The sequence below is a fragment of the Myotis nattereri genome (genome assembly GCF_964212035.1).
Source record: "Myotis nattereri genome assembly, chromosome: 1".
Lineage (NCBI taxonomy): Eukaryota > Metazoa > Chordata > Mammalia > Chiroptera > Vespertilionidae > Myotis > Myotis nattereri.
In genome coordinates, this window is record NC_138075.1 from 112,077,656 (window position 1) to 112,149,744 (window position 72,089).

The following is a 72,089-nucleotide window of genomic DNA, read 5'->3' on the forward strand; positions in this document are numbered from 1 at the left end:
CACAGGAGGAAGAGGAGAAAAAAACAGAGAAACATAGCTAAAAGAATAAAATGACAATAAGTACCTATCAATAACCACTTTAAATGTAAATGGCTTAAATGCTCCAATCAAAAGACATAGGGTAGCTGAATGGATAAGTAAACAAGACCCATATATATGCTGTCTATAAGAGATCCACCTCAGAACAAAAGATACAGCAGACTAAAAGTAAAGAGATGAAAAAAGGTATTTCATGAAAATGGAAATTTTAAAAAACTGGAGTAAAATCTCACAATATAGATTTTAGGGCACTACATGGTGATAAAGGCAACAATCCAATAAGAAGATACAAACTTTATAAACATTTATGCACCCAACATAGGAGCACCTAAGTATGTAAAGCAAATCTTGATGGACATGAAAGAAGAGACTGACAGTAATGCAGTCACAGTAAGGGATTTTAACACCACATTAATGTAAATGGATAAATCTTCCAGACAGAAAATCAACAAAGAAACAATAGCCTTAATGACACACTAGATGAGATGGATTTAATTGGTATCTTCAGAGCATTTTACGCCAAAGCAGCAGAATATAAATTCTTCTGAAGTACACATGGAACATTTTCTAGTATAGACTACATGTTAGGACACAAAATAAGTCTCAGTGAATTTAAGAAGACTGAAATCATACCAAGCATCTTCTCTAACCACAATATGAAACTAGAAATCAATTATAAGAAAAAAACTGAAAACACACAAACACATAGAGGCTAAAAAACATATTACTAAACAATGAATGGGTTAACAATGACATCAAGGAAGAAATCAAAAGATACCTTCAAACAAAAGAAAATGAGGCACATCAACCCAAAATCTATGGGACACAGCAAAAGCAGTTCTAAGAGGGAAATTCATAGCATTACAGGCCTATCTCAAGAACCAAGAAAGTGTCAAATAAACAATCTAACTTTATACTTAAAGGAAATTGAAAAAGAACAACAAAGGTCAAAGTGAGAAGAAAGAAAATAACGATCAGAGCAGAAATAAACAAAATAAAGTCTAAAAAAAAATTACAAAAGATCATTGATACCAAGAGTTGGTTCTTTAAAAAGATTAAACATGACTGACAAACCTTTAAGCAGATTCATCAATAAAAAAAGAGAGAGGACCCAAATAAGTAAAATGGGAAATGAAAGAGAAGTAACAACTGACACCAAAGAAATACTAAAGGATTGTAAGAAAATACTATGAACAACTACATTTATGTGAACAAATTGGACAATTCCTAGAAACAGCCCTGATTGGCATGGCTTATTGGCTAGAGCAGTGGTTCTCAACCTTCCTAATGCCTCGACCCTTTAATACGGTTCCTCATGTTGTGGTGACCCCCAATTTCATTGTTATAAATTGAACATAATTAAAGCATAGTGATTAATCACAAAAACAGTATGTAATGATGTATGTGTTTTCCAATGGTCTTAGGCGACCCCTGTGAAAGGGTCGTTTGACCCCCAAAGGGGTCACGACCCACAGGTTGAGAACCGCTGGGCTAGAGTGTCGTACAGCCCACTGAAGGGTCAAGGGTTCAATTCCTGGTCAAGGGCACATACCTGGGTTGCAGATTTGGGGCATGCGGGGGAAGCAACTGATCAATGTTTCTCTCTCACATTGATGTTTCTCCTCTCTCTCTCGCTCTCTCTCTCACAACCCCCTTTCCTTCCTCCCTCCCTCCTCTCTTTCCTTCCTTTCCACTCTCTCTAAAAAAATCAATGGAAAAAATATCCTTGGGCAAGGGAGGATTAACAACGAAAAATTCCTAGAAACATACAATCTTAGAAAACTGAATCAGGAAGAATCAGAAAATCTAAATAAACAGATTACAACTAAAGAAATTAAAGTAGTAATCAAAAAATTCCCAACAAACAAAAGTCCTGGACCACATGGTTCCATAGGTGAATTTTACCAAACTTTCAAAAAAGAATGAACATATAACCTTCTCAAACTATTCCAAAATATTCAAGAGGAGGAAAGACTACCAAGCTCATTTTACAAGTCCAGCATTACCATAATTTCAAAACAAGATAAAGATACTACAAAGAAAGAAAATTAAAGGCCAATATCCCTGATGAACATAGATGCTAAAATCCACAACAAAGGAGTACCAAACCAAATTCAGCAATACCTTAAAAAGATCATACACCTTTCCTTGTCGACCTTGAAGCAAGGCGAACGCGTGGGGACTCCGCACTCGGACCCGCCACTGGCCTGCCCTACCCTGGGCACTGTGCCGCACCACATGAGGGCCATCCTAAAGCCAGAATTGAAACTATAAGATGTCTGATCAGGACCCTGGCGGCATCAGCCCCCTCCAACAAATGGTGGCCTCAGGTGCTGGAGGTGTGGCCACTTCCCTCTTCATGACTCCCCTGGACATGGTGAAGGCCCACCTGCAGTCTCAATGCCCCTCAATGACCAGCAAGTTGATGCCTCCCTCCAGACTCTGGAGCCTCTCTTATGCCAAACTACCCTCCACTCTCTGACCCACAGGGAAGTGCCTCCTGTACTGCAAAGGTGTCCTGGAGGCCCTGTACCTGTGCCCAAATGATGCCCGCTGTGCGATCTGGTTTCAGGACCCCACTGGCATCACTGGCACTATGGATGCCTTTGTGAAGATTGTGAGACATGTGGGTACCAGGACCATGGAGTGGCCTCCCAGCCACCCTGGTGATGACTGCCAGCAACCGCCATCTACTTCATGGCTTATGACCAATTCAAGGGCTTCCTGTGTGGTCGAGCCCTGACCTCTGACTTCTATGCACCCATTGTGGCTGGTACACTGGCCCAGTTGGGCACCGTGACTATGATAAGCCCCTTAGAGCTGGTATGGACAAAGTTGCAGGCTCAGCATGTGTCATACAGGGAGTTTGGTGCCTGTGTCCAAATCTCCATAGCTCAGGGCAGCTGACACTCACTGTGGCTGGGCTGGAGCCCCACTGCTCTTCCGAATGTGCCCTTTTCAGTCCTGAACTGGTTTAACTATGAGCTGGTGAAGAGCTAGCTCAAACCAAAGGACCAGACGTCGGGGCATCAGTTTTGTGGCCGGTGGCACCTCAGAGACAGTGTCTGTCATCCTGACTCCACCCTCCGATGTGGTGAAAAATCAACCCCAGGTTGCACTGAGAGCAGTTGAGGCTATGAGAGTGTCACTCCTACACACCGACTCCACCTGGCTGCTGCTGCGGAGGACCCGGGCTGAGTAGGATCTGGCACCAGGGGACTCTTCATAGGCTTCCTCCCAAAGATCATCAAGGCCGCACCTTCCTGTGCCATCATGGTAAGCACATATGAGTTGGGCAAATGCTTCTTTCAGAGGCTCAACCTGGAACAGCCTCTGAGCCAGTGAGAGGAGCAAGGGGATGAGGGCCCCATCTCTCCCATGGATGGTGTGGGGGCAGGAGGAGACTGAGGCAAGTGCCTAGTCCTCAGGGGAGGAGGCCTCATTTTTCTTCCCAATCAGCACAGCCCCAGGGGTACCAGCCACCCCTTTGAGGATCCACAGCTTTCTTCCTGCTGGTCCTGACCCCAAGCCCTAAGGATCATCACTTTTCCACCCAACACCCCAAGTTTAAGATCAAATCTGTTAACTCTCTCCTCCCCCTGCCCTCTCACCCATTTTCCTGTGTTTGTTGTAGCTGGGCCTGCCCCCAAGGCCCACAGAACCCTGGATCTGGCCAGTCTGAACCCATTGCTATTAATTCATTGAGTGTAAAGATGATGAATTTAGGGGGGGGGGGGAAAGAGAGGGGGGATCACACACCATGATCAAGTAGGATTTATTCCAGAGGTGCAAGGTTACTATAACATCCACAAAACAATAAGTAAGATACACCACATAAACAAAATTAAAGATAATAACCACATGATCACATCAATAGATGTAGAAAAAACATTTGACAAAATGCAACACCCATTTATGGTAAAAATTCTCAGTATGGTGGGAAAAGAGGAAATATACCTCAACATAATAAAGACCATATATGACAAGCCCACAGCCAACATCATACAATACTATAATCCTAATTATACTTTATGTATAAAGATGTATCTCAGTGCTTTTTTTACTCATTCTACAGCTAAAAAATATTCTGTATTCAGTTTCCATGCAGTATCATTTTAAAAATGCACTGTGCTCAGGACGCCTCAGTAAGCTTTACTGGCTATTACTGACCAATAATAAATCCTGAAAACCATTATAATCAATCTCCAGATTTCCCAAAGACATGGAAGTAGCTGCACCCCTAGATGGCTTCAATATTAGTATTCTCATATATTCAAACATTCCAGCAATCGTTTACTTAGAGGAAATAAAAAATAACTTCCTCTGTGAATTCTAGTCTACTAACTTGGTAAAGCTAAGTAAGGATCACTCTCAAGATACACAACTAAAATTATTTCTTTTTTTTAACTTACTAGAGGCCCAGTGCACAAAATTCGTAAGGGGGGGTTGGGGGGGTTCCCCCTCAGCCCAGCCTGCACCCTCTCCAATCTGGGACCCCTTGAGGGATGTCCAACTGCCAGTTTAGGCCTGATCCCGGGGATCGAGCTTAAACTGGCAATCAGACAGCCCTCTCACAATCCTGGACCGCTGGATCCTAATCGCTTACCTGCCTGCCAGCATAGTCGCTCCTAACTGCCCGCCCCCCCCCCCCCAGCCTGATCGCTCCTCACTGCCTCTGCATGCCAGCCTAGTAGCCCCCAAACTGCCTCCCGCTGCCAGCCTGGTCACCCCTAACTGCCCCCCTGCTGGCCTGGTCGCTCCTAACTGCCCCCCCCACCAGCCTGGTCACCCCTAACTGCTTCCCTGCTGGCCTGGCCACCCCCAACTGCCCCCCCGCCAACCTGGTCACCTCCAACTGCACCCCTCCCCCCCCGCTGGCCTGGTCGCCCCAAGCAGCCTGCTGTTCAGTCATTTGGTCATCCCTCACTAACCCCCCTAACTGCCCCCCCCCACTGGCCTGCTGGCCTGTTGGCCCCCAACTGCCCCCCCCCCCCGCGGCCTGGTCGTCCCAAGCAGCCTGCTGTTCAGTCATTTGGTCATCCCTCACTAACCCCCCTGCCGTCCTGGTCGTAGGCAGCCATCTTGTGAGGGTATGAGGGTTAATTTGCATATTACCTCTTTATTATATAGGATCTTAGAAAAAGGAAGGGGGAGGGGAGGGGAGGGGGAGAGGGAGAGGGAGAAGAAGGGAAGGGAAGGGAAGGGAAGGGAAGGGAAGGGAAGGGAAGGGAAGGGAAAAAGAGAGAGACATCGATGTCCTGCAGGTGCCCCGACCAGGTATCGAACCCACAAGCTAGGTATGTGCTCTGACCAGGAATCGAACCCACCACCTTTTTGTGTACAGGTCGATGCACCAACCGACTGAGCCACCCTGGCCAGGGCAGCACTATTTCTTGATTAACAGTAACATAATGGTTCCAGAATTTGTCTTTTCACTTACAGCAATAATGACACTTTTTTCCTCTAAATCAAGTTATCTATTATCTCTGGGTATGTCTTATCTCTGCTATTAAACCAATGATTCCTAAGGATAGAAAACATATCCAATTCATCTTAGTATCTCCCCAGTGCACAGCTTTGTACATAATTAGCCCTCAGAGATAACATGTTTGCAACTAGCCAAAATTACCTACATTTTTATTTTTGACTATAGAAGAACTGTCCAACTGATTGGAAAATTAAATCTTAAAATTCTCACTATAAAACAACTTTAACGAAGGTTTTCTCTCATGGTTCTTTTTAAGAGAAAAAGCAGATACAATCTGAATTTCAAACTGCCCAACTGTTAACTTCTTAACAAGAAGAATACAAGTACTGATTTCAGTAAAATAAAACCTATGTAACCACTACCTCTTTCTCTCCTTTCTTTACATAAGGAGGTCAAAGGGGAATCAAACCCTACTCATTTCAGCCAGATCTGCAACCTGGTCAGTTTACTTTACATTCCTTACAAGCCTAAGGATAAGCAACTAACATTTCAAATAATACTGCAACTTAAAATATTTCACAATTCCTTAACACTTTATCTTTATTTTTTGAAATAACCCAAAAGCTTTCACATATATAAAATAAAATCATACACAATCATTTACAAGCAACTTAAAAGATTTTCCCAATCATATCCAACTTTACATCAGAAAAAAAAAGAGAAAAAAGATGTACAGTAACTTGAACTTCAGAGAATAACAAAAGGTAATTCTTGCATCCAAGAATAAAAAAAAAATCAGTGTTCAAACACAAGAACTGAATAGGGGTCATTTAATTGAGGTAAACCCACCACTCAATTTTATAGACGTCAGAGGTATAGAATCTCAGAAGTAGAAGGGACGTTTGAGATTACCTTGGGTAATTAATTAACCTCCTCAGGTAACAGATGAAACAGAAAGGCTTTCGGACCTGCATTTAAAATAATGGCCTTAAGTATTCAAAGTCCACAATTAAAGGTGAAAATAACTTGAAAAAGTTATAAAAGTACTAGTCACTGGTATTATTCTTAATACCATTACAATAAGTGGACCCTCCACATATACACAAAAATTATCTTTTCACTAATAATCCCATGTGTGAGAATCTAAAATATACATGGGAAAGGCCATCATGACAGCATTCTTTAGTACAGCAAAAAACACTGAAAACAACTTCAATATCCATAACAGGAGAATAAATCATTAGAGGCAGTGTGCAGTATAATAATAAGCATAGGCTTTGGACCTGGATAAACCTGTATTAGAATACCAACTTTTCACTTGAGAGTTGTGAGACCTACTATGCAAATCACTTAATATTTGAGACTCAGCTAATTACCTCATCTGTAGAATGGGGAATATTATCTTCTTCACGGGGTTGTATAAGGGATTAAATGCATGTAAAAGAGCTTGGCACAGTACCTGGAAGCTCAGTGAGTGTTCAATAAATGCTACTGTTATTGGCAACTATTAATATTCATTCACTGGAATATTATACAAACATTTTAAATAATGGTTATAGGAAAATCTATATATACAAATCTATATTGTTAAAAAACAATAGTAGTATGATCCTGCTTATATGTAAAAAGTAAAAACATGCACACATATATAAATGCAGAGGAAAAGTATGAAAAGTAGTTCTTTATGGGTAAAAAGCAAATATGTTGGCAGAATTGATAAACTTTTTACTTTATGTACTTCTATATTGTTTTACTTCGAACATGTGTTTAAGTATTTTAAATAAATTTTTAAAAGTAAGATTGCAAAAAAAAATGGCATAATGTACATAATATACATAATATATAAAGTTGTACATACACCATGATTAGAATGTAAAATTGATGTGCATTTTGATAGTGACTAGAAAGAAATATACCAAAATTATACCAGTAGGTCTAAGTGAATTTTTTTATGTTTCCAAAATTTTTGGTCAAAAAACTATTTTTACTCTAAATGAATCCAAAATCAGGGTTATATTTTAATATCTTTCAATGACCTGTGTTCCATGTCAAAGTCCATTTTTAAAAAATCATAAACACAAAGACTTTTCCTCACCTCATTTAGTTCTCTGGTCAATATGAACTTAATGTATAGTCATTTCCCTTGACTGTTCCCGTACTGTTGATGCAATTTTACCTAGAAGCCAAAACACCTACCAATGGCAAGATAAATATCTCCCAATCACAAAGAAGTCAGTAATAAAGTGTTTGAAAATAAAAAACTATTAAAATAAATAGAACCTCCACAAAATGAGATTAATGTTACCCTAGTATTTTAAATATATTTTATTGATTTTTTTACAGAGAGAAAGAGAGAGGGACAGAGAGTTAGAAACATCGATGAGAGAGAAACATCGATCAGCTGCCTCCTACACACCTCCTCCTGGGGATGTGCCCGCAACCAAGGTACATGCCCTTGACCAGAATCGAACCAGGGACCCTTCAGCCTGCAGGCCAATGCTCTGTCCACTGAGCCAAACCAGTCAGGGCAACCCTAATATTTTTATTAGCATAGAGAAAACTCATAAAGCAACCAGCAATGATCATTTAAGCCAGTGATGGCGAACCTTTTGAGCTCGGAGTGTCAGCATTTTGAAAAACCCTAACTTAACTCTGGTGCCTTGTCACATATAGAATTTTTTTGATATTTGCAACCATAGTAAAACAATGTGAAAAGAGGCGGAAGGAATCAAGGGTGATTAATTTAGAAAAGGAGAGGAGAGTGACACAGGCACATATAAATTTTGTCACCAGATACATGAAGGGCCATCATATAAAGAAATCAGATATGCTGTATGGCTCAAGCAGTTAAAAAAAACAAAGGCAATTCAAGCTTCATTCAACAGATATTAACTGGCTATGGACTCTGGGCCAGATGTTTGTGCTCTAGTAGGCATACAAAGGTGAATAAGAGTTCAAATCCTTAAGAAGTTCAAATGAGTAGAGAAGACAAGAAAAGTATTAACACAAGATGTAAAGGACCCAGAAAGCTATGGGAACACAGAGAATGATGACTAATTCTTTGAGGGAGCAAGCTAGTCGAGAAAAATTCAATGAATAGATGAGTAGGAGTTTCAGAAGTGGACAAGGTGGGGAGTGGCATTAACAGGAAGAAAGAGCAGCATGGAGACATGAAGCGCTGCAATTAATCCAGAGTGCTGGAACACCAGGTACACATTAGAGGTACTTAGCTGTGAGGCTTTAAATTGGGAGTGGGGAAGGCCAATGGTAAAGAACACAAAGGGCCTCACAATCGCCATGCCAAGAAGTTTAGGCTCTAACACTCAAGCTATAATAAGAGACTGTAAGTAGGAGTGGCATGCTCAGAAAAATATATAAGAAAGCTCATTCCAGAAGGAGGTCAGACTTCTAAATGGTAACAGTGAAGATAAAAAGGTTAATTAGGAAACCAATATTATAAGTATAGGTGAAAATAATGATGAAAAGATATAGATTCAGATTCAAGAAATATCTAGGAGGTAAAAATCAAACAGAACTATTGGCTATGGGAATGAAGGAAAGGAGAAGGCCCAGGATGACTGCTTGGTTGACTGGTGAACAGTGATGTCCAATGCAGGTAACATAGGAAGACAAATCCATGCAATCATTCAAACAATGTAAGTACCCTGGCCAGGAACTGGTCTGTTATAGTCTGGAAAAAGGTGATGAAGGAAGCAGAAAGGAAGAGGAGCAAAGCTCAATTTACCTTTGGTCTTGTGTAATGTAAGGTGCCTATTCAATTAGCTACTGAGTGGCATGTAAAAAAGAGGGGAATAGGAGAGTCATTAGCTCACAGGGAGCAACTGAAGACAAGTGGAGTGTATAATGAGATCAACTTTAGATACCAATATTTAAGAGGGGTAAAAGAAAAACCTTAAAAACAAGTGAAGAACTGATCAGAGAAGAAACGAATCAGGAGATAGAGTGATGTCAATAAGCAAAAGAAAAAATTCAAGAAGGGTGGGGCAGATGAAAATAAAAGTTAAATGCACTGCATAAAGCAAAGTTTACCAACAGAAGTTATTCAAAACAGAAATAGACTACATTGTGAGGTAATGAGTCACATCATCACGTAAATGATGAAGGCAGATAGAGTTATCTAGGCAGGCTCTTGACATGAGAATTCTTACCTCAAATGAGAAGTATAGCTATATGACCTATGCAGTACACCTCTGTAGTCCAGGTCATGGCTAGCCTCAACACCATTATGACATTTCCTCAAATATTCTTTTGCAATCTAACCAATGAATGGGGTATTTGGTTACTTTAATAAAAGTTTTTAAAATTTTTCTACATACTTCATTTGACTCATAAGCAACCAATACTGGATTAAAACTTTTCCCTAATTCTGCTCTTGGAGTACAAAATATTGCTGCAGAAAGTGTGAAAATAGCTGATCTAATCTACTTAAAATTCAAACTGATTTCAAATGAACACTTAGCATTATCTTCCTAACCTTCTCCATGCCTGCTTCCCAAGTCCACCTCATTACCTCTTCTCAACCCCTTCACTCTCATTATACAAGATCTCATGACACATGCTGCTCTGTCCTGTCATCTTTCCCTAGGTCCCACATATCTTTTCAGTAATCTGCTCCTCTACAAAAAAATAAATGAGTAAGACCACTGACAAATGACATCTGTTTTACTGACAGCTTGTTGCATACGTGGCTTACTCAATTCTCAATTTCCTTGATTTCTCCGCAACTTACCAGAGAGCTGACCAAGCCCCTCCTAATGCAGTTACTCCTTTAAGCTTCTGTAACTAGGCAGAATGGTACGTGGAAAACTCTGGACCAAAAATCAGAAGATCTGGGTTCCAGATCCAACTATACTATTAATTAGTTGTGAGCCTCCCTATCTCCACTCCTAATCACCCCTCAGACCTCTCTTCTGAGACACACAGACACCCAGACGAGATTAGGTTCCTGCAGTATAAACTTGCTCAAAACCTATTCTTCTCCTTTGCAGTGCTTATCACACTACTTAATTATACAATTAGCAGTTGAACGGCTACCTTTCCTACCCACACACCAGACTGTAAGTTCCACAAAGGCAGAGTGCACATAATTGAATCAATGGTGAAATAGATGTTATGACCACTTCCTAAGAGACTGCTTATTATTTTTATTAATCTAAGTAACAAAATCACTAGTACTTTACTTATTTCAAAATTACTGAAAAAATTTTTAACAGAAATTCCAATACCTAAAACATACATAATATGAATTACACATAATATTTTACATATAAAATTAAGAGTAGAGAGAACTTGTCTTGCCATCCACAGAATTGGAAGGGTTGGGTCAGTTACCTACATTTCAGGCAGGGCCAAAATGTATATTCTAATCTAAACCCCAGTGGTGCTTCAGGGTTTAAAGCTTTTAACATTGGCAAAAAGACACAAGCTATATTATATTCTGCAAGAAGATCAAAAGAAAGTTTGTCAGCCAACTTTATTGTAGTGTGATTTTAAATATTTCACATAAATGGGGGTAGGAGGAAGTAATGGTTTAGTGACTAGAAGTTGTCACTGTGCCTGATAAGATGACTTTCAAATGCAAAATTTTAGATCAAGCAAGTAGGTGAAAGTTTTGTCGTTTAATGATACACCACCTTGGTCAAACAATTTAAACAGATTACATACTAATTTGCCCTTCAACTGCTGTGTGTCCTGTTCCTCAATTACACTGTTAAGGTTTTTACAGGCAGGTTTGGCGTTTTGTTAATTGCCCCCAATTAAATTGGAATGCAGGTGATTTCAATAGTATGTGATATGTTAAAACCTTGAAGATGGTTTTTGACGCTAAATGTATTTATATATTGCCACTTGAAAACAACGTACAAGTACTTAAAATCCGAAGCTTGGACAATTCCCTAGGTTAAAAGCAATTAGGCCATAAATATAGTTGTAATCCCCAGGAAAGAAGCATTTCATAACGGAAACACTAACAGATATGTAATCACTTCAAGCCCTTCTCCACGGCGCCGTCATCGCTGTCTCACCACTGGTTCTGAGGGAGTAATTGTGCCCCTCTGACACTTTCTTCCGCAGCCTTGGGGCTGCAACGCCCCCACAAGGAATCCCCTAGAGATCAACCAGCGCTTCCCTAGGACTTCAGCCGGGAAATCCCAGGCCAGGGGAGGCGGAGTTCAAGCCCTCCCCGCTTCCTTGCATGAAAATTAATGAATTGGCCATAGGATTGTTTATTAAATGAGGTGTGTAGTGGCCTCTACTGGTGCTTGTGTGAGCACAAGAATGTCCCACTCTTACAAGTGGGATGAGCCTGTGGGGGGGGAGGGGAGTGGAGGAGAGGGCGGGGAGGGAGGCGAGGGGTGAACCTGCCTCCAGGTACAAAGCGCAGAACTAGACCCGGGAACCCCGGACGCATCCCGCGCCCGCCCCACCTCCGGTGGCGCCCCCGCCTGCCTACTTCACTCCCCACCCCATGCGACCCGCTTTCTCTGCGGCAAGCCGAGACCAGGCAGAGAAGTTCCTGCACGTTTCCTCCTGGAGCCTAAACAAAAACACCGCAACCGCAACCGCAACCGCGGCCGGTGCGGCGCCCCCGCCCCCACCTCCACCCGCCGCTTACCTGGGGACTGCGGCGGGGAGCCGCTCCTGGCGGCCGCGGCGTCCGGCGCCCGGCGCCCGAGCAGCAGCAGGCAACAGAGCCAAAAGGAGGAGGTGCTGAGGAGTCGCCGAGCTCCCCGTTCCGCCGCCATCTCTGGCCCGCGAGCGGCGGCGGCGGCGGCGCCGCGGAGCCCTCGCCTCCTTCTCTCCCGCGCGCCTCAGCCGGTCCCTCGCTGCAGGCTCGGCTCCCGCGGCCGCCGCCGCTGCTCCAGCCCGGCCCGCGCGGCCCCTCTCGCGGGAGGGGAGACTCCGGGGCGCCTCCCTCCTGCAGCCGGGGAGAGAGGGAGGAGAGCGGGGGGCAGTCAGGACATTCCGGGCCGGGGGGTGGGGGACTGTCGGTCTCCAGGTTCCAGGCGCCGCCACCCGCTGCCGACTCCGGATCCACACACCAGCGCGAGGGGGGCGGAGACCGTGGAGCATGGGGGGTGGGGGCTGGAGGCTGGGGCCCGGGGCGCACACCCCCGCGCACGCGCAGCGCGCCTACCTCGCCCGCACCCCTCGGCGCCGCGCGGCCCGCCCCCGCTCCAATCCCAGCGGCCGCCCGGCTGGCCCGCTCCCTCCCCCTTCTCCCCGGAGCTGCGGACGGGCGCGGGGCGCGCCGGCGCTGCTGCTGGCGTCAGGGAAACCCCGGAGAAGGGGATCCTCCTCCTCCTCCTCGCGTGTGCTCGCTCCGCGCAGCCCCTCGGCCCCGGGAAGAAATTCCTCCCGCTCACCTTCCTGACGCCGCCGGGTGTGGAGACCCGAGGGCGACAAGCGCTGCGAGCCCGGGCTTGTCCGCGAGGCCGCAGCGGACGCGCACCGCTCCGCAGCCCCGGCCCGGGGCCTCTATATAGGGCCTCAGAGGAAACCGATTGGCCCCCGGGAGGAAACCTGGATGCGCGAAGGTCGGAGCGGGGGTTTATGAGCTCGCCAAAAACAATAGCGAGCCGCTGGACGCCGGCAGGGACCTGGCGCGGCTCCCGTGGGAGGGGGCCGCCGCCCGCCCGCTTCCCGGCAGGGCCGCCCTTGCCGCGCGCCACCCCGGTGCAGCGCCGGGCCGCCCGTGTCACTCGGCCCCGGGCCAAGGAGGCCAGGCGCGAACAAAGGTGCCCGGTGTCCGCTCCTGCCGCTCGTGCGGGGCCCGGCCGAGCCCCCTGACTCCCGGGCTGATCCCCTGACTGTAAATGAAGCCTTTTACCTCTGTCTCTGCCTGGCAGTTCTCATGGTCGTACCTGGAAATTACGTCTTTCGCCGGAAAACCGGGAGCAAGAGAGATGTGATTTAAAACCACTTGGTAATCGTGAGGCAGCGCCTAGGCTACCCCAAGTTAGGAGAAAGCAGCTTCTAGTGGGTAACACTGCAGATGAGAAAAATTTATGAACTGCACACATGGAAAGTATTTTAAGACCATTTCTTTGTATGGTTATGCACTTAGAGAATCATGTTTTGATTGCTGAGTTGGATTTTGATTTACTGTCTGTATAGTTAATAACCAAAGTGTGTAGCTTCCCACAAGAAAAGGGCTGTTTCTCTGACTTCCACATATCTGTGCCTTTTTCAGAGTACTTTCTTTAGATGTTTTCTTTTATTCTGAAGTGCCAAAATAAGCAGTAATATAAGGCTTGCGTTAACATTGGGAGGGAAGAGCTCGGAATTCTCAACAAACCTCTTAAATCATCAAAATGGTGGCATTAGGGACCCTCATCCCAATTCTTTGAAACAATTGTCTCATAAAAGATCAATGCATTCTTATTGTTTTCCACTAGGGAAACAATTTAAATATATTTTTGTTTTAGTTAGAGTTGTTAATCAGCAAAAATATTTCCTAAATACCCCTGATTGACCTGTTAAATTAGAAATAGATTACCTTCCAATTACTTAACAAGTATCTGCTTAATTAGCCTTTAATAATCACATCATTATTAATTTCTCTGAGATGATTAATGAGGAAGTTCTTTGGAAATTAAATTGCCTTGCAAACATTAATATTTGGATATATTTCCTAAGTCTGGAAATTTTGCATTATATTAAAACATAATATGACTTCTGAAATGAAGTTTATCTTTTTATTTTTATATATATTTTTGTTGATGTCAGAGAGGAGGGAGAGATAGAAACATCAAAGATGAGAGAATCATTGATGGGCTGCCTCCTGCACGCCCACCACTGGGGATCAAGCCCACAACCCAGGCATGTGCCCTTGACCAGAATCGAACCAGGGTCCCTTCAGTACGAAGGCTGATGCCCTATCCACTGAGCCAAACCAGCTAGGGCTGAAGCTTATCTTTATCTCAAGTTTAAAAAATATGAGTTGTGGCTAATAATCAGAATGACTTTCATGTATGACTTATATGAACTTTCTCATTAATTATATCAGCCCACTGTGTATATCAGGGTGAAATTTTAAAAATTTTAAAGCACTTTCTGTAAAATAGGGTGACTAAATCATATATTTCTGACTTGTGATTACATCAAAATTTTAATCAAACCCATTATAATAAACCACTAATAATTGGTGGAGCCCCAGATTAAAAGTTACAAATTATATCAGTTCAAGAGTAAGATAGTAACCTAGGCACACACTTGAATTCAGAGCCTTCCACTTTTTTCAATGTAACTGACATTGTGAACATTCCCTTTAAAATTTGGAGTCATTAAATTTCTCCTTTCCTTGGTAAGGTATCTCTGAGAGAAGATTTTGTAGCCATCTTATTTATAATTTTCACTCTCCCAACAAGATTTTTAAACTAATACCCCAGTCCGCATATTGCTAATTAACATATTTAAGAAGTCAATGAAGATATATTAAACCATTCATGAAATTATCACCTTTTTCATCTAAGTAAAGTTAGAACATGAAGCTCATGTTCAAGGAATAGTGCACAAAGAAACTTTTAGAGCAAAGAAAACAGGCTGGCCATTGTATGTTAGTATACATCAGGGGTGAGGAACCTTTTTCTGCCAAGGGCCATTTGGATATTTATAACATCATTCATGGGCCATACAAAATTATCAACTTAAAAATTAGCCTGATATAGTTGGTCAAATAGTTAATTAATTCATCCCTAATGCCTGGGCAGGACCAGACCAAATGATTTCTCGGGTCTTAAATGGCCCAGGGGCCAGACATACCTCACCCCTGGTATACATTATCATAGTGCAGGCCAAAAATAACTAGAAATTTCATCTAAGTGATGATATGAAAATTAAATGAAAAATTAATCAATTCTATAAATATATAACTTGGCAAGAATCTTATTTTCTGTAGTGAAAAGATTATTTCCAACTTCAGAGAGGCATTATAGTTTAGTGCTTAATTGTTGGCAATAATTAGATTCAGCAGCTGATTCCTGACTGAATCCCAGTATTCAAGGTAGAGAAGAAGAAAGCTAGTAGATTCCAGTATGGAATACTTCTAGTCACAGCAAATTTTAACTAGGATTTACCCATGTCCTAAAAACCTGATTTTCTTCTGCACAAATGTTGACATTTTTACATTTGCCACTTACATTCCACTTGGTAAAGAAATTTTATTCCTTTTTCTTCCAAAAGCCACCTGTTCTAGGCAGCCATCTCTGCTTAAGTCTAATTAAGAAAGATATGCGCTCTTTAAAGATAAAGCCTACACAATATTAATTTTGCTTGTTACACGTTGCTTCATCACGTATCCTTAGTTCAACAACAATCTATTCATAAAACAAATATTATCGAGGACCTGTTATTTGCCAGATATTGTTTGGGGTGTGGGGATAACAAAATTATTGGTTAATTCATTTAATATTTATAAAGCACTTACTATTTCTCAGGTTCTACCCTGTGTTAGGGGGAAGCAATGGTGAGTAAGAGAAACAAGGTTCCCAGTCTAGCAGGAAAGAAACAATTATAATAAAAGAAGTGTGAAAAGTGTTATAGTAAGGAAAGATAAGGAGTGTGGGGAAACATTGTAAGAACAGCTAACCTGACTAAGTTGGGAGGGGGGCAGGGAGGATGGTTGGGGAATTAGAGAAGCAGCTATCGTCTCTAAACAGACTAATTTGCATTTTAGAAATAACACTAGGGCTGCTTCCTGGAGTGTAGGTTGAAAGGAGAAAAGGACAGGAAACCCAGTTCAGATTCTGTTAGGGTTGTTTGGAGAGAAGATGTTGGTGGCCTAAGGCAGTGATTTTCAACTGGTGTACTGCAAAAAATTGAAAAGCATGCAATACCTGACTATTTAGTCAGGGCACTGACCTCTTTTCCCTTAGATTGTCAAATTAAAAAAATGACAACAGCCAACACAATAGTAGTTCAGTGTGAATGAATGAAAATTATACCTATTTTTTTTTTTGTCAGATAGGCAAAAAATATATTTTTTGGTTTGCCCAGAATTTTAGTAATTAGTTTATCTGTGGCAGGAGATGAAAAAGATTGAAAATTGCTGGCTTAGAGTAAAGCAGGAAGGATTAAGAGAAGTGAATAGATAAGAGATTTAGGAGATACATAGAAACAACAGGAGCATGTGGAAGAGAAGAGACGTGGGTGACTCAGATTTCGGTTTAGGCCGCTGGCATTCACTGGGAAGAGAACAAGGAAGAGGAGAAGATGGGAGGAAATGTGAGTTTAACTATGGACAAGTGTAAAGTGCCTATGGGACATTTGAGTAGAAATATCAATAATCTCTTCATTATTTGGGTCTGGAGTTTAGCAGGAAAAACTGGGCTAGAGAGATGTGCCATCAGCTTATACCATATATGTTCGAATATAAGGTACCTCTGAATATATGGTGAACCCCCGTTTTCCCAAGTAAAATCTGTCCCCATAATAAAACTTTGTGGCCAGCCCTGTCCAGTTTGGCTCAGTGGATAGAGCATTGGCCTGTGGACTGAAGGATCCTGGGTTCGATTCCGGTCAAGGGCACATGCCCGGGTTGCCGGCTTGGAACCCAGTGGGAGACATGCAGGAGGCAGCCAATCAATGATTCTCATTATTGATGTTTTTATCTCTGCCTCATCCTTCCTTTCTGAAATAAATAAAAATATATTTTTTTTAAAAATGGGCAAAGAACCTAAATAGACACTTCTCCAAAGTGGACATACAGATGGACAAGAGATATATGAAAACAAAAACAAAAAACACAACTTTGTGGCCAACTTGAATATACAAACTTTTAGAGATATAGATGAAATAATCAAGGATCTACTTATGTTTAATGTAATAATTTATATTTACATACTTTAAATTACATATAATATAAAACTTAATTTTAAAATATAATTTTATTGAAACTCTTCAGTCTTTTTATCATCACCAAGGTCAGATTTTGAGTCTCTGACATAATTTCCCAGAATATATCGTCTTCACTTCCCCCCAAATTTTGACTATATATGACAGGAGTCCTCAAACTACGGCCCGCGGGCCACATGCGGTGTTTTTGCCATCGCTGTGTGCATAGGAATTTGTTCATAGTTTTTTTTAAACTATAGTCCGGCCCTCCAACGGTCTGAGGGACAGTGAACTGGCCGCCTGTTTAAAAAGTTTGAGGACCCCTGATATATGATGTTGTCACTGGGAATTTTTTTCCAGGCCATAGTATTTAACCATACTACATCATTCATCCTGTAATCATATTCACTTATCATATTGCTTTTTATAGTGGCTTTTAAAGGTTTGTTTACAAGGACATCCAACACTTGCAAATGTGAAGGTATTTCCCTAGAAGTAATTTCTAAATCTGTGTTAAATTTGTTTCCTTTCTTAGCCAATTCTTTCAGGTGGCTTCTATGTGAACATTGAATAAGATCATTTCTTGCTAAATGTATATTCCCTCAAAGAGCATTTTGTTGCTTAAAATAATTGTGGGGGTTGGAGAATTGGTCTTATATTTGGGTATACATGACAATGCCAAGAAAGTGGTTGATATGGCCCCAGGAAAATTTAGGACTGAAGAGGAAGATTGAGGACTTGGACCAAATACCAACATGTTTAAGGTATGGAACACAAAGAGGGACTTGCAAAGAAATAAGCAGACATGTAAAAAGAAAAACAGAAGCGTGGTATCACAGAAGGCAAGGAAAGAAAATGTTTCAAGAATGCAGGAGTGGTCCATAGTGTCATGTGCTCCTGAAGTCAAGTAAGGTAAAACCTGAAAAACATCCCTCGGATTTAGTGATGAGGTGGTCATTGATAACCTTATTAAGTGCAGTTGCAGCTGTGAGTAAGGCTTCTACCTGATTGCTATGGTTTGTCACTGAGTATAAAGGACTTCTGAGTTTACCTGGAATAGAAAGAGTAGGGAAGTATAGAATGGATTTTGCTAAGAGGGCATTGGACTTGAGAACTGATATAAGGAGCCAATAGGAAGGGAAATATTGAAGATTCCAGAGAGAGAGAAGGTAATTGATAGCTTTAGAAATACTGTGATAGATAATTTGGCAGCTGTGATTCGGCAAGGCCCATGATTATCTGACCTCAGTAGTCTCAGGTAACTGGCAATAGGCAAAAAGGACCTTATAGAACAGAGTTCCGCCCTGGCCCTGTAGTTTCTAGGCAGCTTTGAGCTGTATTTGAGCATGTTCCATTCTTGTAACACCTTAATGAAGGCTGGAAATAAGAAACAACATCCTGACATTTGCTACCCATTCCTCTATCCTCAAAGGACACATGGCTGGGTCCCAACTGACAGCAGTCACAAAAAAAGGCAGTCCAGCTTTCCAAAAGAATGACAGGATCTTGCTTTTTCACAGAAATCCAATATAAAATACTATCTTAAGCAGAAAATACTTTTATAGGAAGGACCCTGATACCTCAAGACTGCTGGGGTCCAACCCCAGCAGGTCCAGGGGTTCCCAAGGGTGTAGACGGAGTCGGCGAAGAAGGAATGACATGGAGACAGCGTTCAGTTGATCAGCAGCCTAGCCAGGATCTCTAGCCAGGATCTCCAGCCAAGTTCTGGTCTGGATCTCCAGCGAAGTTCTGGTCAGGATCTCCAGCAAAGTTCTGGTTAGGATCTCCAGCCAGGTTCTGTGTCCATGTTCTCTTGCTAGGTTCTGTCTCTAGGTTCTGTCTCCAGTTTCTGTCCAGGATCTTTTGCCATGTTCTCTCCAGCGAAGTTTTTCTGTCTCTAGGTTCTGTGTAGGTTCTGTGTCTAGGTTCTGTGTCTAGGTTCTGTGTCCTGTTGTCTTGTTACATCTGTATTTATACCAGTTGATACCAATCCTATCAATCTCTGTTCCAAAGGTTAGGGCGTTTCTTATCTCCATTCCAGGGAGTAAAGATTATGTAGCTTAAGCATGATTGTTCGTAGTTAAAGTGATTAATTACCCGCCTGGCACTTAGTTAAGGGGTTTTATTCCCTCCCTAACTTCAGGGGAAAATCCCTACCTGGGGAAACAACCTTTCTCAGAGAGGTGACCTTGGTTAAAACACATAGTGCCAAGAAGGTGAGCAAACATTAAGAACAGTATGCCATATATGCCAGGTCCCTTGAAACAGCAAGGATGGACCGGCTCCCGGCACAAGACCAAGATGCAGCCAGACCATGGGAATATAACTAGAGACTGGAGCATCTTAAAGAATCCTGAAAGTCCTCTTTTGGAGAGTCTCTTGTTTGCACATCTTTCTGAATCTGCCTTAGCTGCAGAAAATGGCCACTACCAACAGCTTTCAAGTTACCTTGTTACAGTCTGATTCTGACTGTCAGTCCAAATTTCAAATTTCCCAGTGAAAAGATTAATTGCCAATCTTGGTTCAGGTGCTCATTCCATACCTTTCATACCATTACAGGTCCCCCTGTAACCAAGAAAATAAAAAGGGAATGTGCAATTCATGGCAAAGAAGTATCTATCAAACAATTCCATAGGCATTTATTGTAGCTGGGTTCCTTTGGTCACTATATCCCAACTGCCTAGCCTGGTATCTGGTGCTTATAAACATTTGTCTACGGCCTAAATATTTGGTATTTATATAAAGATATTCTTTAATTACACAAAGTTATTTAGATATAGGTCGAGGTATTTACTTGGATGGGAAAAGCCAGAAAAGAAGAAGGCAAAGATTGGTATGCGCAATAGGTTTGTAGGTAAGAGAATACAAAATTCATCTTCCAAAGTCTTAAATATTCTCCATGAAGTAGTGGCAAGGTTATTGCTGCAAGAAGAGAAGGGGCGTGGTAGGGTGTTTAAGAAGAGTAGTAAATATAATTCACAGGAAGGATTAAGAGAGGGAATTAAGTGTGGGCCCAACTGAAATTAGAAATGATACATTTGTGATTATTTTCCATCTAGTACTTATAAGGTAATGCATGGTAAAAGGAGAGATGGTGGGTGGTTGAACTGACCAGACTGTAGGAGTGGGTGAAGAATTGGATGCTGATAAGTGAATTATTGAAGTGGTAAATCATGTGGTTTAATTTGGATAAGGTAGGAAATAAATCCAGAATGGGCAGAATGACTAGGATAAAATGAGAATGTCAAGGAATTGGAGCATTCAGGAAGATCAAAGAGTAAATATACTAGGTATAAGTAAGGAAGTAGGAGCATAAAAATAGAAGATTGTGTATTTGAGACTACAAGTATACTGTTTCAGAAGAGTGAAGGAATCCAAAAAACTTTTAGGCAATAGTGTTTGGTGCATTCCTTGTATGTTTTGGAAATGTTGGGAGTTTCCTTCTCATTGCTCTGGACTCAGCTCTATCCAGTTGTCTGCCATTAAGCTTGCATATCACACACACACACACACACACACACACACACACACACACACACATACACACACACATACACACACACACACACGACTGCTTTCCATAAAGGATTTAAAATGGCCAAAAAAAGAGATTACCAGAGAACAGCCAGGCTTCTTATTCCACATTACAACTCCTTCCAGACTCATACATACAATCTGCTCTCCAACACTAGGGAGCTGAATTAGATGACATAAAAACCTCTTTTAGTTTATGTCCTATAGAAGAGCTACCTGTGTATTGGTTTCTTTCTCTTTAGCTGTGCTGGGCGGTCCTGAGCTGAGGAACTCCTAAGCAGAAGCCACTTCCAACCTCACCATTAACTGGGAAGCTAAATAGAGAGTTGCCTCTCTTCGGGGTCTGATGCCGAAGGAATCAATGGGAATGCTATTCTCTATTGGCCTTTTTCTGCCCTAAACATTACCATACAATCTCCTCCCAGGTGTTGACGTTAGTGAGGAGGGGAAGGGAGGACAGCAGAAGCAGTGCAGCTAAGAGATGGATCATCCACAAGGCCAATGAAGTCACCCAGGATGGCAGATACGGAGTGGTTCAAGTGGAGAGAAAATAACCCACTTTACTCTTAAGATATCTGAGAAGTGACTCAGAAGTTGGTCATTAGATGACAAAAAATAGACACTAAGGTGGTTGCCATGATTCTCAAAAAGATAATTCTTGTTTTGCTTGGGATTTTTTTTTCTTTAAAATGTAAGAGAAATGGTAAGAAATGGCAGGTGAATATTAACACCACATAATGGTTACTTGAGATCTAAACAAATGAGGTCTGCAGGAGAAGTGGCCTCAGGAGAGAGTCAGATTTCAAATAAAGCAGGAGATACAGGGAGTGCTTGTGCGGAGACTGGAGAAATGGAGGTGTTTGGTTACAACCCAATGGGACTTCCATGGGAACAGAGGAAACTGTTGGGAAGGAGGTTCAACACTGAGCTTGCATCAATGGGGAGGAAGCACAGAACATTTTTAAATGTGCCTACAGGACAATGACCACTAGGATGAGGGGTTCTGAATCAGTGGTGACACTAAACCAGTGAATCATGTTGAGGACTGTGGACCGTGAGGACCAACCTGACACAGCCTCTGGCACTTAGGTCAATAGGTGAAGGCCCAAGGGCCAGAGGAGGGGCAGCCTGTTAGCTCCGGGCATAAAGGTTCTAGATTTTGCACACACACCCTCAGGTCAACAGCCAAGAACTATAACAGCTGGGACAACAGTGGAGGAATAGTAGTGACCCAAGGGCAGATATGACAGGTTCCTCCACCCCAGAAGTTCAAAGCAGAAAGTTTCCCTATCATTTAGCCCAGGAATTCCCAAACATAGAATCACCCAGGGACTATGTTTAAAACACAGAGATTCCTAGGCCTCACCCCAATCTTTTTGAATAAGAAACTCTTAGGGATAGGTCCCACGAATCAGTATTTTTAGAGCATTTGAAGGCTTCAAAATTTCTATATAAGAGGAACTTAAGGGTGGTAAAGTAATTGGAAAACAAAAGCAGTGATTCAGAGGATAACCGGCTTTATAGGTTTTCATATTATTAAGCCCACACTTATCTAATTATACTAAAATAAACCAAAACATTAATTTATAGTTCCCTATTTTAGGACTTTGCAGTTTCTCCTCTCTTTTTCCTATTTGTCGTTATTTTAATTAGACATCATTGAACTGAAATCATTAGTTATTTTAAAAATTATCTTTTTTGATGTTGTACTTATCAGATTTTCCAGTATTAAGGAAATACATGTTATGGAATGCCCAAAAGAAAATACGAGAGGAAATTCACTGGTATTCTCTCTCTCCACACCATCTTTAACATTTAACTGTATCTCCTTCAATTTTTATTTCTCTTCACAAAGTCTCTTTTTTTTAATATTTATAATCATAACATAATAGAAAAAGAAACTTTGTAATCTTTTCTATATGTAGTTTCTCACACTAGTTTCCAACTTTGTAAGAAACTAGTATAAGAAAATTTGTAATCATATAGGTAAAATATATTCTGCTTTCTTAAACTTATTATTTCATCATAAATATTTACCCATGTTATAAATTGTTATTCTTAAAAATATATGTAATAGCTTTGCAATATTATATTGAATCTATAATAATAATAAAAGCATAATACTATATACTAATTAGACCAGACAGTTGAACGACCTTCAGGACGTCCTTCTGGATGAAGCTGTGGTGGCGGAGGCTGAGGCGGTTAGGGGCAATCAGGCAGGCAGGCAGGCAAGCGGTTAGTAGCCAGCGGTCCCAGATTGTGAGAGGGATGTCCCGGATTGTGAGAGGGTGCAGGCCAGGCTGAGGGACCCCCTCCAGCTCGCCCATGCATGAATTTCATGCACCAGGCCTCTAGTAGATAAATAATTGTCTAAACCATTTCTTATTGTTGGATGTTCAGAGTTGTTCATTCATTCTATAAATATTTATCAGTTTTCTATCATGGGCTGGGCAGGGTTCTGGGGCCTGGGAATACAGAACTGAGGAAAGTAGGCAAATTATCATGGGGCTTACATTCTAGTGGAGGAAGATGCAATAAACAAATGCCAGGTGATGATAAGTGCCATTATAAAACAAAAACATGGACAGGAGATAGGGGATGACAGGCAGCATGGTTAACACAAAAAAATTCTGTAATGAGTAGATTTGTTCATAGTACTTTTTTAAAAAATATATTTTTATTCATTTCAGAGAGGAAGGAAGAAGGAGAGAGAGATAGAAACATCAGTGATGAGAGAGAATCATTGATTGGCTGCCTTCTGCACACCCCCATTGGGGATCGAGCCCACAACCCGGGCATGTGCTCTTGACTGGAATCAAACCTTGGACCCTTCAGTCTGCAAGCTGACACTCTATCCCAGCGGTTCTCAACCTGTGGGTCGCAACCCCCTTGGGGGTTGAACGACCCTTTCACAGGGGTTGCCTAAGACCATCGGAAAACACATATATAATTACATATTGTTTTTGTGATTAATCACTATGCTTTAATTATGTTCAATTTGTAACAATGAAATTGGGGGTCACCACAACATGAGGAACTGTATTAAAGGGTAGCGGCATTAGGAAGGTTGAGAACCACTGCTCTATCCACTGAACCAAACAAGCTAGGGCCATAGTACTTTTAATTTGCTCAAATTATTTTGTCAAGATAGTTTAAAGAATTGCTGAGTCAAAACGTGTGAGTATTTTTCATATTCTTATCAAGAAATTCTGTATTCTTAATTACATTTCAAAGGGTTTTACCAATTTGTATTCCAACCTTTGAGGTGGAAATAACAGGGCATTTATACTATTTTGCAATCTTTGCTTATTTGTATTACTTATTTATTTGAATGAGCTTTTAAAGAGTAGAGAAATTAACTTTTATCATACTTGCTGCAAATACCTTTTCCAGATTCTTGATCAACTCTTAATTTTGTTGGCATGCTACTTTCTCTTTACATAACCACCGGTTGTTATAACACTCTTTGCTGAATAATTATTCCTCATAAATTCATTTGTGCAGTTATATTTTTAATATATTAGCATATCAGGGTCTGTTTCAAGGTTATTTATCTTGTTAATTTATCTATTTTGCATTAATAACACGTTTTAATTATTCAAGTATGAGACATTCTAATATCAGGCAGGGCTAATTATCCTTAATGATACTTACCTTTAGCATTTATTCTTTTGTTATCCTTAATGGTTTATTCTTCTAAATAAATTATATACTAATTTGATCAAATATTCATCTGAGATTGCTCCCCAACATTTTGTATTTTTTATGCTATTAGGAATGGGGTTTCCTTTTTTATTTTTTTACACTTTTTATTTTATTGATTGATTGATTGATTTTAATCCTCACCAGAAGATATTTTTCCATTGATTTTTAGGGAGAGTGGAAGAGAGAGGGAAAGAGAGAAATATCAATATGAGAGAAACACATTGATTGGTTGCCTCCTGCATGACCAGGGCCCAGGCCGGGAAGGAGTCTGCAACCTAGGTATGTGCCCTTGACCGGAATTGAACCTGGGGCCCTTTGGTCCGCAGGCCAATGCTCTACCCACTAAGCCAAACCAGCTAGGGTTATTTATTGACTGATTTTAGAGAGGAAGGGAGAGAGAGAGAGAGAGAGAGAGAGAGAGAGAGAGAGAGAGAGAGAGAGAGAAACATCAATTTATTGTTCCACTTATATATGCATTCACTGGCTGTTCTTGTATGTGCCCTGGCCAGGGTTGCAACATTCAGCATTGACATATTGGGACGATGCTCTAACCAACTGAACTACCTGGCCAGGGCCAAGAATTTTAATTCTTTTTCTTCTTTTTTTTTGGCTGCAAAAAGCTTTATTGTTTCCATTTGATCCAATGCATGGGAGAGGGCTTCAGGATGGTTAAAAGAATGGCTAGTGGTTTTGGGGAGATGCCCAGGCAAAAGTCACACAGGGGAATGCAGAGGGGCCCCTCAAAGACCTCTGGGCTCCAAAGCCTCCTAATTGTGCTTGAGGATGGGCCTTTCAAAGAGATACTCACCCAGCCCAGCCTGAGGCCGGCCAGCATGCAGAGGTTAGTCAGCTGGTCGCCCATCTTCTTCATGAATTTCACCTTCTCATCTAAAAAGTGTTTCTCCAGGAAGTCACAGAGATGAGAGTCTGCATGGGTAGAACCCAGGACATGCAATCCCAAAAGGGACTGGTTCAGGTTCTTCTCCAAGGCCAGTGCAACTTCCATGGCATCCTGAGTTTCACCCCACTCATCTTGGGAAGGCTTCAACACATCCTGGAGGATAATGAAGCCACCACACTGGTTTTGCATCTTAAAAAGAAGCTCAGCGCCCTTGTGCTTCTTCTCCTCCAACTCTCCGAAGAAGTGGCCCATGCCCTGGAGAGCCACATCATCAAGGTCGAAATAGAAGCCCAGAGACAGGTAAGTGTAGGAAGCCCACAGATGCATTTGGCCAGGCGGTTGACCTCAGCCTGCACCTCAGTGGAATAATTCTGACGAATCTTGGGAGCTCATGGTCATTCAGCAATAGAAGTTAAGGTTAAAAAAAAAAAAAAAAGGTGTTGGCTGGTCTCAAAGGCTGAGAATGGCTGAGGTGTTTCCGAAGGTGGTGACTAGATGCACAGGCGTAGGCCTTGCTTTCCCGTGGGTTATCCAGCGACTCCCGCCGTGCTCTCCTCGCTGGCTCTTCCACCACCCCTGAGCGCCTGCTGAAGAGTGGATGGCAGGATTTCCTTTTTTAACTCACATCTTAAATAAGTTATTGCTGTTACACAGGCTAGCTATTGATTTTTGTATATTTAATCTTATGATTTTACTAGAGGCCCCATGCACAAAATTCATGCAAGAGTAGGCCTTCCTTCCCCTGGCTTCCAGCACCGGCACTGGCACTGGCTTCCCTCTGGCACCCAGGACCCGGGCTTCCCTCGCAACCCTGGCTTTGTCTGGAAGGTCATCCAGAAGGATGTCTGGTCTAATTAGCATATTATGCTTTTATTATTATAGATTGAGCTCTTTTTTTTATCAATTTAAATAGCTTTTTAATGGAATTTCTTTAGTTTTACAGATACACAATTTATTTCGCCTTATATTTCTAATATGTTTTTGATAATAAGTTACCTGATGTTTTATGATAGTTTTTATTTTGAAATACTACCTATTATCAAAATAAAATTACTGTCTTTGCTGAATGACTTTGGCCTTGAGTTTTACTTTCTTTATATCTTTGCTTTGTTTTTATTTTTAACGTTTTTCTTTTTGTTTTAGTGGATACCTGTGGGAGTGCCTGTCAATTACCCCTTCTCTTCCAAGCACTTGGTTACTGTTGGAGCTACCATGTGACTCTGTCTTCTGGCCACAATTGATTGAGTTTGGTATGGACATCTGACCTGAGATTGGCCAATCTTGGTATCCTAATAGACTGGGTACAATCAACTGGTTTGTGTATGAGGGTCTAACCTAAATTGAACCCATGAGAGACTCTTTGGCTTGGAGTACTACTCAGAGACCAGGAACTGTGTTTTTCAGCACACGGAGAAAACTAACTTCTAAACTAGCTTCTAGCACAGAAGAATGAAGCTGGCAAACAAAATCACGACATATTAATGAGACAAATTTAAATGTCGTTCCTAGTGTTCCTGAGGTGCAGCTCCATCTCTGTACCTACAGTTGTTCAACTATACTTTATGTTTTGTGAAATGCCCCAATCTTGGTCTAATAAATCTTTCGTTTTGCTTAGGCTAATTTGAATTGGTTGTCTGTCACTTGCCACCAAAAGATTCCTAGCTAGTATAATAAATATCTTTATAATCTGCTGAGATTTTATTCTAGAGGCAGGAATGCAAGTGAGATAGCTTTACAATTTCTAGAAATAATACTTATTTTTGATGTTATGTTGATCAGCTGAGTTGAGCAGGGAATTAAGAGAGGAAGAATACAATACTTTAGTTTAGATTATCTTGGTTCCATTCTCCTCCTCTCTTATTTACATAATCCAAGCCACCATTTCTCCCAGTGGGGTGAAGTCTTAAGTCATCTCAGTCACAGTGTGACCACTTTTTCAAAGCACATATCTGAGCAGAAGATTTATTTCATGTCCTCTGAATGAAGTGAGGGGACAGATTGATAGCCTTTGAGAAGAACATGCTCCCTTTCTGTAACATGCCCTGGAGTGCTATCTTCAAGGCTGTCGGTTTGAACCTTTTGCCAGCTAAAGGCAGTTGAGAAGAAAAGAATCACTTTGGGGAATTGACTTTCCAAAGGGAACATTCGTTCTGTCACCTCCCAGCATTCTGAAGGAAATGATAGTCAAAGTCAGATTCTCTACCCAGATGACACAGAGGGGCACTGATCCTAGATGAAGACTGCATCAGAGACCACCGCATTTCCCTGACAGCTATGCCGCCAAGAAGGTTAAGAGCTGAACATTTGCTTTCAGGACATGGTGTTACCGTTTCAGATGGTTTTTAGTCCCTTACTAGTGACTTAGAAATCAAATTACTCCACTGAGTGACAGAGGCCCTCGCTCACGGACTAAACCATTAAATCAGACCAATTGAAGTAACAGATATGCCTGAATAGCGCTTTCTTGAGAAAATGCAACCCTCAGAAGACATGGCACTTACTTCTGACTTGGCTGGAAGTATTGACAAGGAGTCATTTCTGAGACTGCTTTTGATTTGTATTGATTAAAAGAAGTATGGAAAGAAGTCAGGAGTCCCAAGTTACCTTTGTCCTGATTCAAACACAAACAGAAACACCAAATGGAAATTTGTAAGTAGAACACAAATCTAGCCCAAGTCATAATCATTGAGAGCTTTTATTGCATGACAGCAACTTTCGGAGCAGTATGAAATTATTTGAGGGATTTGCTGCAGTTCATAATGAGCCAAGTATCAATGTCACAAATGGCTTCCAGAAATTAGTACAGTTGTTTGGCTACTGTGTTGTCAGTATCAGCAGGACAACAAAGAAGTATAATGATACCAACAGCACGCATTCCTTTCTTAGTCCTAGATGTGGTACTTTGAATACAAAAATAAGGTGAGGATGAATAACTTCTACTATTTCTGCCAACCTGACAGATACATTCAGAAGATTCAGTTTAGCTCTTTTAATTACAATGAAACAAACATTAAGGAAAAAATCAGACGATTCCTTTAATAATTGCATTGTAAAGTTAATGGCAAGAAGAAGATCTTGTAATGTAATACAATGTGATATAATGCAAAAGGAATCCACCAGAAGCGTGTAACTGCACAGAAAGGGAAGACATTTTCCTGAAGATTGCCATGTACTGTACTGCTATGTTAAACTGTCTGATATTTAAATCAATGGTTTGGACCCCAAAATAAGCTTGAAAGATATTGAGATTTTAAATGAATTATTCATAGACCAAATAGAAAATTAAAAATAACATTATTGCATGATCCTTTTTTGCCAACACAAAAACTCTAATGAGAAGGAAAGGGTATATATGGCTTACCTTTGCAAGTAGGGTACTTCAGCTATCAATCAAAAGAGACTGACTTTTTATTTTTTGCTTCTAGCTTTACTACTCACTCACTAGTTTACTTTCATAGATTATTTAAAATATCTGTGTCTACATGTGCCAGATTCCAGAGATATTTCATCAACTACGAACAATAATGTGGACCAATTCAACTTAGAACATAATCTATGTACCACACTGTTCATTTTTTGTCTTCTGACTTTGATACCAAAAGATACAGGGTGGGGCAAAACTAAGTTTACAGTTGTTAATATGAAAAGTAATACAATAAATAATAATACAAGAACAAACTCTGTTTCACGTACTCACAACTGTAAAGCAACTTTTGCCCCACCCTGTATTTGTGAGTGAACATGATTATCTCCAGTCCTGAATATCTCCAGCTTCCTTGATTGGCCATTATGGACTACTTACCCATTTTTCTATACCCTGAGACAGAAATTCTCCTAAAGCACAGCTCCAAGAGGCAGCATGGTTGAATTAGGGGAAAAGGACAGTGTAACTGGAGTCAGGAAACCAAAGCTTGGCTTCCAGCTCTGCTCTAGTTGAGCTTGTTTATTATAACTTCATCTGATCCCAGCACCGAGGCACAAGGATTTATAGGTGAAACTGAGTTACTGATTTCCCTCAGCCCTTGGATTGGCCGAGTGGCCACAAGCAGACTCAATTGTATGCTCAACCCCAGTATGCACTAAAAATATTAAAGATCCATGATCTTTAAAACACTGGGTTGACTAACATTGGCATTTTTAGTTTAGAAATACAAGGGCTGAAAAGTATCAAAGCTTTAAAAAGCCAACATAGTGGGAACACAATGACGGTTTGCCCTCTTCTTGGGTTTCCTGTCCTGTTCTTATGCTCCCCCTATCCGTTTTCCTTATAGCCATCACAGAGATGTTTCTAAACATATTCTCACGAAATCCTGCCAGTGATGCCTGTTGTCTACAGAGAAATGTCTAAACATGGCCTGTAATATCTATCTTACTCTAACCTGTGCCTACTTTTCCAGGCTCCTCTCTAATACTGCCACACAAGACCCGGCAGCAATATCACACCGCTTCTAGCTCTTTAGCTCTTCTATGCTTTTTCATGCCTCTGCTCAAGCTGTGCCCTCTGATTAGAATGCACATGCCTGGTAAATTTTAACTCCTCTTTCATATATCAACTCCTCTAGAAAGCTTTCCTTGCCCAGGATCCCATACCCCTCCATTACTAACCGCATAGAGCCAACTGCTTCCTCCTTTTTGGTTACTTGTTCACCTTAAACACAGTTCTGTGATTGCGTGATTTGCAGGTCTGCCTCTCCCACTAGGGCAGGGACCATGCCTTATTTGTCTTTGTAATTCTGAGGGCTGGCCCTGTAGGCACTGGGGTAATGTTTGTTGGGCAGGTGGACACACCAACCATTGGCTGAATGAATGAATGAATGAATGAATTCAAGTTAAAATGTCTTGTTTACCAAATCTCAAAATTCCGGTGTAACAGCTTTATGAATAAAAAGAAGTATACTTGTTTGGTACTTAGCATGTCACAATTTACCCTTTTATATTACTCTCCTGTTTCTTCCCGGAGATCATAAATGACCAATACACATACCAGTGAGGCATGCTGTATGTGGCATGAAATTCGATTTTTTTAAAGACTATACATTGCAAGGGTCTGGTCCCTAAGACAAGTCTAGCTACTTATTGTTCCAGGGGGCCTCTGGAGCAGCATTATTTAAAGGGTGGCTAGTTAGAACTGTGTGGAGCTTAAGATTTGCTGCCAAAGCCAAATGCCTGCCATCCTTCTAATCTCTGGAGGCATTCATATGAATTAGTAAGAACCCTTTCTTATCTTTACTTCTGAACCCAGAGCTTGGCGGAGTAAAGTAAATAGGGTTAGAATCAAATGACTGAGTTTCCTCTCTAATTCAAAGCATCATCTCTGAATGGAATAATGAAGCTTAATTAGGGATTTGGATTTTTTAAGTGATTGCAAAAAAAAAGTGGTTGCTACAGCAAAGAAAAATATAGAAATAAAATGACTCAGATTGAATGTGACTTATATTTCTATTTCATTGTCTTCTACTCAGCCTTGGATGCAAGAGCTCTGGTGATTATGATGGTCTTTTTCTCCTGATATTTTCCTCATTTAAAGCAGCAGCCACAAAGCATGAAAATGCAAGTGAAACAGGACTTTCTGCCACTTAGGTAAAGCTCCATGTGACACCCTTGTAAGAAAGCCCTTGGCTTTTTAGCCCTCATCAGCTCAGCCCTTGTAATGTCATGTTTTGAGAAATAATGGACTCTTCTAATCTTATAGAGTTCCTGTTTTCAGGAGGCTTTTTCCCCCCTTCCCCTGCATAACTAGAAGAGTGTCTTTTTGAGTTTGGACTTCCTAATCTTGAGAAGGAGTTGATGTGCTTTGTCACTGAGTGTGAAATGAGCAGATGGTGTTGTTTCACTCCAATTTGTTTTGCATGGACTGGAGAGAAGGCTGTGGGGGAAGGGATAAATGTGTTTTATCCTTGATTGCTAAACACAACTTATTGGCACACACACACAGAAAAAAAAAAGCCACTTGACTATCATTGGAACATCTACTTAAAAAGGACTGTTGCTTTACTTCACTTCAGTCTGGAAGTTATTATCACCATGTTTTCCTCTTTATCTAGAGAGAATTATATTCTCATTAGAGCAAAACAAACACACAAACCAACAAAACCCCAAGAACAAACAACAAAAAACAAAACCACCGTATTTAAATGGCCCAAACTGATAACTGAAGGAGCCCACTGTGAGCCCTTGAGGTAATGAAAGTTACCTAATACTTTTAAAACACCAGTTGCCTCTCTCCGGCATGTTCACTTCATTTCCAACTCCACATTCAGCTCACTGACACCCAAAGATGTCCCAGTAAATCAAGACAGGGAGCCTGGCCCTGGCCGATGTGGCTCAGTTGGTTGAAGCATCATCCCATATACCAGAAGGTGGCAGGTTCGATTCCCAGTCAACCTCCAGTTGGGGGTGCATGGGGGAGGTAGCTGGTGATGTTTCTCTCTCCTCACCCCCTGCCCTAAAATCAATAAAGCTTGAAGTTTAAGAAAAAAAAAAGGAGCTTGAATACATTCTTGGAAAAGTTGCTAAATTTCCTAGCTCTGTAGGAGGAATACCGAAAAGTGGTTGTGAGACCTCATCTTTCTTATGCTAGAGAACATTTGTATCTACCAGGAAAGCAGGTGGAAACCCTAGTTCAATCTCATCCCAGGAACAGGGCTCAAAGGGCTAAGAGGGAGCGATCTGCTCTGTCAAGCTGTTCCCATGTGTGTGCTGTTTTCACCAGACACAGAACCTGTTTATGCCCTCCCTCATCTGCTAGCACAAAAGCATCAGTAATTAATATAGACTTTGCTGAAGGTCTCACTAAGTAGAGGGAAAGAAGGGAGGAGAGAGTTAATATCCATACCACACAGAAATACCCACAGACACCATTACCTACATAAGCCCGTGTTCTCTTATTAGCAGTTCTCTATTATCCTTCATCCATGCCACTCTGAATTCAGTTCTGCCCCCAAATTTGCAAGTCCCCTCAGTAAAAACTTTAGAAGGAGTAGCCATCTGTTACTATGTAAGCTCACCTTCTTGGGGTTCTCACCCCCACCCCAGGAGACTGGACAACATCCAATATTCTCCCTGAAGGTTAGTCTTGTTATAGCCCTCTTTACCTCTTTGTACCAGCTCTGGCCCAGTCTCCAGAATTCACTTAAGCTACTTCCTGCTGTGCTAATTTAGCCTGCTAATCCCTATTCCTGTTTCCTGGTTCTTTGACTTCCTTTGTTGCCTGTCCCTTGGAAACCAAGGCTCACCTTAGTCCTCCCTTGCTTTGGTGACCTGTTTGGACACCCTTCTTCAACCAAACCCAGCCATCTCCCTAAGGCAAGGATACATGCATAGCTGCCTCTTTTTTTTTTTTTTTTTTTTAATATGATTTTTTACAGAGAGGAAGGGAGAGGGATAGAGAGTTTGAAACATCGATGAGAGAGAAACATCAATCAGCTTCTTCTTGCACACCCCCTACTGGGGATGTCCCCGCAACCAAGGTACATGCCCTTGACCAGAATCGAACCTGGGACCTTTCAGTCCGCAGGCCTATGCTTTATCCACTGAGCCAAACCAGTTAGGGCTATAGCTGCCTCTTTAGAAGAGAGATCTAGCTGCTCCCCTCCTGCCCTGGACTTGCTGAGAATGGTGGGTCTGGTGATCCAACACTATCCTTAAATGGATCCTAAAATAGCACAAAAGGAAAATTTACAAAAGTGCTCATCTTCCACCAATACTTTTAACGCTGAGGGATGGGCCACTAGATGCCTCAGAGACTAACCACAAGCTGGAGATGGCTGATCACAGCTCAGCTCAAATTCTTCCTGGTTTGTGATCTGTCTGTTCCTTATTGAGTTTAACACTTGTGACCGCCTTGCCGGTTAGACAGCTGTCCACTTGGACCTGATGCTGTCTTCGGAATGTGGACCCTCAGAATTAGGATCTAGCCTCTGCCCTTGTTGTCAGGTTTGCCACTGCTTTGGGGCTGCCCTCTTTTGGCTTTGGTAGCCTTGCCTTACCACAACCGTGGGAAGGCCCCTGCTTGGGACTTGCTTGGTCGGCATCTCCCACTTTCCCACCCCCGCAGTCATTACAGTGGCACAAAACAATTCAAAGTTTTTAGAGTAAGAGCTACTATTATATGAACTGACAAAGTTATAATAGGGTTTCCAGGCATCTGGTATTGAACCAGACAATCTGGTATTTTAACATCCTGTCTAATTTTTTAAATGTTTTTTAAGGAGGCACATATATCTAAATAGTTATGAGATATAGAACTATTTATAAAATATTGTATATATATATATATAATGCTACACAAATGAGATACAAAACATTTGAAATAGGTAGATAAATTATTTAAACCAATTTTTATATTACCCCCTCTTCTTCCTGAGCCCCATCTCAAATGCAGATTTGGTACTTTTATAGAACCTCCCCCCGCAAAAAAACCCCAAATTATTGTTGAATACTAAAGCTACTCCATTTCTAATTTTAAAATATAAAGTAACTTGCTCTGTTATTTTTCAAGACAAAATATGTATGTTAGGGAGATATATAGATAGTAGGACTACGTATTCAACCAGCTAGAAATATTTTCAGATGTTTGGTTTTCAACAGAGTGCAAAATGTAGTCTTTCTATATTTTGTATACTAATCTAATAAGTACAGATGGGTTCCAGAGGACATTTAATCATGAATTTCATTCCTTTTCACTTAATAAGGTAGTTTTAAAATGCTATTTGATATCTAAGAGAAGCTATGATTTCTTTTAATAATTTCCTCTGTTTTGAACTAAGAAACATTTTTGCCAAAAGAGTTGGAACTTACAAAGCATTGGGACTATATTAAACTGTGCTGTTTTTTCATTTTTTTGGAAGCTTGCCAAAAAATTATCTCCAGTTTACAATTTTTTCCTTCACCTATTAATTGAATAAAAGTTACCCATAAAGGGCAGAGGTTTACAAGGAATTATTCGTTGTTTATTAGCAAAAAGGCAAGAGTTGTAATAGAAGACTGTCACACACATGAATCTTAGCAATAGCATTTCATCCCTAAGCTTAGAAAATAAAGAAATTGTGCTACATCAACTATATATCTAAGAATTTGTTAATCAGCTCTGCTAAAATTCACCTCTAACCCTAGCTGGTTTAGCTCAGTGGTTGAAGAGTTGGCCCTGGGACTGAAGACTTGGTCCTGGGTTCTATTCTAGTCAAGGGCATGTACTTCAGTTCCAGGCTTGATCCCTGGCCCTGGGCAGAGGCAACCAATTGATGTAATTCTTTCACATGGATGTGGTTCTGTCTACAAACCACCCCCGCCCCCACCCCCCCCCCCCCACGCACATTTTCTCTAAAAATCAATGGAGGTGAGAACAAAGATGGCAGCATAGGTAAATGCCTGTAATTGCCGCCTCCACAACCACATCAAAATTACAACTAAAATACAGAACAAACTTCATCCAGAACCGCCTGAATGGAGGTCCTACAACCAGAGAAGTAAAGAAGAAAGCACATTGAGACTGGTGGGGCGGTGGCGGGAGCAGGGGAGACATGGAACAGGCTGGTCCAGCACCAATGTGTACAGCTTTTTTTTTTTTTATTAATTAAATCTTTATTGTTCAGATTATTACATTTGTTCCTCTTTTTCCCCCCCATAACTCCACTCCACCCAGTTCCCACCCTACCCTCCTCCCTCATTCCCCACCCACTGTCCTCATCCATAGGTGCACAATTTTTGTCCAGTCTCTTCCCGCATCCCCCTAACCCCTTTCCCCCACAAGAATAGCCAGTCCACTCCCTTTCTATGCCCCTGATTCTATTATAATCACCAGTTCATTCTGTTCATCAGATTATTCACTTGATTTTCAGATTCACTTGTTGACAGATGTGTATTTGTTGTTCATAATTTGTATCTTTACCTTTTTCTTCTTCTTCCTCTTTTTAAAGGAGACCTTTCAGCATTTCATATAATACTGGTTTGGTGGTGATGAACTCCTTTATCTTTTTCTTGTCTGTGAAGCTCTTTATCTGACCTTCAATTCTGAATGATAGCTTTGCTGGATAAAGTAATCTTGGTTGTAGGTTCTTGGCATTCATCACTTTGAATATTTCTTGCCACTCCCTTCTGGCCTGCAAAGTTTCTGTTGAGAAATCAGCTGACAGTCATATGGGTACTCCCTTGTAGGTAACTGACTTTTTTTCTCTTGCTGCTTTTAAGATTCTCTCTTTGTCTTTTGCTCTTGGCATTTTAATTATGATGTGTCTTGGTGTGGTCCTCTTTGGATTCCTTTTGTTTGGGGTTCTCTGTGCTTCCTGGACTTGTAAGTCTATTTCTTTCACCAGGTAGGGGAAGTTTTCTGTCATTATTTCTTCAAATAGGTTTTCAATATCTCGCTCTCTCTCTTCTTCTGGCACCCCTATAATTCGGATGTTGGTATGCTTGAAGCTGTCCCAGAGGCTCCTTACACTATCTTCATGTTTTGGGATTCTTTTTTCATTTTGCTTTTCTGGTTGGGTGTTTTTTGCTTCTTCATATTTCAAATTGTTGATTTGATTCTTGTGATCCTCTAGTCTGCTGTTGGGAGTCTGTATAATATTCTTTATTTCAGTCAGTGTATGCTTAATTTCTAGTTGGTCCTTTATCACAACCTAGAGGGTCTCATTAGATTTCTTGTAGATCTCATTAGGTTTATCGGCAGTTTCTAGAAAATTCTTTAAAAACCTTAAAAGTTTGGTTTTGAACTCTATACCCAGTAGTTTGCTTTCCTCCATTTCTGTCATTTGTGTCCCTTTTTTTTGTCTCCACATTTTTTATGCTTCCCTGTGTTGATAAAGTGGTTTTCTGTACTAAGTGTCCTCTAGGGCCATGGTTCAGCCTCCCCAATTACCTGAGGAGGATACTCTTGATGCACCCCCTTGTGGTCTTTGTGCACAGTCGTGTAGTTAAGCCTTGATTGTTATAAGTATCACTGAGAGGAATTGACCTCCAGGCCAATTGGCTGTGAGAATCAGCTGTGTCTGTGGTGGGAGAACTTCTGTGCTGGAGACACCCCTCTGGGGCAAGACTTGCTTCAGTGGGGCTTTGGTGCTCACTGAGTCTGCCCCCTGAGTGTGTCTTTTATGGATCCACGGAGCTGCAAACTGGATGGTCCCACTCTGACCTCTGGGTTTCCTGGCTCCTGGATCTCTAGGGAGGTGCTAATCTAGCCTCTGCCTGAGGCTATCCAGCAAAAGCCTCCCTGCAGGGCTTGGGCAGGGCGGGTCCCAAGGGATCAACAGGGCGGGGCTAGCAGTTATGGCTGTTCTCAGAGGCCCTGCTTCTCAGTATCCTGGAAATCCCTGCCAGCACCTCCGAGAGAAAGCTGCCTTCGAGTTCTCACCGATGCCAGACAGTCCCGCTTCTCCCGTATGAGTGTGGGTCCCCAGAGACTCACCCGGAACTGGAGCTCAGAGCCTGAAACTCCCTCCTGATTGAAAATGATGACCGCGCCCTCAGCCGCCAGCCCGCTCTGCATGCACTTCCGCACCTTAGTATTTTACTTCCGCACTGTGCCTCTGCTGAGTCTCAGTGTGCTTTTCTCTTTCCTTCTAGTTGTGGAATTTCCACTCAGCCAGCCTTCCTGTGGTTCTGGATGATGTCCGTTCCGTCTTTTAGTTGTATTTTTGAAGTGGTTGTTTGAGGCAGCAAACTCCGGTGTTTACCTATTCTGCCATCTTGGTTTCTCCTGTACAGCTTTTTTAAACTGGGAGGGAGACTGTCTCTGTGGAGGCTGCCCCTGAGGACCAAGGGGTCTCAGCCCCATACCAAATCCCCAGCTTAGGGTTCCAGAGCTGGGAAGAGAAGTCCCCATAACTACAGGCTGTAAAAACCAGGAGGGATTAGGGTTCAGTGACACTGAGGTTGCTGGAGATCCAGGTATTCCTCTTAAAGTGCCGGCACACAAATTGAACTTACAAGGTCCTGCTTCCTCCAAGCTCCAGTGTCAGGGCGAGGCTCTGGGGGACCCAGACACATATGAGGAGGAATTGGATTGTCTGGCATCAGGGCAGGAACTCAGGGGTGGCTTTCTCCCAGACGGGGTTGCTGGCAGGGGTCATTGTTTCTGTGCTGGGACCTCCCTGGTCACAGGGCTGACTGGCAGCCATATCTGTTTGCTCTGCCCTGGTGATTCCCTGAGACCCTGTCCCATCTAATTGGCAACCCCACCCAACCTGTTTGCAGTGGATTTTGCATATGAAGGGCCTGTCCTTCCTCAGGCTTCAGACTTTGCACCTCCCTGGAGGCCCTAGAGCCAGTGCACTTGGTGGACAGCTTCAGACCATGGCAGATTACAATTCTACCCATCCACAAGCAACACACTCAAGGGGCAGACTCAGTGAGCACCAAAGCCCCACTGAAGCAAGTCCTGCTCCACAGGGGTGTTTCCTGCACAGCAGCTCTCCCATCGTAGTCACAGCTGGTCCTCACAGTCAATTGGCCTGGAGGTCAACTCCTCCCAGTGACACCAACAGCAATCATGGCTCATCTACAAGACTGTGTACACAGCCCACACAGGGGTCCACCTAGAGTGCCCAGTTCAGGTGTCTGGGCTCTACAGAAGGCCACTCTACCAATTCCAAGAGACATAGGAGCTCTACCTAATATATAGAAACAAACACAGGGAGGCAGTCAAAACGGGGAGACAAAGAACTGTGTCACAAATGACAGAAATGGAAACAAGCAAACTTTTGGATACAGAGTTCAAAACCATGGTTATAAAGTTACTCAAGGATCTTGCATTCCTAAAGGGCAAATGTGTATTCAAGTAAATAAAAGCTGAAAAGGGCCAGTCAGAAATTAAGCATACACTAACTGAAATAGAGAATAATTTACAGGGAAACTACAGTAGAGTAGAGGATGCCAAAAATAAAATCAGCTATTTGAAATATGAGGAAGAAAAAGCACCCAATATGAAGAGCAAAACGATAAAAGAATCCAAAAATATGAAGATAGTCTAAGGAGCCTCTGGGACAACTCCAAGTGAATCAACATTTGCATTATGGGGATGCCAGAATGAGGTGAGAGAGAGCAAGATATTGAAAACTTATTTGAAGAAATAATGACAGAAAACTTCCCCTACTTGGTGAAAGAAATAGACTTACATGTCCAGGAAGTGCAGAGAGTCCCAATCAAGAGGAACCCTGTGAATGCCGCATCCATTTGTGGCTAGGGGTCAAGGTCTAGAGAAGGTGCTAATGCACAAATGAATACACTAGACAAGAAATGTAAATTTAGAAGGTATGGGGGAAGCCAGGCGGAGACCTTTCTCTAGCGGAGAGGCTCTCTGAAACCCTGGACCCATCAGCTTTTATTTACTTGAATACACATTTGCCCTTTAGGAATGCAAACAGGCACATCAATGGTAAAGTTTGGTAAACAATAAAAAGATTATCAGGTTAGGGGTGTGGTCGGCAAACTGCGGTTCGCGAGTCACATGCGGCTCTTTGGCCCCTTGAGTGTGGCTTTTCCACAAAATACCACATGCGGGCGCGCACGTACCGTGTGATTGAAACTTTGTGGCCCATGCGCAGAAGTTGGTATTTTGTGGAAGAGCCGGTATTTTGTGGAAGAGCCACACTCAAGGGGCCAAAGAACCACATGTGGCTCTCGAACTGCGGTTTGCCGAGCCACAGTTTGCCTACCACTGGGTTAGGAGATTGCCTTCAGCCATTTGGCCTACAGCAGGGCGATATTATGCTGATTTTCAGCCTTGCTGAATATCAAAGTCCATTAGCCTTCCAGTGGACTTTTTGCATAATTATTCTAACTACTGTTGGTCTTTGCCTCCAGCAGAACCCAAAGAGGCCCACATCAAGACACATTATAATTAAAATGCCAAGGGCTAAAGACAAAGAGAGAATCTTAAAAGCAGCAAGAGAAAAGCAGTTAGTTACCTACAAAGGAGCACCCATACGACTATCAGCTGATTTCTCAACAGAAACTTTGCAGGCCAGAAGGGAGTGGTAAGAAATATTCAAAGTGATGAAAAGCAAAGACTTATAACCAAGATTACTCTACCCAGCAAACTCTCATTTAGAATTGAGGGTCAGATAAAGAGTTTCACAGACAAGAAAAAGCTAAAGGAGTTCATCACCACCAAACCAGTATTACATGAAATGTTGAAGGGTGTTCTTTAAAAAGAAGAGATTAAAAAACATGAACAATAAAATGGCAACAAATTTATATCTATCAACAATTGAATCTAAATATCAAAGTAAACAAACAAAAATCTAATGAAAAGCATCTGGTGAATAAAATAGAATCAGAGGCATGGGAGCATGGAACAGACTGATGAGTCCCAGAGGGAAGGAGGGAAGGGGGTGGAAAGAGATTAACCAAAGATCTTACCTATAGACACAGACAGTAGGGGAATGAAAGCCTGGGGTGGGTTCGGAACCGGGTGGAGGGGGAAATTGAGGGAGGGGGGCGGAGACGACATTTGTAATACTCTCAACAATAAATATTTTTTAAAAATCAATGGAGAAATATCCTCAGGTGAGGATTAACCAAAAATTAATTAATTAAATAAATAAGATTCACTCTATTGTGCATCTGGAGAATTGCTTCTTGTCAGTATAACCTTTACAATACATTTGTTTCACAAATGTTTTATATTCTGGCCCCCTTTTAGTCACCGGATACATAGCAGTAAACAAAACAGAGAAAAACTCCTGCACTTTACAAATGTGAGAAGAAAGTCTCAGGTACGTTGGCAGTACCAGCTTATTAAAAGTAAATACATTGCATTTATTGGCAATGTCACTTCAATGAATTCAATTTTTAAAAAAGTAAACAAGATTACTAAAAGTAAAAAAGATTACTAAAATCCAAAGAAATTCAGGCTTCCACAGTCAGACTGTTCATTTCTTTCTGGATGGTACCTTCTCAGAAGGGAGGACTGACAGGCATTCATCTCCAAACTTCTCCTTTGCCCAGACTGGTGTTTGTTAAACACATCAATAACTTGTTGCAGCCATGGGTTGTCCAATTCTGGACAAAGAATGTCCGGATCCTTAGAATGTTTTCTTTATATAAATGATAAACAATTTTTTGGGTTTACCTGATTGTCCACATGAAACAATCATTTATTAGACTTCTCTAGAATGAGAAAAACTAGCTTTAGTAATTGCAATTTAGTCAAGTCAAGTAAGGGAATATTCTTACATTGTCAAACCTACAAGTACAATGCTATAGAAGGGCACGTGTTATGGAGTAAACTGGGAGAAGCTCAGGGAAGTCCCATCTATCCATATTCTGCTCTCCCTACCCCCAATTTATCTCGTCTACCCATATGTCTTGCTGTAGGAAAATAATCTACCATTGAACTAGTTCTTACTTTGTACTGAATTGCTTTCTCTAGGTATTATTTCTAAAGTAAGCAGACATTTCTTGGAAGAGTATCATACTCTGCTAGCAGTCACTGCATCCAGAGATTGAAGGGAATCAACACTTAAAGGGTTCTAACTGCTTGCTAGGCACTTCACATGTCACATTGTTTCATTCCTACAGTGATCTCTAAAAGTAGGTTTTCTCATCTTATTGATGAGAAATCTAGGATCCAGAGAGTTTAAATGACAACCTCCCAGATCACACAGCCCTCAATGCTAGAGCCAATAGTAAAATGTGACCTTTCTCTCTCTTAGTCTGCATTCATTTATCAAATCCCTTTTCTCTGTGGTACACACAACCTAAGCATAGCCTTGAGAGTGATGACTGCCTGACAAGAGGATTAAAAGTGAGCGGGAAGAGCAGAGAAATGAAATGAGAGACAAAAAGGAAACATTTTGCTGACTTCCGCTTTTATCTGAGGTCAGATTCATCACAGGGCTACATTCTTACTGCTTTGATAACATTCCTGATTCTCAGAAATATTGACTTGGCAGGACCTTAGAGGTCATCTAGCCCAACCCACCATTGAAAACTTTTTCAGTCATGAACACACTCTCTTACTGTTGGTAACCTCAGAAGGTGTGTCACTGACTTGGCAAGTGAGAACATTTATCTGAACCATGATTTTCCACTATCTCATCATGGCTTGTCTAAAGAGATTTGACTTAAAAAATATATGAATTCTTTACATCTACTTAGCTTTTCTCAGTTGTCACTAGGCCTTCACATACACTATGTCCTTTGAACTCTCATTTCTGTGATGTAGGGAGTGGGATTGTTAATATTGTGGCAAGAGTCCAGACCTGGGCCAGGTAGATCTGGATTCATCTACCAACTCAGCAACATACTAGCCATGTTGAACCTTGGGAGAACTAGTAATCTCTTTAAGCTTCCTCTGAAAAGTTGCCTTTTTCTTTCAACCTCCAAGTCCTCATTTGTAAAACGGGGACAATAATATCTCCTCCATGAGGCTGAACTTGAGTGAAGCCACTTATGGAAAGTGTTTGCTCATAGGGGTGCTCAGGGTTGGTTGCTTTTCTTGTCCCACCTCTTCTTTTTACTGGAAAGGAACGGAACTGCTGGTGAGAAGAGGTAAAGTAACTTTTCCAAGATAATACAGCCAGCAACTGGTGAACGGTGGCCAAGCCCTTTGAGTGAAATTCTAGGCTCCTTGTACTATAGCATCCTGCTGGAATAACTTCTCTTCCTCTTCTGCCCTTTTGATTTGTACACACCTCACCTTTTTACCTAACTCCGGATTTTTATTGTAGCGCAAATTCTTCCTCCTTTTCTCCATGCCAGGCCTCCTGTTCTGCTATCCTCTTGCTAGTTTCTGTACATACTGCCTCTTGCTAGTTTCCTGTGTGTGTTTATATGCTCTTTGGAATTTAGGACAAATGATCAGTGTATTTTCAGCCATGTCCCTCAAATGTGAAATCTGGTCCTCACAGAGGAGGCAGAGCAGCCATGGTGGCATTCTGGCAGGTGGTCTCTGAGTCCCCTGGCTTCTGGTGCCTGAGTGTGACACGCTACCAGCTACCTTCTGGATTTTGATTACTGCTCCCACAACACGGAAGCTTCCCAGTACTCCTCTAACAAGCTGTGATTTAACCCTACACTCCGCCTTTCACATACCCTTGTAACACATGGAACCAGAGCAGTCTAGTGGGAACCCTCAAACAAATCACTGCTAAAGGAGCCAGGGCTTTTAAAGAGGTCATTCTTCCATGGCTACACAGAAATACATGCAAGTCTTAAAAATGTTATTTAGGTCATTTGAAATGCATGGTCACATTGTTGCACTGTAGTGAAAAATAAATGTGTAGGCAAACAGATTTATAAGGCAGCATGCATACATAAAATGCATGTTTATGTAGAACACATGACACAAAGATACTCGTCACTCATTTCCTTGATCATAAATTCAAGTAGTACAATTGGAACATTACGCAACCCAAAGAAATATAGTAGCATAGATCTGCAAGAATTCTAGAGAGATCATCTGTCAACCTACCTATCTCGTTGCAAGCAGAAGAAATGTCTAAACTAACTAATCAGACTTGAGAGTTAATGTTCCCGTATTGAAAATCTTGATTCTACTCTGGATCTTGTTTATATACCTAAAAGTGTTTTCTTAGCACCAACAGGCAACCCTTTGAGAATCCCCACAAATAAGAAGGATCATATTTGTTTTCACAGGGAAGGCTTTAGGAATATGATTTTAGGGAACTTGTCAAGGGACTCAGTGTCAGCCCCTCAAGTCCATGGCAGACTATTTCTGGGAAGCTTCCCCTTTCCCTGTCCTGGATGGTCCTCCAGGGCTTGCCTACTGAGGCCTAACTTGTGCGAGGCTGATTGCCTGCTGGATGCCTCTTGTCTTTAGGTCCATTGGCAATTTCCGGAGATCTTAGTTTCTGGGAAGGCAGAACAAAAATAAATTTAGCTGTTAGTAAGAGTTCTATGCTCTTCCGGATCCCCACTAGAACTCAGGCTCACATGGTCAATTACAAGCCAGCTTCACTCTTATCCTTTATCTGTTCTCCACAAAGCACTGGCTGATCCCTGAGGAAATGAGAGAAGAGCAGGGGAAGGACAAACTGTGCAGGGAGTGACAGGCTGGTCCTCTTGATACCATGCTCAGCCCAGCATGCCCCTCCACGTGCCCTTGCGATTCCTCACTCTGGACCCTCCTCACATTGATCAGACAAGAAAATCAAATCAAGTCAGAGGAGAGCAAAGCCAAGCTGCAGCCTACATATGGAGCATGGAGGACACAAGGAGCCTTTTCTGGACCCTACCTGGTGGTCCACCATATTTGGTACACTCTTAACTTCCCTACACAGTTGCCAGAATTCATGTGAAAGGGCAACTGGAGTTTATCCCCCTTTTCCTGGTTCTCATCTCTCCAGAAAAAAAAAAAAAATTTTTTTGCAAAGTATCAAAATGTCAACATTCCCCAAAGCAGTTTTAAAATGTGCTTATAAACAACACTGTAGGGAAGAGAGAAAAACACATATGTACAAATAGGTGGCTTCCCTGTTTTGTGACTGATTATAGAAAAAGAAATCTAATTTTATTTTCTCTGTGAAAAGAGAGGGGAAGGGAATAGGTAGATATTCAGCCTTAAGAGGAATCAACAACCCCACCAGGGCAAGCCCTGTCCTCACCAGGAGCTGCTCACCTCTATCCAGTAGAGAAATTCCACCCCAGGGACTTCGCAGGTCCCATTGGCCGAGACTCTGACATTCACTCTCTGTGGACCCAGCCGCTGGGCTCAGGGCTGATTTTTGGACACAAGTGCTTGCTCCTAGTCTGTAAGTCTAGTTAGAGCCCCATTAACATCTTAGTGCTTTTATAAACATGAATGCACATTCTGAGTCTTTCATCTTCCCTTATTTCTATGCATAGACTGCCTCGTTTTCCTGGTCAGGGCCTGGGGTTTTGTTAGCTTCTGCCTGGTCCAGCCCAGCCCCGCTTAGGAGCTCACACCAAACCCATTATCAGTATTCTTGGCCTTGCCCCTCAGGAGCTTCCTGTTATTAACCTGGCTCCATAAGCTTTGAACCAGTTTCTACATGGCTGTTTCACCTGGTTTGACTACCAGAAACACACATACACATGCCCTGGCAAAATGGCAGCTCACTCTAGTTTCTTTGTTACTTTAGACCAGTGATGGCGAACCTTTTGAGCTTGACGTGTCAGCATTTTGAAAAACCCTAACTTACCTCTGGTGCCGTGTCACATATAGAAATTTTTTGATATTTGCAACCATAGTAAAACAAAGACTTATATTTTTGATATTTATTTTATATATTTAAATGCCATTTAACAAAGAAAAATCAACCAAAAAAATGAGTTCGCGTGTCACCTCTGACACCTGTGTCATAGGTTCGCCATCACTGCTCCAGACTCATCTTCCATTGATGCTTCTTCAGAAATCATTTATTTCTCATTGTTTCTCACTTCAGTCAACTCCCTTATTATTGCTTTCAAACAAGAGACTAGCACACCTGGTCTTTGATGATGACTGATTGCCAGCAGAGTTAAGAATGAGGGTCATAACAACAGTATTCTCAGCTGGATTCTCTGTCTAGATTCCAGTAGTTCCAACTGGACTATGAGTGATCCAAATAGTGTACTTAATTTCCCCCAAAGGGAAAACTGAATTGGGTGCATATCAGAATACTGAGTCTGCCATAACAAAATACCATAGGATGGGTGGCTTAAACAACAGGAATTTGTTTCCTCATTGTTCTGGAGGCTAGAAGTCCAAGATCAAGGTGTCAGTAGGTTTGGTTTCCCCTGAAGCTCCCTCTTTCCTTGACTTGCAGATGCCACCTCTCACTGTGTCCTCACATGGCCTTTCCTTTGTGTGGGTCTCTGTGTATATCTCAATTTCTTCTTGCAAGAACACCAGTCCAATTGGATTAGGACCCACTCTAACTGCCTTGATTTAACTTGATCACCTCTTTAAAGGGACTATCTCCAAATACAGTCACATTCTGAAACACTAGGGTTTAAGGCTTCAACATATAAATTGGGGGGTGGGGTGAGGAAGAGCACAATTCAGCCTATAACAGGTGGACTTTCTATAGGAAGTGACCTCACGGGCAGATTTTATGCCACGCTACCTCAGAAGCAGTTGTGGTGTCTGGCTCATGGGTCGCTGCCTTTGATGGGCATCAGTGCCTGGTGAAGCCAATTATGATGAGGGCACTGAGCTGGTTTCACTCAAAACATGGCATAAGTAATAGCAACCAACACAGGAAAGAACCGGTTTGGGCCACTTTCCTTAAAAGGTAACTTCAGGTGGGGCAGGTGTGTTCTTGGACTTTTGTAGCACAGGCTGAGAATTCATGTGGCTGCCAGCTGCTGGCAGCATATCAGATGCTTCCTTCCTCCCCATATGCCCAGGTCTCAGTCACTGGGATCTAAAACCAGGATTGTGTCCTCCCTGCCCAGCCTCCCTTGGGCCCTCTCCAGCTTGGAACCAGTTTCTACATGGCTGTCTCACCTGGTTTGACTACTAAAAACACAGACACATGCCCTGGCAAAATGTCAGCTCTCTAGTTTCTTTATTACTCTAGATTCATCTTCCATTAATGCTTCTTCATAAATGATTTAGTTCTCTTTGTTTATGACTTCAGTTCAACTCCCTCATTACTGCTTTCAAATGTTTTCCTCTTGGCTCGAGAATCTCATGACTTGTTTTCCAGGTCACACTTGACTTGGCCCCCAGTACCTCTCCTCCCATCGGCTCCCCTGAAGTAGTACCCTTCCTGATCAGTCTATGACATGAACACAAGTCTGCACACAGTACCCTGAGCATGGGTGTGTGACAAACTTGGTTAGCACAAAAAGGAGGTTTTAGCTTTTCGGGAATGAAGTAGTGTAGCTTATAACAGAGCTGGAAGGCTTACAACCCTACATATAATTTTCAGGGTAACTGAGAGAATGGCTGTATTAGTCAGAGTTCACCAGACAATCAGATCTATCTATCTATCTATCTATCTATCTATCTATCTATCTATCTATCATCTACCTACATGGACAGATATACAGTTGACTCTTCAACAACACAGGTTTGAACTGTGCAGTTCTACTTAAATGCAGATTTTTTTTCCCAGTAAATATCCTCTGGTTTCACATCTGCCCTGAATGGAAAACAGTATTTTTTGGAAGGCCACTAAAGTTATATGTGAAATATATATTTATATATATACATATATATATGTATATCTATATGTGTGTGTGTGTGTGTGTGTATATATATATATATGTATACATACATATATATATATATATATATATATATATATATATATAGTGATTGATTGATTTCAGAGAAGAAGAGAGAGAGATAGAAACATCAGTGATGAGAGAGAATCATTGATTGGCTGTCTCCTGCACGCCTCCTTCTAGGGATTGAGCCCGCAACCCAGGCATATGCCCTTGACCAGAATTGAACCTGGGACCCTTCAGTCCCCAGGCCAAAACTCTATCCACTGAGCCAAACCAGCTAGGGCATATGTGGATTTTTGACTGTGTCAGCACCTCCCATGTTGCTCAAGAGTCAACTGTGTGTGTGTGTGTGTGTGTGTATTTATTATATATGCAAAATGAGAAATTGGCTTGTGTGATTATGGAGGTTGAGAAGTCTCGTGATCTGCTGTCTGTGAGCTAGAGACTCAGAAAAGCCAGTGGTGTAGTTCAGAGCAAATCTAAGACTTGAGAACCAGGGGAGCCATGGTGTAAATCCCAGTCCATGGAGAGGAGAAGGTGAAATGAGATGTCCCAGCTCAAGCAGTGAGGCAGGATAAAAGGGGAAAATTCCTTCTTCTTCTACCTTTTGTTCTATCCAGGCCCTCAATGCCTGGGTGATGCTCAGTCACGCTGGGGAAGGCCATCTGCTTTACTGAGTCCCTTGATTTCAAAGCAAATCTTTACCAGAAACACCTTCACAGACACACCCAGAAGTAATGTTTAATCTGGGCACAGCATGCCCAGTCAAGTTGACCCATAAAATTAGCCATCATGGTGGCCTTTCTGGGTTTCCACCTGTCTGAGAAGGATAAGACTGTGTCATCCTCATGTGCATCTGGATAATGTCTATATTATCTCTGTAGACATAGATAATTTATTTGGCAATCTGCTCCCTTAGGCATAATAAGAGTAAGTCAGACCCATGCTAGGGATGGGGAGAGAGATGGACAAATGAGACTCTTTTCAGAAGCACCTTCAGCCACTGATCATGTGGCTAGTTATGAATAGGTAGAGAAGTTTGAGCCAAAAAGACCTGGACTTCTGCCATAGTAACCTGAACCTGGGCAGACAGCTGCCTTCTCTCCAGGGGGACCCCTTAGCCTGCTCCCCTCCTGGCGTTCAGATGACCCAGGAGTACACATTCTGTCCCCACAGAGCAGAAAGCCAAGGAGTTGCCCCCTCCCTTGGCTTTCAATTACAGCCTCCTGCCAGGCTTGGCTCCAGGGCACCTTTTAGCCTAAACTTTGTTGCTTCTGATAGGTCCTGGTGCTGTTTGAAAGGAAAAAACAAGTGAGCTGAGCTGCTAACCAGGCCTGAATGTAGCACTGGGTGAGAGCCGATACCTGTTCTTATTTATCCATTTGTCCAAGAGACCCAGCATTCTCAAAGCTGAGTCTTTGAAGGGAGTAGCCAGGCCTACAGAATCATGTTCATTCATTGAGGAAGGATAGACGGCATCTCCCACAAAAACTTGGCTCTGTGGGCTCCACTGTCCAGTAGAGGACATTTGGCCTGTCCTTCAGGACCCAGAGGTAGTATAGGTATTTTGGTATTTAGGCTGGCTCTGAAAAAAGCTGAAGAACCATGTGATGACACATCCCTGGGTCTCCTTAGTCTGTCAGGGTAACCCAAATCCTATAGTGATGTTTCTTCGAAGTTGCAAAGCCACCACCACTTTACCATAAATTTTCGAAGGAGTACAGTTACAGCTGGTCTTCAACCTAAGTTGTCTTAAAATGCCTTTCAAGTTGTTTTGATCATGTTTTTGTCTGACAGTCATCTTTCCCTCTGGAGAATGCCCATCCCTCACACTGTGTGGTTCTGAGGAAAGCTACAAATCACAGGGCCCTGCCCCCTCAGTCGGTCACAGCCCCCAATCAGACCATCTCTCCCAGATATTTGAATTTGGAGTGAACACAGAGTCATTGAGCTTTCCCAAAAAACTGTCACACCAGAGGAAGGCAGCACCTCCCTTGTGTTATAGAGGAGGAAACCGAGACTCAGAAGACTAAATATCTTGCTTGAATTCCCTCATTAGTACATGGAGAAACAGGATCTGAACCCAGGTCTGTGCAACCCCAAAGCCCATAATCATTCTGCTGATTAAAATAGTCTCCATATACAAAATATAGATTTCCACTTTATACAATGGAAAAATTAGGGAAAATGATTCTAGTGCTTACCCACTTCATTCCCTGAGTTAGAGGCAGAAACACGTATGAGTTTCAGTTGTCTCTCATTTATATGCATGATATATGATATCATGATTTTTATCTCCCTACCTTGCTGTGCAATTGCGAGAATCAGCTTATCACTGTGTCCCTCATACATCTTTTTAGCCAATGAAGGGTTTTCAGTCTTTTTCCATGCATGTTTTTCTCAGATCTCATGTCTGCTTCATCTTCACCTCCATTAAACAGGCACTGTCCTACGCATGTTTCTTTTCACCCAAATCATTCTTTTCTCAACCAATTATAGTGCCCACTGGATTCTCCCCCGCCCCCTCTACCCCCAAACTGCTTATAAAAGCAGGCTGGAAGCCAGAGTAACCCTATAAATACTGAAACTGTTTTGTCATTAGATGTCATGCTTTAACCAAATAAAGCATGTCTGCTGAGGGTACTGGAACCTCTTCAGAGATGGTTTATTTTCACGTGACCTGCAAGCATCTTTCTTCATGATGAATCAGCACAGCCACTTTGCCCTCAGTGTTTCAGCAATAACAAGGCACAGTCTGTCAAGCCTCAGCCCATAAATGACTCTAAATGCACCAATTATTCTACTACTTTTTCAGCTGATGTCTCCTGATTTCAATGTTCTGTTCTAGGCAGTTATACACATCAATAAATGTTGCTGAAAGCTCATGGAATTTGAAAAATCATTTTATTTCTTGTGTGTGCTGCATACTTGAGGAAACCCAACCAAACCAAACAAACAATTCTTAATGTGAAAATCACATTATTTTCATAATCCTCAAAGGGAAAACTTAAATACAGTGTCAACCTCATTCAATTAGCTCAGAAACGCATGTCAGACTGTTTCTGTGAAGATAAACTCCAGAGGAAAAGATCCGCTTGACACACCTCTCTTAGATTTGAAAAACACTTTCACTGCTGTGTAGCCACCTGACTTAATGTACTTAGAAACAATAGAAGGTGTGTTTTAATTTAACATAACATCAGCACAATTATTTTCTCTTTGGAGCCGAGGGGCCATGATCAGATATGCTGGGGTTAATTCTTGCTATCACTTCTCTGTTTCTGCTATGGACTCCATCAACTCCTCCACCCGCCTTTTTGTTTTAAGTGCCTGCCTTTCTAGGCACAGTGGGAGGGAGAAACAAGAAATAGCCAAGGGCCTCTCAATACCAGTAATGTAAGCAGATTGTATCACTGGTGGCTGGAGCCTGAAGAGAATTTCAATTCTAGCAGAAGCAGACGGAAATAGGCTTTTAAAATCCTTTCTAACCTGCTTGGGAGCTGGCTGCCCACTTTTGCTGGTCTCCTAGCAACCGAGCCCCTTCCTCCCAGGCGCTGCTGCTGTCCATTGGGCCAGGCTTGGGAGAGTCAGCCTCTCACTGCTCCCCCCAGCCCAGGAAAAGGATGTCACCCAGGGAACAGGGGTGAGCGCTTGGAGAAATTGCTAAATGGTCTGTAAATTCACGGTGAGGGTGACAATCTAAATGGGGCCACCTCACACATTTTTCAGGGGATCTTGGGATTTAAATTCATCCTTCTGCTTCCTTTCAATAATAGCTTGCACACATGGAATGCTTTGTAATTTCACAAAACAGTTTTGCACCCATTACCTCATGCAGTTCCCCACAAGAGCCTTGAGAGACCTGTATCTACAGTGGGGGGAAAACATGGGGAAATTGTATAAGTTCACTTTTAGTTTATTTTAAAGGACCCAAGAAGAAACTCCAAGTCATTCAATTAGTAAGTTTTAACAAAAGTGGACTACCAGAAACACACATGTAATTCAGTGCCCCAACTGAGGCCTGGCTGGTGTGGCTCAGTTGGTTAGAGTATCTTCCTGTTCACCAAAGAGTCACAGGTTAGAATCCGGGTAGGGGCGTGTGTGGGAGGCAACCAATCTCTCTCTCTCTCTCTCTCTCTCTCTCTCTCTCTCTCTCTCTCTCTCTCTCTCCCTCTCTCCAATCATTATAATAAATAAGGGTTAAGTTTCTATGACATCTCATCAACATTATAAAGAAACGACCTTAAACAAAACACTGTTTTTGAGGACCTTCTGTACTCATTATTAGAAAGGATATTGAACCACAAGGTGTTCACTGGATCTGGCTTTGCTAAGGACTGGGGGTTGCTACTGAATTGAAGCCATAGAGGAAAACTTTCAGGGAATAAATGATATTGTCCCTTGTGAAATGTCAATGCTAATTCTCAGGGTTAAAAAATAAAAGAAAAGGAAGATTGCAAGCTCTTTCACAAACCAGGGTGCTGCAGGCCAGAGGTAACTCCTCTTCTGTCTAGAAATGCAGAAAAAATTGTAACATTTCATACCATAGGTGGCCAGGAATCTTTCTTGGAGAAAAAGTGCTTCTATGTAAAAACTTTTCAGTTTGAGGTAGTCCCATTTGTTTATTTTTTTTCTTTTGTTTCCTTTGCCGGAGGAGACATATCAGAAAAAAATATTGCTAAGAGAAATGTGAGATATTTTATTGCCTTTGTTTTCTTCTAGAATTTTATGGTTTTGAGTCTTACATTTAAATCTTCAACCCATTTTGAGCTTATTCTTGTATATAGTGTAAGGAGGTGGTCTGCTTTCATTTTTATGCACATATCTATACAATTTTCCCAGCACCATTTATTAAATAGACTGCCTTTACCCCATTGTATGTTCTTGCCTCCTTTGTCAAATATTAATTGACCATATAGATGTGGGTTTATTTCGGGGCTCTCATTTTGTTCCATTGATCTATATGTTTGTTTTTATGCCAGTACCATACTATTTGATTACTATGACCTTATAGTATATTTGATATTAGGTACTTTGATACCCCCAACTTTATTATTCTTTCTCAATATTCCTGAGGCTATTTGTTGTTGTTTTTTTTTGTGGTTTCAAATAAATTTTTGTATTGCTTGTTCTAGTTCTGTGAAATATACATTGATATCTTGGCAAGAATTGTGTTGAATCTATAGATTGCTTTGGGTAGTATGGACATTTTAATTACATTAATTCTTCCTACCCATGAACACAATATATACTTCCATTTATTTGTATTTTCTTTGTCTTCTTTCTTCAGTGCCTTACAGTTTTTTGAGTACAGGTCTTTTACTTCGTTGGTTAAACTTATTTCTAGGGTGTTTTGTGTGTGTGTAATTGTAAGGAAATCATAAAAGAAAAGAAAAGAATAAAACCTAATAATGACAGAACATATTTGCCAATGATACATCTAATATACTCAATATGAAAAAAACCAAACAATTTAATTAAAAAATGTGCAGAGGATCTGAATAGACACTTCTCCAAAGAGGACACGTACAAAAGGCCAATAGACCTATGAAAAGATGCTCAACACCACTAATTGTCACAGAAATGCAAATTAAAACCACAATGAGATATCACCTCACACCTGTCAGAATGGTTATCACCAATAAATTTACAAACGAGTATTGGAAAGAATGTGGAGAAAAGGGAACCCTCATACACTGTTGGTGGGAATGCAGACTGGTATAGCCATTATAAAAAAACAGTATGGAGGCTCCTAAAAAATGAAAATGGAACTGCGTTATGACCCAGAGATTTCACTTCTGGGTATACAGCCAAAGAAACCCAAAACACTAATTCAAAAGAATATATGCACCGCTAAGGTCATTGCAGCATTATTTACAAGAGCCAAGCTATGGAAGCAACCCAAGTGCCCACTAATAGACGAGTGGATAAAAAAGTGGTGGTGCACATATACAATGAAATATTACTTAGCCATAAAAAAAGAATAAAATATTACCATTTGCAACAGCATAGATGGACTTACAGAGTATTAAGCTCAGTGAAATAAGTCAGTCAGAGAAAGACAAATACCATATAATTCCACTTATATGTGGAAGCTAAAGGACAAAATAAGTGAACAAAAAAAATTGAAACAGCTTCATAGTACAGAGAGAGAACTGGTGATTGCCAGAGGGAAAGGGAAGTTGGGGCACTGAATGAAAGAAGTGAAGGGACTAAGAAGCACAAATTAGTAGTTACAAAATAGTCATGGGAAAGAAAGTAAAGCATAAGAAATATAGTCAATAATATTGTGATAACTATGTATGATGCCAGTTGGGGAACTAGAAAATGTAAAGTATATGATTGTCTAACCACTAAACTGTACATCCTAAACCTACACATAATTTTAAAAAATGTTTTGGTATTTTTCTAACTTTGTTCATTTTAAGCTTAATTTAAACATATTTAACAATGATTCTTATTTATTAATAAATTAATGATGAAATAAATGTTTTCACTGACTAACAGGGAACCTGAAGCTTCCCAGGATAGAGCAGAATCAGTGCAGAGACCTAAACCAAGGCCAAACCCACAATCACCAAACCAATCAAAACTCAGAAAAACATTTTTAAACATGTTTACTTTGAAATTTTAAAGTATTGCAAAAATAAAGAAAGCATTTTCATACAATGAATAGAAAATGTCTTTTTCTAAAACTCTGGGCCCATTCTTGGAAGAAACCTGTATTAATGGTTTCTTATGTTTTCAGAGATGTCCACTGCAGCATTATCTACACTAATAAAAGACAAAGATGCTAATTGACCATACCTTCGCTATGCCCAAGCCACAACCACCAGCCAATCAGAGCGACTAGATGAAAATTAACCCAACCAGGATGGCAGCCGGCAGTCATGGAGCTGGAGCAAGCAGGAGGCTTGATTGCTCCAACGATGGAGGAAGCCAAACTTCCTGCCTACTCTGGCTGGCTGTGGCCTCTGCAAAAGGCAACAAAGTTTCAATTATAGAAGATAAATAAATCCCAGATACCTGCTTCCAGCCAGCCTCCACTGGGAGCTTGGAGGGCTGGGGCTGTGGCCAGCCTGCAAAAAGCCATCAGCCCCTCACCCAGGATGGCCACACACTCATGGGGTGAGGGTCCCTGCTGTGGGGCTTGGCCAGCTTGCAAACAGCTATCAGCCCCTCACCCAGGCTGGCCAGGCACTCCAGCGGATACCCCTACCCTGAAGGGGCTGTGGTCAGCCTGCAAACAGGCATCAGTCCCTCACCCAGGCTGGCCACACCCTCATGGGGTGAGGGTCCTCACTGGGGGGCTTGGCCAGCCTGAAAACAGCCACCAGCCCCTCATCCAGGCTGGCCAGGCACCCAGCGGGGACCCCCACCCTGATCTGGGACACCCTTCAGGGCAAACCAGCCAGCCCCCACCCATGCACCAGGCCTCTATCCTATATAATAAAAGGGTAATATGCAAATTGATCCTAATAGCAGAGCAACTGGGAATCACTGGTCACTATGACACACACTGACCACCAGTGGGCAGATGCTCAATGCAGGAGCTGCCCCCTGGTTGTCAGTGCACTCCCACAGGGGGAGCTCTGCTCAGCCACAAGCCAGGCTGATGGCTGCCAGTACAGCTGTGGTGGTGGGAGCCTCTCCCGCCTCCTCAGCAGCACTAAAGATGTCCGATTGCAGCTAGGCCTGCTCCCTGCTGGCCAGTGGACATCCCCCGAGGGCTCCCAGGCTGCCAGAGGGATGTCTGACTGCCAGCTTAGGCCCAATCCCCCGGGAAGTGGGCCTAAGCTAGCAAGTGGTCATTCCCCAAGGGGTCCCAGACTGGGAGAGGGCACAGTCCGGGCTGAAGGACCCTCCCAAGTGCACAAATTTTTGTGTACTGGGCCTCTAGTTTGTAATAATAAAAAGGCTAGAAGTCAGCAAAGAGTTAATTGGTAGTGACCTAGTAAAATAAATTATGGTTCATCGATACAATGGGATGCTATGTAGATAGTACAAAGAATGAATTCATTACAAGTACTTGTGTGGGAAGGTCTGAAAAATATATTATTGAGTGAAAATGCAAGGTAAGTAGAGCAGTATTTGTCTTTCTGATTTAAGTCACATGAGTTTCATTCAAAAGTAAATTGCCCAGCATTACCACAATGGTTAGTATTATCAGAAATTTGTGGAGATAAAATGGTGCTTACCAAAATACTGTTACTACTGCATTGTCTTGAACCTTAAATGTCACTAGAAATTTTGCCCTTGACATTAACATGGTACTTCCTGTTATAACTAATGGCACTATAATTTATAACTGTGATAACTTGTTATGAATAGTACACTTTATTAGTTCTAAAATACCCATTTTTTGGTCATATTTTAACAACTTTCAAATCAGGAGGTGTCTTAAAACCTTTCTGCCAGATAGCAGTTGGTAAGAGGCACATGCATTACAAAATTTGTCAGGGACTTGTAAAAAAGCCTAGGAAATATTAGTGGAGAATTCTTTCTTTAAAAATGTTTCATCAGCAAGAATGTTACTGTGTATGTGTGTGTGTGTGTATGTGTGTGTGTGTGTGTAAGGAGGTGAAAAGAGCAGTCTTCAATAACTAATCAACAGTGATTTAGAAGAGGCAAAATTTGAATATGGAGTACTGTATGATAAAAATCTATGTCTAAACAAGTTTAAAGAGTTCTTTCAATAAGTATAAAAAATTCTAAGTGATAAAACCGCAGAATATCAAAGTTTAATTAGCAGCTTTTATTATTTCTTAGTAGACCATGAAACAATGGTGTGTCTTAAAAATAATGATGTCTTAAATTCAATGAAATACCAGGCATGTTTCTTATTTAGGAACTAGTGGCCTGGTGCATAAAATTTGTGCACATTAAAAGGGAATTAAATAGAGGAAATATTTTAATATTGCTATTTGCCCTTTCTCTATAATAGAAGTGTCAGAGATGAAAGAAAATTAGTAAAATGTATATGACAATCTTCCTCCTGTCAGAGTCTGGGGCAAGTCACAGAACCCAGAGTCAAGTCCCTGCCCACCTACATGCACCTCAAAATCACACGAGACCCAGACCCAGCTGGCCCCACCCCCATTGGATGAGATCCAGACCCAGCCATCCCCACCCCCATCAAGCCCCACCAGGCAGGGGCCTAGCCTCAGGTCCCCTGTCAAGCCCCACTGCATGGGGGGCGCAGCTTCAGGTCCCCCGGTGCACCCTCAAGTCCCGGGGCAGGGGGCACGGCCTGAGTCCACTGGACAGGGGGCACAGCCTCAAGTCCCCTGCCCTGGCCTGGTGCCACACAGCCTCAGGTCCCTGCTGATCACTTGTTACAGCTTGTTACGGGAACCCCGCCTCCACTGTGGGCGCAGTCATCTGGTGACGGTGTGATGGAGTGAGGGTCAATTTGCATATTACCTCTTTCTTATATAGGATATGAACAACATGATGAGTGTTTCAGAATAAACAGCTCCAATCTCTGGTGGACCCTACTCTTAGATAAATTAGCTGATTTTCAGACACATTTTACACCTACGAAAGGAAAGTCTTGGAGCTGAATAACTCTTGTTTGGGAAAGGATAAAAGAAAGGTATTTTGTGAAAGGGTTCTTTACCTACAAATTGCCTTTTTCATTTTAACAAGAGTAGGTTAACAATCATTTGCTTGTTAATTCATTTATTTGTAGCATAGGTTTCCTGATGTCATTCCAGCTTGTGGTTCTATAAGAGGTCACTTAAATTATGATGATGATAATTTGTCTTCCTTTCTGGCTTACACTGTTGCCATGTTTTCAGTCCTCATTACTGACTAGGAATGAGCAATTGACCTAAACTGAGCTAATCAAGGCCCTGGAATTTTTGAATATGGGGAACTCTGGTCACTAGAGCAGTAATTTGGGAGTTGCTGGCAGCTACATTTCTGGAACTGGTTTGAGACAAGAAAGCCAGCAATAGAGAGAAGCAGAGCCCTGGATTTCAGGCTCAGCTGTGCCTATGCCCTTCCTATGTTTTGCTCACATGAGTCAAATTTACTTCAGCTAATTTTATTTGGATTCTTGTCATTTGTAAACCAAAGTCTACTCACCATACCCTGAGACTTCTCTTTCAGTACTTACACCCATCTTTCTTCCTACCTGAGTTCATGGTGGGCTGTGATGGGAGATAAATCCAAGTGTTAGACACTACGCTGAGCCACACCATCTCCACTGGGCCAGCTGTGGTCTTGGGCTAAGCTGCTCTTGGTTTTTTTCTAGGATAAGTTCTCTACCTGAACATTCATGCCTGTACAACTGAGTAGCTCCTCTCCCTTTCTTAAACTCTACTTTTTCCTTCCTTTCCAAATTCCTCCTTTGTTCCTCCGAAGCTCCTATTCTTTATTACCAAATTCCTCTATATCTTCAACATTTTCATTGAACATTTCCTTCATCTTCAGTCTTAACTAGTACCAAGCTTCCTCCAAGGGACAACATTTCTGCTGCTGCCCTCTTAAATGGAGGCTGCTCATCTTTGTATGTTTCATGTATGCTCCTTACTCTGTTGTGAAACTAAAAAGCCTGTCTTTTAGTCCTACTGGCCTCTCCTCACTTCAATGCTGCCTTTTACTGCCATCCTAATATCTCCCCTTCATCCACTGGTGGCATTTGCTTCTTATTCACTGGTTCCCTCTACATCCCAACTCAGTCCATCAGCCTGGGGAACTTGAAGGTCCACATGAACAATCATCCAAAAACTCAGTCTCCCGGGCACTGACTTGCTCATTGCCAACCGCCTTCCCTCCCACACCACCCAGCCATCTCTTCCCACTGTCTCAACTTGGATCTTGTCATTTTTCAGAAACTGTATTAATGACCATGCCACTCATTTCAACATCCTGATATCCTACCACAACTTCTATCTTGCTCATCAAATGATTCCCACTAGATCTGCCCTTCAATAACATTAAGGCCTCATTGGAGTGACTCCTTTGGCCATCTACTTTCTCCTTGTCTGTCAGCTCCTTTAGCAGAAACAGCATTTTGTTTCCAGACACATTAGTGTCAGGAGTGCAAGTGGTATCTGGTGCTGGAAGTGGCATGGTGCCATGTCCAGCAGAGATTAATTTTAAGATATCCACTCTAGCAGTTTTTTCTTTATGGTTTCTGCCTTTGGTGGCAAGCTTCAAAAAAGACTTCCCCATTTGTTCTCCAGGTATCTTTATGGTTCAAATTTTGTTTTTATAATCCCCACCGGAAGACATTTTTTCTATTGATTTTTAGGGAGAATGGAAGGGCGGGGAGAGGGGAAGAGAGAGAGAAACATCAATGTGAGAGAACACATTGATTGGCTGTCTCCCACACATGATGGACCAGGTCCAGATATCAAACTTGTAACTCAGGTATGTGCCTGGAATGGAATCCAGACATTTTGGTTCACAGGCTGACACTCTAACCACTGAGCAACACCAGTCAGGACAAGATTTTACATTCTTAATTTGTAATTTCCCATGAATTAACTTTTTTATTGTTTAAAGTATTACGTATGTCTCCTTTTCCCCCAATTGATCTCCCCTGACCCTTCTCACCCCCCAGGACAAGCCCCCATCCCCCAGTGTATGAGTCCATTGGTTATGCTAATATGCATGCATGCAAGTCCTTTGGTTGATCTCTAACCTCGCCCCCTCCTGTCTTCTCTCTGAGGTTGGACTGTCCGTTCAGAGTTACCTTGTACCTGGATCTATTTTTGTGCATCAGTTTATGTTGATCATTATATCACACATATGAGTGAGATCATGTGATATTTAGCTTCCTCCAACTGGCTTATTTCTCCTAGCATAATGCTCTCCAGTTCCATCCATGCAGTTGCAAATGGTAAGAATTTCTTCTTTTTTATAGCAGTGTAGTATTCCATTGTGTAGATGTACCATAGTTTTCTAATACACTCATCTGCTGATGGGCACTTAGGCTGTTTCCAAATCTTAGCTTTTGTAAATTGTGCTGCTATGAATATAGAGGTGCATATATCCTTTCTGATTGGTGTTTCTGGTTTCTTGGGATATATTCCTAGAAATGAGATTACTGGGTCAAATGGGAGTTCTATTTTTAACTTTTTGAGGAAACTCCATACTGTTTTCCACAGTGGCTGCACCAGTTTGCATTGCCACCAGCAGTGCACGAGAGTGTCTTTTTCTCCACATCCTTGCCAGCACTTGCCATTTGTTGATTTGTTGATGATAGCCATTTTGTCAGGTGTGAGATGGTACCTCATTGATTTGTATCTCTCAGATAAGTAGTGACTTTGAGCATGTTTTCATATGTCTCTTGGCCTTCTGTATGTCTTCTTTCAAAGAGTGTCTATTTAGTTCCTTTGCCTATTTTTTGATTGGATTGTTTATCTTCCTTTTGTTAAGTTGTATGAGTTCCCTATAAATTTTGGAGAATAAACCCTTATCTAAGATAGCATTGGCAAATATGTTCTCCCATGCAGTGGACTTTCTTGTTGTTTTGTTGATGGCTACTTTTTCTGTGCAGAAGCTTTTTATTTTGATATCGTCCCATTTGCTTATTTTCTCCTTAGTCTCCATTGCCCTAGGTCCGGAGCTGTATCAGTAAAGATATTGCTATGACATATGTCTGATGTTTTGCTGCCTATGGAGTCTTCTAAGATTTTTTATGGTCTCCCATATTACATTTAAGTCCTTTAACTATTTTGAGTTTACTTTTGTGTATGGTGTAAGTTGGTGATCTAGGTTCATTTTTTTGCATGTATCTGTCCAATTTTCTCAGCACGATTTATTGAAGAGATTGTCTTGACTCCATTTTATGTTTTTGCCTCCTTTATCAAATATTAATTGAGCATAATGCCTTGTGTCAATTTCTGGGTTCTCTGTTCATTTCTATTGGTATATAATTCTGTTCTTGTGCCAGTACCAGTTTTGAGGACTGTGGCTTTGCAATATAGTTTGATATCTGGTATTGTGATCCCTCTAACTTTGTTCTTCTTTCTCAGGATTGTTGTGGCTACTTGGGGTCTTTTTCTTTTCCAGATGAATTTTTGGAAAGTTTGTTCTAGGTCTGTTAAATATGCTTTTGGTATTTTAGTGGGGATTGCATTGAATGTATAAATTGCTTTGGGTAGTATGGACATTTTAATTATGTTTATTCTACCAATCTATGAACACGGTATGTTCTTACATTTGTTTGTCTTCCTCTATCTCATTTTTCAATGTACTTTATTTTCGGGGTACAGGTCTTTTACCTCCTTAGTTAAGTTTATTCCTAGGTTCCTTCTTAGTTAAGTTAATTTTACCTTCTTAGTTATTTTTTTTGGTACAATGGTATATGGAATTTTTTTTTTAGTCTCTCTTTCTGTGCATTCATTATTGGTGTATAAAAAAGACATAGATTTCTAAGTATTAATTTTGTATCCTGCTACATTGCCAAATTCATTTACTATGTCTAGTAGTTTTTTTTTTTAATTAAATCTTTATTGTTCAGATTCTTATAGTTGTTCCTCTTTTTTCCCCCCATAGCTCCCCTCCACCTGGTTCCCACCCCACCCTCAGCCCTTACCCCCCCCCCCCCACACACACACTGTCCTCATTCATAGGTGTACGATTTTTGCCCAGTCTCTTCCAGCACCCCCACACACCCATTTCCCCTGAGAATTGTCAGTCCACTCCCTTTCTATTATATTCACCAGTTTATTCAGTTCATCAGATTTTTTATTCACTTGATTTTTAGATTCACTTGTTGATAGATACCTATTTGTTGTTCATAATTTTTATCTTTACCTTTTTCTTCTTCTTCCTCTTCTTAAAGGATACCTTTCAGCATTTCATATAATACTGGTTTGGTGATGATGAACTCCTTTAGCTTTTTCTTATCTGTGAAGCTCTTTATCTGACCTTCAATTCTGAATGATAGCTTCGATGGGTAAAGTAATCTTGGTTGTAGGTTCTTGCTATTCATCACTTTGAATATTTCTTGCCACTCCCTTCTGGCCTGCATAGTTTCTATTGAGAAATCAGCTGACAGTCCTATGAGTACTCCCTTGTAGGTAACTAACTGTTTTTCTCTTGCTGCTTTTAAGATTCTCTCTTTGTCTTTTGCTCTTGGCATTTTAATTATGATGTGTCTTGGTGTGGTCCTGTTTGGATTCCTTTTGTTTGGGATTCTCTGCACTTCCTGGACTTGTAAGTCTATTTCTTTTGCCAGGTAGGGGAAGATTTCTGTCATTATTTCTTCAAATAGGTTTTCAATATCTTGCTCTCTCTCTTCTTCTGGCACCCCCATAATTCGGATGTTGGTACGCTTGAAGTTGTCCCAGGGGCTCCTTACACTATCTTCATATTTTTGGATTCTTTTTTCTTTTTTCTTTTCTGGTTGGGTGTTTTTTGCTTCTTTATATTTCAAATCTTTGACTTGATTCTTGCAGTTCTCTAGTCTGCTGTTGGATCTCTGTATAATATTCTTTATTTCAGTCAGTGTATGCTTAATTTCTAGTTGGTCCTTTTTCATATCCTCGAGGGTCTCACTAGATTTATCGAGGGTCTCACTAAATTTATCGGCGGTTTCTAGAAAATTCTTGAAAAACCTTATAACTGTGGCTTTGAACTCTATATCCAGTAGGTTGCTTTCCTCCATTTCTTTCATTTGTGATCTGTTTCTTTGTCTCTGCATTTTTTATGCTTCCCTGTGTTGATAGAGTGGCTTTCTGTGCTAGGTGTTATATAGGGCCCAGTGGCTCAGCCTCCCCAATTACCTGAGATAGACACTCTTGGTGCACCCCTTTGTGGGCTTTGTGCACAGTCTTGTTGTAGTTAAGCCTTTATAGTTGTTGGTATCAGTGGGAGGAATTGACCTCCAGGCTAGTTGGCTGTGATATTCAGCTGTGTCTGTGGTGGGAGAACTTCTGTGCTGGAGACACCCTTATGGGGCAAGATTTGCTTCAGTGGGGCTTTGGTGCTCTCTGAGTCTGCCCCCTGAGTGGTCCCTTATGGATCTGAGGAGTTGTAATCTGGATCGTCCCATTCTGACCACTGAGTACACTGGCTCTTGGATCTCTAAGGAGGTGCTAATTTAGCCTCTGCCTGAGGCTACCCAGCAGGAGCTATGGAGAGATCTGCAGATTCCTCTTCTTTGTTTGGGGTTTGGAGGTGCCCAGATGAGGCCCAGCTGTGAAGCAATGCAAGCTGCTGTGGGTCCTCGGGCCTCCTTTTGGATGTTCTAGGTCTCTCTGACTCAGCTGCAGTTTGTTAGGTAATTTTAGATTTCAAAGGGCCTGGTCACTCATATGCAAAAGCCTCTGCGCACAGCTTGGGTGGGGCGGGGTCTCAGAAAATCTACAGAGTGGAGCAAACAGCTATGGCTGATCCTCAGCCCTGCCCTAAGAGGCCCAGGTTCTCAGTGTCCTGTGGTAATCACGGCTAGCACCTCTGAGAGAAAGCCGCCCTTAAATTCTGCCCGATGCCAGACAGTCCAGTTTCTTCCCTTATGAGTTTGCATCCCCAGAGACTCACCGGGAACTGGAGTTCAGAGCTGTCGGGAGCTTGTGTCTCCCTCCTGAGCATCCTCAGTTGCCAGCCCTTTCCACGTGTGCCTCTGTACCTCTGCACTTTACTTCCGCATCTCCTCTGAGTCTCAGTGTACTTTTCTCTTTCCTTCTAGTTGTAGAATTTCCACTCAGCCAGCCTTCTTGTGCTTCTGGATGATGTCTGTTTTGTCTTTTAGTTGTATTTTTGAAGTGGTTGTGCGAGGCAGCAATTTCAGGTGTTTACCTATGCTGCCATCTTGGTTTCTCCAATTCTAGTAGTTTTTTGATAGAGTTTTTGGGGTTTTCTACTTACAGTATCATGTCATCTGTGAATAATTACAGTTTTACTTCTTCTCTTCCAATTTGGATGCCTTTTATTTTTCTTGCCTAATTGCTGTGGCTAGCACTTCCAGTACTATATCAAACAGGAGTGGTGAGAGTGGGCTTCCCTGTATTGTTCCTGTTCTTAGGGGAAATGGTTTTAGTTTTTGCCCATTGAGTATGATGTTGGCTGTAGGTTTGTCATATAACACTTTTATTATGTAGTGGTAGGATCCGTTTATTCTCACTTTGCTGAGAGTGTTTTATCAAGAAAGATGTTGGAGTTTGTCAAATGCTTTTTCTGCATCAATTGATAATGACTCTGTGATTTTTATTTCTCAATATGTTTATGTGATGTATCACATTTATTGATTTGTGGATATTGTACCACCTTGCATTCCTGGAATAAATCCCACTTGGTCATGGTATATGATCTTTCTAATGTAATGCTGGATCCAATTTCCTTGAATTTTGTTGAGGATTTTAGCATCTATGTTCATTAAGGTTATTGGCCTGTAGTTCTCTTTCTTTGTAGTGTCTTTATCTAGTTTTGGGATTAAGGTAATGATGGCTTCATAGAAAGAGCTTTGAAGTTTACCTTCCTCTTGAATTTTTTGGAACAGTCTGAGGAGGATAGGTTTTAGTTCTTTGAATGTGTCCTAGAACTCCCCTGTAAATCCATCCAGACAAGGGCTTTTGTTTGCTGGAAGATTTTTGATTACTGCTTCAATTTCTTCAGTAATTATCAGCCTGTTCAGGTTTTTTGATTCTTCCTGATTGGTTTTTGGAAGCTTGTATTTTTCTAAGAATATTTCCATTTTGTCTTGGTTGTCTAGTTTGTTGGAATAGAGTTGGTCATAGTATTTTTTCAAAGTCCTTTGTATTTCTATGGGATCGGTTGTTTCTTCAACTCTTTCATTTCTGATTTTGTTTATTTGGGTGCTCTCTCTTTGCTTCTTGGTGAGCCTGACTATAGGTTCATCAATCTTGCTTATCCTTTCAAAGAACCAGCTTTTGGTTTTATTGATCTCTTGCATTGTTGTTTTTTTTTTTGGTCTCTATGTCATTTATTTCTACTCTGATCTTATTATTTCCTTCCTTCTGCTTACTCTGGGCTTTTCTTTTTGCTTTCTTTCTAATTCTTTGAGTTGTACGGTTAGATAATTTATTATCATTTCTTCTTGTTTTTTGAGGTAGGCCTGTAGAGCTATGAATTTCTCGCTCAGGAATGCTTTCACTGTGTCCCATAGGTTTTGGAATGTTGTGTTTTCATTGTCCTTTGTCACCAGGATGTTTTCAATTTCTTCTTTGATCTCCTTGGTAACCCAGTCATTGTTTAATAGCAAGCTATTTAGTCTCCAAGTGTTTGATTTTTTTTTCATTGTTTTTATTGTAGTTGATTTCTTACTTTATGCCATTGTGATCTGAGAAGATGCTTGGTATGATTTCTATCTTCTTGAATTTGAAGAGACTTTGCCTGTGTCCCAATATGTGGTCTATCTTTGAAAATGTCTCATGTGCACTTGAGAAAAATTTATATTCTGTAGGTTTGGGGTGAAATGTTCTGAACATGTCAATTAATTCCATCTGATCTAGTGAGTCATTTAGGATTGATGTTTCTTTGCTGATTTTTTGTTCAGAGGATTTATCCAGTGGTGTCAATGGGGTATTAAAGTCTCCTAATATTACTGTATTGCTATAGATCTCTCCCTTGATATCTTTCAGAATTTTTTTTTTAATGTATTTGCGTGCTCCTGTATTGGGAGCATATATGTTTACCAGAGTTATATCCTCTTGTTGAATTGTTCCCTTTAGCATTATGAAGTGGCCTTCCTTATCTCTTGTTATGTCCTTCACTTTGAGGTCTAATTTGTCAGATATAAGTATTGCTACCCTGGCTTTCATTTTCATTACCATTCTCCTAAAAATTTTTTTCTATCCCTTCACTATCAGTCTTTGTGAGTCCCTTGTTCTGAGATGTGTCTCTTGTAGACAGCAGATATATGGGTCATGTTTTCTTATCCATTCAGCTAACTTGTGTCTTTTGATTGGAGCATTTAATCCATTTACATTTAAGGTTATTATCATTATTATTTTTAATATATTTTTTGTTGATTTTAGAGAGGAAGGGAGAGGGATAGAGAGATAGAAACATCAATGATGAGAATCATTGATTGGCTACCTCCTGCATGCCCCCTACTGGGGATCGAGCCCGCAACCCAGGCATGTGCCCTTGGCCAGAATCGAACCTGGGACCCTTCAGTCTGCAGGCTGACGCTCTATCCACTGAGCCAAACCAGCTAGGGCAAGGTTGTTATTGATAGGTACTTGTTTGTCTTCATTTTTATTCTTTATGCCTGTGTTCCTTCCTATTTCTTCTTTTTATAGAAGTCCATTTAGCATTTCTTGCAATGCTGGTTTGCTGGTAATAAACTCCCTTAGCCTTTTTTTTTGTTTGTGAAGCTCCTGATTTCCCCTTCAATTTTGAATGATAGCCTAGCTGGGTGTAGTATTCTTGGATTTAGTCCCTTGCTTTGCATCACTTTTGTATATTTCCTTTTATTCCCTTCTGATCTGATATGTTTCTGCTGAAAAATCAGTTAATAGTCTAATGGGAGATCTTTTATAGGTAACTCTGTCTCTCTCTCTCTGGCAGCCTTTAGATTCTTACTTTGTCATTGGTGTTTGCCAATTTAATACTGAAGCGTCTTGGTGTCAGTCTTTTTGGGTTCATCTTGTTTGGGACTCTGTGAGTTTTTTGGGCTTATGTGAGTTTCTTTTCCCTAATATTAGGGACGTTTTCTGTCATTATTTCTTCAAACAGGTGTTCTAGTCCTTGCTCAGTTTCCTCTCCTTCTGACACCCTTATTACACAGATTTTGTTTCATTTCATGATTCCTAAAGCTTCCTTAGGCTCTCCACCTGCTTTTTAAGTTTTTATCCAGTTGCTGCACTGCTTGGGTGTTCTTTTCTACCTTGTATTGTAGCTCACTGATGCAATCCTCAATGTCTTCCAACCTACTGTTGATGCTTTCTATTGTGTTCTTTATTGCAGCTATGCCATTCTTCATTTCCTCTTGTTTCTTCTTCATTTAGTCTTGATCTTACACATGTTGTTGAATTTTTCTTTCATCCTTTTCAGGGTCCTTATGACCATTGCTCCATATCTTTTCTCTGACATATTGTTTTCTTCCATTTTGTTTACTTCTTTTTCTGGTGATTCCTCCTTTTCTTTCACATGGGGGCTGTTTCTTTGTCTCCCCATTTTTGCTCTTCTCAGTATGTCTGGTTATGTGGCTCACTCTCTACCACATTGACCAAAAGGCACAAAATACAACTTGACAAGACATGACACAGAGGGAACAAAACACGACTGTATTCACAACACTGATAACCCCAAATAAAGGTGGCCACCAGAGAAAAGAGAATTAGAGGAGAGAAAAGAATGCAAAAATGATATTGAGAAAAGGAAAAACGGTAAGAGAGAAAAGAAAAAGAAGAAAAAAGAAGGGTAATAAATATATGTATATGGGGAGAAAACTCCACAAAACCAACAAATAAACCAAAAAATGCAAACAAGAAACACCCAGAAAAAAAGGAGGGGGGACTGAATGTGAAGAGGCAGAGTTTATTTCCAGAATGTAAGGTAAAGAAATTGAATGAATGGGGGAATGGCCACGATTCAGTTCAGAGGAGGTAGAAAGAGAATGAGTGTATAAGAAGATAAGTAAAAAACAAAATACTCAATAAAATAAAAAAGTAAAAAGAATAAATTAAAGATAATAATAATTTTAAAATATACATAAATAAATATATATTTTTTAAAAAATTTCCCCTTTCTTTAATCTATCTATATATTTATCTATTTTTGGAAAAAGAGAATAGAGTAGATAGCAGATAGGCCTGAGTTTGGTGAGTGAAACTAATTAAGCTATTAGTAGAAGAAGAGAGCAAGCAAGGAGAGAAAAAGCAAAACTATAAAACAAAAACAAACAAACAACAACTAGAAAAAAATTGGCCAGCGAAGCAAGAGAAAAGGGAGGGGTGCACTGGAGCAGAGGGGAGGAAATTAGATATATGAGTAAGCCAACAGAGACTAGTAATGTGTCAATAAAGCAGATAAAGAAGATCAATTTTTAACAAGGAGTGAAAAGAAAGGAGAGCGGAAAACTAAAGCAGGAACATGAGAAGAGAAACAGGATGAAAAAGGGAGAAGTTAGAAAGAAAAGGTTAGCAAAAAGGAAAAAAATGAGGTAAAGTAAAATAATGATAAAAAACTGAAAATAAAAATAGAATGTAGAACACTAACCCAAAAAAATAAAAGGTTAATAATAATAATAATAATAATACCTTAAATTAAATAAAGAAAAAGGAAAAAAATTAATTTCTTTAGTAAAAGATAAAAAATAAAAAAGTGAAGTGTTGTTCGCTTCAGTTGAGTTTTAATGTCCCATGGGGGCTGGTTTAAGACCCCCCTCTCTACTGTTCTATCTGCCACATCTCAGTTTCCTGTTAGGCAGTCAGCACCATGTTGAAGTTCCCAGCGATCCACTGCTCCTCTGTGTCAGATTCCACAGCCTTGGTTTCAAGCAGGCAGAATCAGCCTGCCAGCTTTGTTTGTCTGCCTGCTTTCAGTGTATTTACAGATGCATCTACTTCTGACACAAGCTCTGGGTGGCAGTGTTGCTGTATTAGTTTCTGGGACTAAATGGCCCCTCTACCCAGTCCCCAAGGGCTCCTGGGGGTATTCAAAATCCTTATTTCCCTGCCAAGTTCAAGGCTGGGTGTGGCTGCGCCTCCAGGAGGAGGCTAGTCCTCAGGAGAAAAATGGCTGTTCAGGGTTGGAGGGACCGGACTGTCCCAGAGCTGGCTTCCTGGTAACCTCTCCCTATCTTGCTCCCTTGCTTCCACAAAACCACCTTCCCTAAACTGTAGCCTCAGTAAGTGTTTGTAATTGAAAGTTCCTATATACTGGGTTCAGTGAGCAATAGCAAGAAAAATGTATAGACAGAGCAACCGTGCTGCTGTGCGTCTCTCTCCCTCTGGCACTGTGCGGCCAGTGAAGAATTTCAGGCTGCCTCTCTGGGTGCAGCCTGCCACGCCTGTGGATCTAGAGTCCCCGGCTGCCAGCAGTTCTGTGGACCCCCTTCCACACTTGAGTGTTATGCGTCACGGGGTGTGGACTTGGTGCAGCGCAGTTTCCTTCCGACCCTCTTGACCAGCGGTCGCTAACCTTTTGGACCTCATGGACCCTCAGTCTAGACCAGTGATGGCGAACCTATGACGCACGTGTCAGAGGTGACACGCGAACTCATTTTTTTGGTTGATTTTTCTTTGTTAAATGGCATTTAAATATATAAAATAAATATCAAAAATATACATCTTTGTTTTACTATGGTTGCAAATATCAAAAAATTACTATATGTGACACGGCACCAGAGTTAAGTTAGGGTTTTTCAAAATGCTGACATGCCGAGCTCAAAAGGTTCGCCATCACTGGCCTAGACTCTGTTGCATGTGTCTCTCTCCCCAGCCCATATCCCCGGTCCTATCATTCTCCAGGCATCCCCTGTCCTTTCTGGCCATGGATTGCCTCACCAGTTGTGTTTAATTCGGCAATTCCAGGTTGATGTCATTTGATTCGGCTGTTTCTTCTATCTGCTACGTGAGAAGGCGCAGGACACGTCCGCCTATTAGGCCACCAGTTTGTCTCCCTCTGAAAAAACTCCTTCGGAGCGTGCGCCCGGGGAGGCTGGGGTCTCGGTGTTTGTGGGTTCACAGCCGGAGCAGCAGGTCCCTGGCCGGTGTGGCTGTAGGGTCCCGGCTGGCGTCCGAGGTCTCCCCGGGTGGAGGTGAGGCTGGGCTCCCAGTCATAGCCGCTCTCCCCTTCAAGATGGTGTGGCCTCTGCGGCAGAGCTGGCCACCCCGGGAGAGATTGCAGTGATAGCAGAGGCTGCCTGGCTAGGGAACCCTGGTCCACCAGCCCCCAACTGTCCTGCGGAATAACTGTCCCTCACTCATACATACACACATGCCCTATACGTCCACGCACTCCCCTTTGGCTCCCTCCCTCACTCACTCACACTCTCTTTCTCACTGCTGTCCTCTCGGCTGCCATCGAATCCAGTCTGCTTTCCTTCTGCCAAACAGCCTGCTTTAATATCTGTAGCTTTATAAGATGTTTTCATATTTTCTAGAGTTTCTCTCATCAGAATAGCATGATTTTCCATTAGGCATGTCTTTTCCCATTACCCCTAAGTAAAGTTTTTGTTGTTTTCTTTACAGAAATTAAATATTTAAATTTATTTATGTCTTTTGTCAAAAGCATTGTTTTTAGTCAATTTGTTTTCTGATTTTTGTGTTTTCTAGGTGTTTCTTTTATTTCCTATATTTATTCTATATTCTATGTTGTATTAAAAATACTAGAAATGTTTTATTTTCTTGACTTCTCTATATTAATTTAGAATTCAGAAATTCTATTTTTAATTAGTCAACTAATGTCTTTAGGCTTAGGAAAGTAATCCTTAAGTTTTTATTTAGCAGTGGCAAAAATATAAGCCTTTTCATAAACCTCCTGTTATTTTTCCCTGTTTAGTCATTGACAAATGAAGTAGACAGATTCAAACTCAAGTTTTGCCAACAGATAAGATATCTGGGGTTTGTTTGGCCATTTCAGCTCAAATTAAATAGATTGGGCTGATAAAAAACATTAGTTGGTGTATTTCTGCTGAACCCAGAGGTATATTCCAACCTGCAATCCATTCCAACCTGTAAATTTTTTGTTCAAGGAATAAAATACAGTTGGTGGCTTTCCTTTAAACGGTATCAGATATGCCACACACCTCAAACAGTCTTCCTATTTCCATCTGTGCTGACGATGTAGAGGTGACTGTCCAGAGCATGGTGCTTCTTAGCTTGCTTCCTGGTATTTCCTGTTCTACTGGATGATGGGAGATGTCATCTCCTGTGGACAGTGATGCTGATGGAATCCAGCTCATTCAGTACATGATCCCAGCACAGTTAGGAATTGGCAATTTGTTTTTCTAGATTCTCTGCTCAGAGTGATCCTATATAATAAGAGAGGAATATGCTAATTAGCCGTTACACCCTGAGGCATAACGACCAAGCATGTCACGACCAGATCACGGATCAGCAGGAGGGTGGGCCAGTGAGGTACAGGTGGGCAGGCACGGAGAGCTACAGGAGGGGGCAGGGCAGCAAGCTGGTAAGCGGGGGAGGGAGGAGGAGGATGGGGGGAGGGGGAGCTCCAGGAGGGTGGGGCAGCATGTGGAGAACTCCAGGAGGATGGGGCAGTGAGCTAAGAGCAGCGGAGAGCTACCTGCAGTGGTCAGCGGGTGACCTGCTGAGGCAAGAGGCAGCAAGCTACTCGCGCACAGGTTCGTGGGCAGGGCTACTAGTGTATAAATAATGAAAGAAGACACTCAATAGTTAATTCCTCCTCCAGAGCCATTCACAAGCATGCAGGAGACAAATCAAATAGTATGTTTGTAATCATTCTTCTGATCTGCCCCCCCGCAGGCCTACAACACTTGTTTTCAATGCTGTCTCTAGTTCTGTATTTTGGTCATGGCGTTTTAATGTGAAGACAGAAGGAACTGTATGAGGAATAGCATTCTGCTACCATTGTGAACCCTGAAGTTATCATTTTAAAGTAAATGATACAACTTAAAACTTACTTTATTCAGGAAATGCAAATTTTGCAGTTCTTGTGAGAGTATTATATCACTGTCTTTGCATTCACTTGAGGTATTTCCCTTAAGAGGCAGTAATAACCTAAGATACTTCCTACTTTACATGTATTAATGCAATAGTCATAGGTTAATATTTCATTATAATTGAATTAAGTATTTATAGATGTGCATACTAAGGTTTGGGGTGGGAGGTTGACAAATCCATCAATTTCAAAATGATTCATACTACCCATAATGGTGTCTCAGAATAAGGAAGTACAGTATCATATTGGTAGGTTTCTCCTAATCAGACGTTGGGAACTTTACTTACTTTAAGAAATCCTGAATAGTGCCTACAAATGTGAAAGAGATTTTTGGTGAGAGGAAAAGATACTGAGACAACAAAGTGAAAAAATTGAGAAAATTAAATTATAATTTATTCTGAGTCTCTCTCTCTCCTCCCCTTCCCAAATTGGTGGTTCTTTGCTCTGAGGTGAAGCAGCCCCAGGCTTTACTATTACAGCATTTGTTTTTATACCTCTGCCTCTATGAACTGTTCAAACCTGAGCAAGCACTGCAGCTGAGTTCCACAGCTGTAGACTGTGGCAGGGAGGCGTACATGTGGGAAAGGATATAAGTTGAATGCCAGCAGATGTAGCTAAGGGCCCAAACTGGGAGTTTCAGTGAACCATTGGGTCCTGAGGGTAGAGAGTGGGAAGCAAACATTAATCTCTGTTAATAGACTCTGGCATAAGAAACCTGTGATCCAGATTCTGCTGGGCCTGGTGCTTGGGGACCACAACTGAGGCATTGTGCTCAGAACCAGGTACCTCGTTTTAAGAAAGCCTACAAAATATGCCTGGGAAAGAATATCAGGTGGCGGAAATTAAAAGGAAGAAAGCACACCCACAGTATGAATTGAAGAAGAAAAGATTGAGGAAGAGACAGACTGTTTTAGAATTTGAATATTTGAAGTAGCACTGTGGAGATTGTTACAATTTGCCTTGTAGCTCCAGTGGGCAGGACCAGGAAAAATGCCTGCAAGTCTCAGAGGCAAATTTGACTCAATGTGAGCCAGCATTTTCTCACAATGGGGGTTGCTAGCTAAGAAGAGAGGCTGCCTGCTGAGTAGTTGCACTTCTTAGTATTTAGAGTTTATATGTTAGGTCACAGGCCCAGATTCCTATTTGGAAGGAGCAAATAATTAGGTGATCTCTAATGCTCCTTCTAACTCTAGGGTTTCCATCCCACTTTCCTATTATAGTATGGGATCTATAACTGATACATTATAATATTAAAATTCATGCAATACTTTTATATACAATCAGACTGTACTACAATAGCAGTGTGTATCACAGAGTGATCTGAATTACAAGAAAATTTCAGAAGCTTATTTTTTGTTCCAGAATTTCAGAGCTAAATTTTTGTGACAGAATCTTTGAGCAGTTAAAAAAAAGTCCTAGTTCTTTTTCGATGTACAATAGTATTTTCAAAAGGTTAACTTGTTAAGCTTCCCTCTTTCCCGCCCTCCCCATTTGCTGTTAAGACTTAGGCTGAGTAAAGGAGGAAGGAACATACTAAGGAAGAAAGCGCCCCCCTCTCCTGGCCCAGGTTACTGAGCCAGAATCTGGGGGAAACAGGCAGGGAAAGTCAAACAATCCTTCTCCTCTGGCCTGGAAGCCTGGACAGAAGAAGGGAGAGGAAAGCAGGACACAAAGTGCGCCCAGACTTCTTCTTCTTCTTCTTCTTCTTTTTTTTTTTTAAATTCTGTGTGTGTGTGTGTATGTGTGTGTGTGTGTGTTTTAATTCTTTATTGTTGACAGTATTACATATGTCCCCTTTTCTGCCAGCCTGCCCCCACCTTCCAGCATGCCCTCCCCACCCGCTCCTCCCTACCCTCGTCTGTGTCCATTGGTTATGCTTACTATAGTTACTATAGTATATGCATACAAGTTCTT

General features: G+C 41.5%; 2 pseudogenes across 2 annotated transcripts; one reads left to right on the top strand and one right to left on the bottom strand.

Annotated features, from left to right (window-relative positions):
• Nucleotides 1-2,314: 2,314 nt before the first annotated feature.
• LOC308524908 (mitochondrial glutathione transporter SLC25A39-like) lies at nt 2,315-3,384 on the top strand (annotated as a pseudogene). The gene has a single exon. The product of its transcript is annotated as a mitochondrial glutathione transporter SLC25A39-like (transcript).
• A 21,918-nt stretch (nt 3,385-25,302) lies between these two features.
• On the bottom strand, nt 25,303-29,269 carry LOC308526979 (ferritin light chain-like; annotated as a pseudogene). Its single transcript has 2 exons — nt 29,266-29,269; nt 25,303-25,851 (listed from the first exon to the last, which is right to left on the bottom strand). The product of its transcript is annotated as a ferritin light chain-like (transcript).
• Between the last annotated feature and the right edge of the window lie 42,820 nt (nt 29,270-72,089).